This window comes from Pholcus phalangioides, unplaced genomic scaffold, assembly GCF_987345545.1.
Source record: "Pholcus phalangioides strain wild (caught in Gottingen) unplaced genomic scaffold, Ppha-v1.0 ptg000015l_1, whole genome shotgun sequence".
In the NCBI taxonomy this organism is placed as follows: domain Eukaryota; kingdom Metazoa; phylum Arthropoda; class Arachnida; order Araneae; family Pholcidae; genus Pholcus; species Pholcus phalangioides.
The window spans coordinates 106,700,944-106,773,032 of NW_028301608.1; the positions used below are offsets into that span (position 1 = coordinate 106,700,944).

The window sequence follows — 72,089 nt, forward strand, 5'->3', positions numbered from 1 at the left end:
TTTAAAGCACGTCTCTACAAATATTTCTTCCCCCACTCCCCTCCTTCTTCCAACGTCACAAAACCTGGAAACCATAATTGGCGACGTCAGAGTTTCAAGGGTTGCACCCATCAAACCCCCTCCATCATTACTCTTTGATTTGACTTCATCATTACTCCCCATCTTACTCTTTGAGCGCAGTAGTACGCTTTGCCGTAAGACAGGTCTTCAACCTTTTTCCAGTCGCAAGCACTGCCTGTACCAACTCCTGTACTCATTATCAAAAGAAGACACCCTTACGGCAAGTTTCATACGAATGCATGAAATAACGATGATTTCAATCCTTGAATGCAATTCCTCTAAGGTGTTTATTTGGAACGTTGATCAAGTCATTCAAGTGCTCACGAGCACGAAATAGGACAAGAGCATCGAGCACTCTGGGTACTTCAGGGAGCACCGTGTTGAAGATCCCTGCCATAAGAGAATTGGTAAGCATTATGTGGGTGCAGAGAGAGAGGCCCGTAGCCAGAATTTTTGTTCGGAATAACTAAACTAAGTGTTCGACCAAAGTGGTAGAACAATATATATATAGATTTGGTAATCTTTTCCCTATTTTCAGTCATTTTCTCACATTTCGGGGAGGGGGTAGACCCCCAAGTTTCCCCCCCCCCCACGGCCTTGTGTGGGTGAATCCTTAGGTTCACCTGACATGTAGGGGAGAGGCGGGATTTTTTTTTTGGAAAGAAATAACCGTAACACGAGATATATAAAATAACAATATTTTAATAACTAAATATATATAAAACCCCTTGCAACACATATAAATTATGTATCTGATGTCCACACATTATTTGAATACTTTTATTTTGAAAGTATCCAAGATTTCTTATCGTACTTTGAAAGACATCCATCCCGGCTCGGGCATGGATGCCTACTAACACTAACCGATTCCCTAGACAAATCGCAAAGATTTTTTTTTTTTTTAGAATGTGTAATGATCGTATTATTTAAAAAAAAAAGTATGCCCCTAGGATCAAAACGTTTCGCCAGTAAAAGGTGGAAAGAAGAATCATGGAATCACAACTTGTATTGAAGAAGTGACAAAGAATTGCAAAGGAGTAAACATTTCTGAAACGCATTGTCTAGGAACCACAGTGGACATTCTAAAAATCATTGTTGAGGCTTACTAAACATTGTTGCCCGACGGTTTTTCGGGCATTTACAACGAACTTTAAAAGTAACTTTTAAAGTAGTTCAAGTCGGGTGATGCTTGGTATTTATACAAAATTTGGCGACGATTGATTTAAAATTGTAGATTTGGATGGAAAGCATGCACACAGAAAATAATTTTGGTACACAGGGTAGTAAGGAGGTTCGCTGAGCCACATTTTATGGGTGAACCGTTAGTCCTAGAGGTATACTAATACTCCCCCCCCCCCAATCCTGTAGCGGGGCCCCTAGGCTGGAATCTTTTGCAGGCCCCTCGGTCAGACTTTTAACGGGCCCTTTCTGTAGTTAATTTATAGCGTGAAAAAGCAAAAAAAATGATGATAATCGTTCCGGGCCCCAGGGCTAGAGCCCTGTCAGCCCCCCCCCCCATGTGGGGCTATGGGTATACTTCCAATTATAAAAAGTATCCAAATAACATGTAGACCTCAGATACGTCATTCATATTGCAAGGGGTTGCATAGTTATTAAAATACAAAATTTTAACTTTTCATACGGATATCCTGTACTCAAAAGCGTAGCAGCTGTGGTGGTCGAGTGGTCATAGTAACGGACTCGCATCGCGGGGATCTGGGTTCGAACCCCACTGGCCCGAATTGGGCTGACCATATTTCCTCGAGAGAAATACGGGACATCAAGATTCCAAATACGGGAAAATACGGGACACCGCCAAAAATGACGCCAAAACCAAACAAAGTTGCCAAATATTGTTGAAATTACGGAAAAATCAAAATGGCGTGAAATTAACCATTATTGCAAATTGAATTCCACGAAAAAAATACGTTCACCAAGACGAATGTGGAAGATTAATATTCCCTTTTATAGTTTGTAATTATCATTGCCGCTGTGGTGGTCGAGTGGTTATAGTGACGGACTCACGGTGCGAGGATCCGGGTTCGAACCCCACAGTGGTGGTTGGCTGAAGTTGGTTTTCTGTGGTTCCCAACTTCAAGGCGCAAATGCGAGCCGATCTCCCCGTTAAAAAGTCTCGCCACAGAGAGCAACAGTCCTACAACGATAAATCATTCATTCATAACACTTTACTCATAGTTAGAAAAACTGGTGGCAGATGGCAGCACTACACATAACAAGCATTACATAGAAACAAAAAAAAACTTCACGTCAGGTTTCACTACACGTACACGCACATTCCCGCATGTACCGATTCGTTGGGGGTTCCGCTGGGTAGGGGGAGGGGGTGTAGCAGTAGTAGGTAGGGCCTCCAAAAAGTGGATCGGGGATCCATGATGTTCTTAAGTCAGCCACGTCGTTGGGCAATTTGCCTGTTGTGGCGTATTTGTATAAAATAATTTATGAGTTGAAAAATAATGTCAATCTTTGACTTTAATAAAGAGTAAATATTCAAGTAGGCTTCGTGTAAAATATGGGATAAACCAGGACACTTTTGCCAAAAAGTCGGGACGACCAAAAAAAAAATAAAATACCGGGACTGTCCCGGGCAATACGGGACGTATGGTCACTCTCATTCTAACCCTAAAAAGTATCAGAATAAAGAACAGTGATTGGGTGTAGGGATAATACTGGCGTCACTTCGGGTCAAATGCAGATGAGTCAGCTTGGGACTTCAAGGAGCCCTTGTTTTCGATGAGTGAACTTGGGGATTTAAGATTTGTGGTAGGCTATTTTAGAAAGTTTTATGCCATAATTGGCAAATTCTTTGTTATTTGGCGAGAATTAGTGATGTCCCGTATTCATAAACCAAATTTCTCCCATCTTTGTCAAAGAAATATGGTCAGCGTATTGCAGACAGTGAAAGCGTGGCAAAAAAAGCTCATCGGTGCAAAACGCTGTATAATAAGCGTCTGCGTGACAAGTTATTGAAACTCACGTGCTGTTTGTTTTGAAGAATCAGCTGTCACCAGGAAACGGGGGTGGATGTTTGTGGTGAAGAGATTCACTTGCATCGCGAAGGTGCTCTTTCCACCGCGCTGTTGTTGTTCGATACCTTCGCGCATCGCCTCCACGTGGTTCGAGTTCCAACGTAAAATCTCGATGACGGAGAACAAAGTGTACGTTTGGATCCACAACGGCGACAATAAACTAGACATCAGCTTCGTGTACGGCAACGACGTGCTTCCGGAAATCACTTTCAACTTCTCGAGGTCCAAGGACGAGAAACTGATCGATGGATTGAATCGAATTCGATGCAAAATCGAAGGCAAGACCTTGGACATCAAGAAGAGGTCAAAGAAGAAGAAGAAAAACGAAGACCGCGCGAGCACCGATTCACCGGACGGTCATCCACCGCCAACCCCCCTCAGGCTAGATATCCTAACCAATGGCGAGGTCATCGGTGACAACGTTCCCAATGACCAGGCGTGGGTCGATGGCAACCAACTGCGTATTGATGAGTCCATCTACGAGGTTGTTTTCAATCCTCCGGTGATTGTCCAAATGTCTATACCGAAGAGAGTCCGAGCGGGCTTCCCGGTGTACCCTGAAGTCTCTCTTATGTTCTGCGAGCTAAATGACTGTCGCTTCTCTTGGTTTAGATCTATAGCAGAGTCTGGGGCGAAAGAATCAAAGAACAGCAAATCCACAAAACTGTGGATGGAAATCGGTGAGGGGTATATTTATGAAACGTCTGAGGAAGATGTCGAACACCACCTGAAAGTCACGTGTATTCCTAAGTGCGGGGACAAAGTTGGTATGAACAAGGAAGCTCAGACGCTGACTCGTGTCGAAAATGGACCCGGGACGTGCCCCTTCGAATACAGACACGAATACACTAGCTTTGTAACACCTTCAGACAGGTCTGTTGTACATCGAAGTTTTGATAATTGAATATTTCACAGCGAAACATTTGCGGATTAGGGGGTATCATTTATGTTTCAGCCATTTATTTCACAAACATCATTCTTACTAATTCCAGTTTGGCAATAGACTTATACTTAACTAAAGCTAAGATTACATGACAAGGTTGTTACAAAATTGGTGATTTATGATTGTGCCACTGTTTTGACCACTCGGCGACCAAAATTTTCCAACATTGTGGAAATTAGCGATCACCACCAAAAAAAAAAAATTCACAATATTCTAATATTCCCAAAACCAACACAATAACCCAACATACAAAAAAGTGTAACACCAAAAATCAATCAACGGCAACCAAATTTGATCGCTGTTTGAAACCGTTTTATTGGCACATTTTGGGCAGGCATTTTTCTGCCAAAACTGAAGTGTTTTTTTAGCAGATTGTATATTAGAGCCCCCTCCCACGTTCTGGAATAGGACCTCCTAGCCTAGGATCTTCTGTGGGCCCGCTCTGTGATGAATTTATAGCATGAAAAAAATATATATATAAGAATCTTTCTGTCGGCCCCAAGCTGTGTGGGTGTAGATTAGAGATTATTCATCCATGTTGAAATAGGAAATTTGGTTGATTCCCTATATACGGTAGGCCAAATATATATATATTTTTTGCCAGATCTAATTTAATGCAGCTTGCTATTGTTACTTAATAACTTTTGAAAATGTGCCAGAAAGGATGGTGTTGGTGGCACATCACTGTTTTAGTGCATTTGAAAAAAATTTTCGACAAAAATATATACCATACATTTAAATTAGGAACTCTGTAATGCAAAAGGGGTGAGATGCTGGTGACAAAAAAGTAACAATAATTTTAAACGGTGTTAAAAAGATAAGGTGCGAATACGATATTTCATTTCCTCGCAGATTTTCATATATTTTGATTTTTCTCATGTTGCAGTATACGGTGCATATCTTACAACATCTTGGCTGATGCATATGCCGACTCTGATACGGCTCGTACTGAACTTTTCCCATACTGTCCTAGTGAATATCTCGCTTTGGACTACAGGAGGCAGCTTCTGATCAAAGAAATCATAGGTTTGTTTGCAGCGTTATCTTATTTTAATCATCAGAACAGATTTTTAAAGGTGTTTGACAGTATGAACACTGTATACCACACGCCTGTCGCCACTGTGGTGGTAGGCTGAAGTTGGTTTTCTGTGATTCAAAACTTCGAGGTGTGAATGATCTTTAAAAAGTCTCGCCACAGAGAGCAACAGGCCTACAATGGTACAATTATTCAATCACTTCACTTATAGTTAGAAAAATTGATGGCAGGTGACAGCACTACACATAAAAAAGCATTACACAGAAACAAAGTTCACATCAGGTTCGCTACAAGTACACGCACATTCCAACATGTACCGATTCGTTAGAAATTTCGCAGAGAAATGCGGACGAGATGCATGTCTGGTTTGGTAATAGTATGAATACCTGCGTAGATATATGTATGACCATTCTTTGACTCGTGAACAGGTTCTGTTGTAAACACTGGTGGCATGGGCGGAGATATGGAGTGTAAGTGGGGGGGGGGTCAAAAGTGGAACCGACTGATCTAATGAATATGCATAAATATGAATTGGCATCATCATGATCTGCCAAACTTTCGAGTCTATATATGTCAGTATAAGGTGGTAATTTTTTAATTTTTAGTCACTGCACTTTAAGGTACCACAGGATGGGCCCATGCCATTTTGGGAATGTAATTACACAGGGAGTAGCAATTTCGACAATGATTCTCAACCTCTTGATATTTACTTCAATGCGTCAAGATCAGGTACATGTAGCATGACCCATGGGCCAAATGCGGAGTATGACTTGTAGCCAAGACTGAGAGGAGTTACTGATGCCACATACCCACCCTCGTGAGAGTGCAGCAGTGAGGTGAGGATGTAGAAGTTGCTGCCTAGACGATGGTGGACCTATGACTACTGAAGACCTGATGCCGACAATCAAACCAATGTGTGGAAGCTGGACAATATAACAACATGGATCTCTGTGATACGTGATTTTATACCCCAAGATTATCGACAATCATTCAATTAATTGATGATTACTAGATTCTCATGGGATGGACACTATATCACTTTATAATCGTATTTATAATTTTGATTGCCGATTGGCATTTGTTGTTTAAATTTTATGTTATATGATTTCAGATTGATGATTGTTTTTATTTTTTGTGGCGTTTGTCTGATGTGATGTTTTATTGTTTATAATAAAACTTTCCGAATACACCCATCCTTTGGAAATGCTTCGATATCTCTCCGAGATGGGAAGTGGGGTGTGTGTTCGGTCTTCAAAGGGCCAAATTTGGCCTGTGACCTCAAACCTAATTTTGTAAAATGAACAAAGCAGCACATTAACAGACTATTCAAGCAGCCTGCCGTACATTTACATATTACTCAAGTGACCAGTGGCACATCATTTGAAAGGCCAGTGGCACATTCACAAATCATTTAAGTGATCTGCTGTACATTTACTGGCCACTCACATAACCTGCAGCATATTTATAGATCACAATCACAGGCCACTGCACATTTCCAGATCACTTAAGTGTTCTGTAGTACATTTAAGTGACCTGCGTCATATATACAGATCACAGTGGCACACTTTCAGAGCAATTTAGTGACCTGAGACATATTGAGATCACTTGAATGCGGCACTGTTCCAGATCACTCAAGTGACCCATGACAGATTTTTAATTCAATGAAGTGGCTCAGACTGTCCTAAAGTGACTTGAGGGACAGAGTTGTCGTGAAAAATTTATATATTTTCAAATCTCATACTTAATGGCAGGCTTGAAAAATCCCTGGCGCCAGGTTGACTAAAAATTGATATTGGTGTCCAGTAACCATGCACAGAAATTTTAAATTAGGTTCTGTTCTTATACGTTATGATGACAACAGCAAAATTATGAAATGTATGTAACAGAGTATCTCGGAACATGGAAGAGAGTTACTAATACCCAGTAAAAGTTGAAAGAAATGGTATTTGGACTGGTTTTCTAGAAAAAAGATTCGCTCTCCTAATATATTTATGGCTCACACCCAGATTTAAAAAATAATAATAATAAATTGTCAAGCCAATGCAATGGTGTTACCTCATAAAGTTTGAAACTCTTTTCCGCCACAGTTTGAGGCATAAGCAGCTGGCTGGAGGGGAAATTATACTCGGATATTCACCCAGGGTTTGTGAACAACCAATGATAAAACCTGAAGAGAATCAGTGGAATTGGTATATTATGCATTGAGCTGGTACACAAGCTAAATTTTGCTATGTAAGCATCCCCCTCACCAAAATTTGGGTTCATGTCAACTGTGCAACGCTGATGTCTCACTTTTTTGGACAGAAATTTTTGATTTGGATCAATTTTGTCACACCACAGTCATTTTCCACACATAAATTCTCTAATTCTGATGAATTCAGAGGCACATTAAGGTCAGTTTGGGGCCCTGGGCATAGAAGAAAGCATTGGGCCCCTTAAATTAAGAAAAAAGTGTAAAGCTGGGGTTTTGTGGGGGACTAGGATTTGTTCCTGTCACTAAATTTAACAATTGTGTGCCCACCTCATGGATTTAAACGTGACACACAGCATTTCTTATCATGGCCGATGTGGTAGTCGAGTGGTCATTAGTGACGGACTCCGAGGACCCAGGTTCAAACCCTACCTTTGAAGCAGTGGTGGTTGGCTGAAGTTGGTTATCTGTGGTTCCCAACTTTGAGGCATGAATGCTAGCTGATCTCCCCATTAAAAAGTCTCATGGCAGAGAGCAATAGGCCTACAACGATACAATTATTCAATCATTACACTTCAGTTCTGAAATATAGATGGCATCACCGAAAATCAGACACAGCACGATACCCACACTCAGACTGTTAAGTACACACATACTCACACTTCTGACACAACTCGCTTGGTAGTGAATTGTCCACAGCAATAGATCAGAGTTATGCTCGGTTTGAAGAAAAAGTTTTTGTTTTATCATGATCACATCTTATTGAGTAAATTTGAATCACTTTCACCAAAGACTCAAAGTTGTGCCAGGGCTCAATGAAATTGCCAAGTTAATAAAAATTTGTTTGCAACTCAAAGATCACACCGTAAGGTAGCGTAACAAACTTGGAGATAGATGAGATGTTTGAGATTTTTTTCTTGATATTTCATTCAAGGTGGTTGTATTCTAGATATACATCTGAAATTTTGTTCCATTGCAGGTTACAATGGTGATATAATATGCCTTCAAGAAGTCGATGCGAAAGTGTTTAAATACGTTCTGTCTCCAGCACTGTCAATGTTGGGTTTGCAAGGAATTTTCTCTGCTAAAGCCGATGACCATCCTGAGGGTTTGGCGTGTTTCTTCCGTCGGAGCAAGTTCAGGTTAAAATTTCATTGATTTTTCATTGCATGAAATTTTTTCTCTCATCATAATTGTTCAGAGAGCAGTAATGAAACTTTAACAGCACATAAAAGGCTCTAAAAGTTTCGGAACTTGGCTTAGAATTCCTCTCCTCGATTAGTTGAATTGAAAGTACTGATGCAAAATAATCTTCAAAATAGGTCTAATACTTGGATCATAATACATACAGTGCCTGCCACCTGATGTGATCTCATCGGGATTCTGATAACAATAACTGATTAATAACTGGATTTAAGAGAAACCCAGAAGCCAATATGATGTTCATATATCCTGTTTAGTCAAACACAGAACATATAAAAATGAGACAATGGTTTTTCACATAACCACTACTCTACTACACACCAACTCTGGTCATATTGCCTTACAACAATTTACTACAAATCTAGTAGAGTCGGAAACGAAGGCACGATGGTGGTCGACTTGGGTTCATTAGGGAAAAATTTGTGTTTTCTTTGTCCTTCCCCCAGGATAAAATCTATAGGCCTGACGGCAGCTTTTATGTTGGTGGATGAGCATCTTACCACAGTACCAATGGAAATCACATTTTTTTGTTAATTCTTTTGTTTTTCTGTTCACTTTCCATAATTTGTATTGCTACTTTTTACAAAAACTTCACTCATACTGTCACTTTCCAGGTTGCCAAGGATGACAGGGCAAAGAGGTTGATCATGCATATCACAATCAAATGATCAAGTTTGACTGGAAAATGAATAAAATATTCGCATGATTCTTGTATTCTCGTCCCACACAAATAATATGATGAAATTGAGCTATACTCATCCCTGGAAAAGTGGAATGTGTTTTTTTTTATTGAAGTTATGTATAGAGATATATATCAAGGGGGTGGCCAACCTGTGGCACACCAAGTTATCGATAGTGGCATGCAGACGCCTTCCAAAAATTAGAGAAATTCTATTTCATTTTGCAATCAAAGAAATTACCTCCAACTTTTTAACAATCCCTTTTCTTATAAATGGTGGTCTTGTTGGCTGCCCAAACCCCCCAAAGCAGAATGTTTTGCGATGTTCTGCAACGAGACTTCAGCTGACTGAAAATGTTCTGCGGCGAAAATTCTCATAGACATAATGGCGCTTTTCTTAAAATTCTTTCAGATTGTTCTGCGACGTACGTCGCACATTTGGCCACATTCTGCTTTGGGGCCCGAACCGATGTTTAGTATGGTAGGCACTGTTAAAATAAATGTGACTAGGCCTCAGAGAGATTTTTATGACATGTCATATTTTCTTACGATGTCATATTTTGGGCATTTTCGAGCCAATGTGTGCTCATAGTTTAAGCATTTATAGTTAAGCAATAAATTTTTTTTGGTCATTTCATCAACGAAAATTTTGATATGTGTAGATATTTTTTATTCAGAGATATATTATACACTCACATTCAATGTCTTTCTTTCTTTTTTTTTTTGTAAAAAAAAAAAAGGATTTGCATTGTAAGTAGCCACTTTTTTGTTCTCGAAGGATCCTTTTGCTGCGAATGGCACGCCTAACAATTTCAAAAAGATCAGGCCCGTAACTAGGCTGGAACAACTGAGATACTGCCCCAAGTTGAGTGGACCCCCCCCCCCCCACTCAACTTGGGGCGGTATCTCAGTTGTTCCAGCCTAGTTACGGGCCTGATCCCCACAGAAAAGTCTTTTTTTTTTCTTCAAACCGAGCACAACTCAGGTCTATCGCCATGGGCAATTTACTACCTAGTGAGTTGTGCCGGAAGTGTAAGTATGTGTACCTAACAGTCTGAGTGCGTATCTAGTGTTGTGTATGATTTTTCAGTGCTGCCATCTATATCTCAGAAGTGAAGTGAGTGAAGTGTAATGACTGAATATTTGTACTGTTTGTAGGACTGTTACTCTCTGTGGCGAGACTTTTTAACAGGGAGATCGGCTCGCATTTGCGCCTTGAAGTTGGGAACCACAGAAAACCAACTTCAGCCGATCGCCACTGTGGGGACGGTGGTGCTCGAACCCGGATCCCCGCGATGCGAGTCCATCACTATGACCACTCGACCACCACAGTGGCCACAGAAAAGTCTGCCCTGATGCCCTGAGAAGGCATGCTACAGCACTGCAAAAGATTTTATTCATTCGGACACTTGAAATATTCTTGTTCAATCAGTGGCGTTGGAAGTGCTTCAAACCTGTGAGTGCTCATTGTGTAGGAAATTTCGATTTCTGAATCAACTCTGAGTTCTTGGACCCGAGTCATAATTCATCATGGGTGCTTGACCCACAGCACCCTCTGCTCTGACACCACTGTGTTCAATGCATTTTCATCATGTCTAAACACCAATTTTTTTGTCAGGAGGGGTAGACTAATTTTTGTCACTGCTCCCCACCACTGTGAAACTCCAAAGCTCTATACACTGCTTTTTGCATTATGTTTTGAAGTAATAATCTTAGTGTGGTCATGTGGGGGGGTCATAAGGGATTTGCATAACAGGGACCTGGGCTTGAGAAAAAGGTGCCCCCCCCCCCCCCAGATATGATACATTCAATATTACAATTTAATGGATGTTCTGCATGTGGAATTCTTTTTTTTTTCTAGACTTACACATTCTGATTCTGTGATACTGAGTGAAGTGATAGAGAAAGATCCAGAACATCGGGTACTATGGGAAAAGGTGCAAGAAAACGAGAAGTTCCGAGAGAAAGTGAAATCAAGAAATACAGTTCTACAGGTGAAGGCACTTTCTGAATGACACACAGTAGATTCACATTTTTCTTCTCATCTTGTGTGAGCAGCTCATGTATTTAATTTTAAGTAATTCTTCCCAATAACATCCACATCATTTAGTCCTTCAGTGGGCACTGTCAAAAGGGACTTGAATAAGTCAGGGTCGTAACTAGAATATTTTCAGCCAGGGGCAAACATGAGTTTCCCACCCCCACACCAGTTTAAAATTCGGTAATTTTATAATGGTGTTTTTTGTTTCCACCTAAAACTTACCACCCACTGAATTTTGGCACCAGAGACAGTTGTCCCCTCGGCCCTCTCTAGTTCCGGCCCTGAATATGTGCAGTATATTTTTTAGCTCCCCTATTGCTTCATCTGCAAAAACAAGTGCAAAAAAACCCCCAAGAAAATGAAATGTATTTAGCAGAATTTTTTTTGTAATGCTTAATGAGATTTACATATTGGACTCCAAGATCAATTGGCTGATTTGAACCTTGTCTAATCTCTGCATTTTAATATCCTTTCTGTTTCATGAACTGGTACCTTCAGATAGTTTGAGGTTTTACTGCTTACTACTGCAAATCATAATTTATTTTAAAATATCGGATATTAAGCATACTTTTCATATGCATGAAAATGGCATGAGTTAAATGAGAACATGAGTAGAGTACAGAGCAGTTTTGTATTCCTCGATTATGTTTTAAAAACTGAAGAATTGCATGTGCAAAACATAGTTCTATGATACAAATGTGATAGCGTATATTTTTTTTCAATCTCTGCACATTCAGAAAAAGGGGCAAAATACTCTATCCGTATTTTGTGTTATCTTGATGGTAATTAGAGCAATAAGTAAATGCTAAATTTTCATTATGAAATTTCTGGGCAAAACATGTTTGTTACAGTGAAAAACTATTATGTTATTTATTATTTATATAAATTTATGTCAATCATTTGTATGTATTCTGTCATCTTTGCGTACCCTCTCTTTTTCTGTCATGCCAAGAATGAACCAGGCTCCTAAATTCAAAATGAAAGGTTAGTGCCCACCAATTTTTACGGCATGCCAGGCTAATGTAAAGGAAATACAGTATTTATCAAATTTTCTGCACGGAACCAAAAACTTACACAAGTTGGCTAAGTTCAGTGGTTCTCAACGTTTGAAAGTGAGTGGCCAAGTAGATTTTTTTTTTGAGCGGAAGGCTTGGTCATAAACTTGATTAATGGGGAAATAAATGGTGAAAAATGAAATATGAATCACTCTGGAGCCCGGCGGTTGAAAAACACTAGCTTAGTTTGTTACAGATGAAACCAATAACGGTACATTCTTCTTACTGGATGTAAACGCCTTCTTAAATCAGGCATATTGGGTGCACGTTTCTGATTGGCCATTATCCTGCAACAAATGCATGTACAAGCTGCTGGTGATAAATTTGAATGATCTGTATTAGACGTATAGCTAATGAATATAGTAGCCTTGTTCCATGTTAGAAAAGAAAGGGTGAGTAAGAAAAAAATAAGAGTGTTAAGGAACAGTAAAGAGATAATTGTATAAGGAAGTATTAGTACAGTGCCTTACTTTTTCGCCCTCAGCTTCAAACTTGTTTTATAGTTTTGTTTTTGTTTGCTTCTTCTGTTCCTCAACTTCTGTGTGCAGTATATAATAGTAGGATGACATCTTATGAGTGTGTGTGTGTGAGGGAGAATGCCATGAGAAGGGGGGGGGGAAAGCTGAGGTTATCCACCACCATCGTTATCTCATTGAGATATCACAGTGGTGGTGAGAGAAGGGGACCACACAACAACTCTGTTTCACATGGTTATAGTAACCTTTCGTGATCAGGAAAAAAGGGGTTGAAGTAGATGAATTTATTCCACAGGCATTTGTGGATACAATATTACGTCCCTGATCATAAAGAGGTTAAATGCTGATGACATATCTGAGGGATATCTCACTTTCTGAAGGTTTAAATAATCACTTATGCTCTTTAATGTTTTAGCTGATGGTTTTGGAGTCTTTGAATGGTGCATCTAACAAGAGGATTATTGTAGGCAACACTCATTTGTACTTTCATCCCAGTTCTTCAAATGTCAGATTGGTCCAGTCAGTGGTTTGTGTGCATCACTTGGAGAATTTGGTCAAGAAATATCTCAGCGAGGTGAGAATTCATAATTTTTTATCCATAAGATGTTTAATCAACTTGAAGCGATTAATGATGCTTGAGTTCAGAATGTGCTATAACTAGTATGACCAGATTTAAATATGACAAAACTGGGACATATGGCTGGTTCCCACTGAATTCGCTGATTTTTTTCTAAAAATTTGTTGGGACATCAAGATGTTTTTCAAACAAGGACATATGGTCATCCTGGCAAAAGCCTGAATTATACAGTAATTTCTCACTTATGCATTGGTGCAAGGGAACAAGGAAAAAAAAAAAGATGCTGTATTCATTTATATGCCTTTTTCATTTATGCATCATTGTCGTATAAGTGAATATAGCATTATTATGCTGTATCTTCGATTGTGAGTGCAGAAAAATCACCTCATAACAGAAAGAAATGCATGAGTGAGAGATCACAGTATTTCCATCAATGATCCCCCACAAATGCAGAGGTTGATTAGAATCATGTGTATTGTTTTTGTAAGTGGCAGGTAGAAATGTCGCAAACTTCCAAAGAGTTGTGATAAGTCTTGGTTCCATTTATTGACCAAAATTGTTTGTTCTGGGAAAAATATAGGAATATAAACAGGGTGCTTTAACTGAGGGTGAACTCATGTTATTGAAGAGAAATATAGATTTTTTTTGTGTGGAGTGCAATGCACATTTTACATATTTTTTCATTGATGAATGAGTATTGCTTTCTCGTGCGATTGAAGATGTTTTAAGGAATTAAATATGCTATCTTTTCCCTTTTTACTCATTTGAACTAGAGTCCTAGTGTCCCGACGAGCTTCATACTATCAGGGGATTTCAACAGCAGCCCTAAATCAGGAATCTTCAAGTTACTAATCAAAGGAATGCTATCTGAAGAATGTGCTGATTGGAGGAGCAGTAAGTTCATATTAATTTTCTTTTATGAGGGAAAAAATTCAATTTTTTTTTTAAATTAATGGATTATATCATTGTTTCATTCACGTTACTTAAACTTTCAGTATTGATCCATTATAATTTGGATTTCAAATCTGCTTTATTCTTGCCAGTCTTTCCTGACACAGGAGTGATAGAGGTCAGAGACAACAGCAAAGCATATGGTTAATAAGTAGTTATCATACTGAGCACTTAAGTCCCGTTCACATAAATGTCTACAATAAAACATCCCGGGAAGTTCCTGTTAATGGGGATTTTTGCTACAAACCATTCACATGATGTTTAGTTTATGCCAGTAATCCCCCTCTTCTTTCCGGAAGTCGTCACTGGTTACGTGGGTTTAACGGAAGTGGTTGATTCAAGATTGCTGACGAAGGAACTTGCAGTAGTTTTCGCAGCTCAAAGAATTATGGGAGAGAAAATCGGGGTCGACCACCAATCCACCATAAGAAAGATGGGCTTTTTTTGATGAGCTTCTCTCTCATCTTTTTTTCCCTGCAAGGGAAAAAAGTTGCCATGCCGGTAATTATCACAGAAGTGACCCCCCAATCTTGCACATGTGAACGGGGCTATAGTCCACCAACCTCTAACAAAGGTCCCAAGCTGTCAATCCTTGAAAAAATTGGAAAAAATTTAAGGTACATTCATCTCACCCATAAACACATAAGAACAATGGAATTAGTAAAGCTGCAAAAAATTACTAAAAATGATAACAGTTGGCTCTCATTGCCTTTCATGGCGATATATATTAGAACTTTTTTAACCCTTAACTGTCGTGGTGGGGTCATTTTGACCCCACACATTCTTCATCTTGCCACCCCTGGAGAAAGAAATGCATCTGGTATTTTCAGTACCTTTCAAGCTAGTTGTTTACACATGTTTGACAAATTTGTTATTCTTTTTCTTTCCTCTACATCATTGATCAAAGTAATTATATTAATAATTCCCCTAGATTTTTTAAATATTTTTGTGCTTATTTAAATGAGTAGAATCCGTGGCAATTTTTTGAAAACTTTTTGAAGATGTCACTTTGGAACCCTTTCCTTGTCTGTGTGAGACATGAGATGTTTGTAATAATTGGCTTTGAGCTCAAGGGCTCAGTCCAATCAGCTTGACTGTGGATAAACTTTATTTTCTTTAAGTTCTTCTAGAAGACCTCAGTTATGTTTTTAACTCACTTCATCAATATCTGCTAAACTTAGTGGTCAACAGATGGTAGTGCTGCATATTTGACCTGTATGTTGGTTATGCTATTATGTTTTAAAAAAATTGTTTTGAAAATTAACATTAAAAACATTTTTTTTTCACCCTCAACACTCAAATGTTAGGTAAATTCAACCTGTAATGAGTTGAAGCTTTTATAGGCAGTTTTGATTCATCCTGTGTGTAGTCTATGTTAACGAATATATCAAACAAACAAATTATGAGAGGGAGAGTTTTAACTTATATTTTTTAGGAATATGTATAGAGAAGAAAAAAAAGGCAATTTTTGTGTACTTATTTTTGTTTTTCCAATCAAAAAGAAACAATCGGAATGCAGCTCTTTTAGATCCCTTTAGAAATGTAAATAAACCGATGTGAATTTTCTCGGTGGTTGGTATCTTATCAATTTTTTTTTCAGATCCTGAGGAAACAGTTCGAGGTATGGAACTCAAGCATTGTTTGAATTGTGACAGCGCCTGTGGCACACCATCTTATACGAACTTTACAGAAGCATTTTCTGAATGCCTCGACTATATATTTTATGACAGTGACTCATTCATAGTTTCTGAAGTTGTGCCATTTCCCGACCATGACACAATTATTGCAGATAAAGCTTTGCCCAGCAGAGTGTTTCCGTCTGACCATTTGGCTTTAGTATGTACACTGGAATGGAAATAATAAAACATGCTTATATAATTTATCTTACCTCAAACTTCATGTCTTTCAGCTGAATTCCACCATTAATATTAGGTAAAAATTGATGCAAAAGTTATAGATCAAATCACAATTTGAAACCCACCTATTCATTCAAAACTTCACTTTTTTTGTCATCACAGTGGGCTGTTAAAAAAAATCCAAATGATTAAGATCAGTGTATCCCGTTTTCAGCTGTTCAATTTTATTAACAGGATTCTATTGTATATCAAAATGCTGACGAAGATTTATTTTTATGTGACTCAAATCAGGGTTTTTTATGAGGGTTTTGTATCAAGGTTTTCTATCAGGGTTTTTTTACCAGGACATGATAAAAACTAGTTTTTAAATTAGACTCTTGTCTACAACAGTGAGTAACTTCCGCTATAAGGAGTTTTTTCAATATTTTCATTCTTTGTTTCTGCTACTAATGAAGGAACTTCATATAGTTCCGAAACGCATATAGCTGTGTTCTTTTTGGGTAAATCTGTCGATTATTCAATTGTATTATTAAACTCAAAAGGTAATTCATTTCTAGTTATTTACCGGTAAATACAATTAGCCCTTTTAATGATAATTAATGCATAGAGTAACTGTTTTGAATTCAATAATAGAGATTAATATATTTATTTTATAATATACACACACACAATAAGATCTCTATAGTAGGCTACCAGAGAAGAGGATAAAACACTGAACAAATTATATATGTAATACAGATAACCTTTTTAAAATATTTCTGCTCCATTTCTATATATCAGCAGAAACTAGATAAAATCATTAGAGTTATCATTGTTGGTTAGAAATTTTCAATTAGGATGTAAATGACGCTTCCTAAGTTTTTTTTTGCTAACCTGCTTGTTCAAAATCTTCTTATAGTTGGTTTTGACAGGAAAAATTTGATTGATGAACATTGCCAGACTGTTCATTTACTAATAAGGCAGGGCTTGAAAAATCAAGAAAAACTAGGCACCAAGCACAATTTTTTTGGCCTAAGCTAGTAATCACCCACAGAAAATTTTAGGTGTCAATATAAATTTCTTAGTCACCATGAGGATCTGACGCCTGAGATTTGTCATGCCATGCAATAAGGTATAAGCTTATTACATATACATGATGTATATAGCTAATACCCAAACGAAAAATTCAAAACACATCGCCTTAACTGAAAAAGCAAAATTATAATTATAAATACAAAACTTGTAACATGATGAATGCTTGGATCTTCATCAGCAGGACTCTGAATTTGAGCTATGTAAAAAACATTGTTTACCCCTTCTTATATGTATAAATTCATATACTATTTTTTGGTAAAGAGAGAGGTTATACTATATAGAAATCAATAGTTATTGCTCGACATTTTTCCAGTTATTAATTATGATAAATTTAATCACCGGAGCAGATAAACATATTTTAACCAGAATTTATAGCCTATACTTGTTTCTACTTCTATCCATGTCAGCATATAATAACAATAGTATAATCCTTATGCCAAAAGAATTTATAATATGATGAAAAATAATAATATATAGGTACTTTAATACGCATGCTAGTAAGAATACAATAATTTTTGTTTTTAGTGGCTTAAAATTCTGTATTTTGTTTAGAAAAAACAAAGAATGAGTAGATAAATTTTTTGTAGATAATGGCAGAAGCAGTGATTTTTTTTTTCTCAGAAAGTGATAAAAGATCATGTTTTATCCCAAGGTGGTAATGTTTTTCCCATGATGGTAAATACACAGTGTCAACCCTAATATAAATACCCATTAATATTTTCACGTATGCTTGGATTAGTAGGGCAAGCAAAAGTCATTCCCTTGAAGAGTGTGAACATGTAAATGAGAACACACTTGAAACAGTTTGTTCTCATGTCATTTGCAAATTTTAAATTAATTTGTTTCTTTTGAAAAAAAATTCATACACCCTTCCATAGATCCTTCCTAATCATAATAAAACATGGAAATGCATTATATATTAAGATTTGTTTATTGGATCATATAATTTCGATTTCAACCTGAATTATGACATCCATATTTTATATATATATGTTCTATGTTTATATACATTTAGTGAAACAAATATTTCAAATTTACCAAGCAGTCATAACAATAGTAGTTATTTACCGGATCCCGATCTTAAACATGAAAGCACAATATCAATGTCGTATAACATTCAAAGGACGATGACAACAGTAAAGCAAATCATTTTCTTGCTCCAAATATACGACTTCCTACTCTGACTGAAGTGCTCCCAACTTCAATCTGAAACGAGAATATTTTTTCACAGCTCAGAAAATATATAATTGAAATATTTTGAAAAATTCAGAAAAATATAATTTTGAATTATATTACATAATCAGTGTCATTAATATATGTAAAATAGAATTTCAATTATGTGATCCATAACTGTTTTGCGATGAGGAAAATATCGCTATACTATGGAATTTTCCAATTGATGGGAATGAAGATAAAGAGACCACGGGTGCACAGAATCGACAAAAAATGCTTTTGTAGGTGGTCTTCAATATACCATGGGCAGCAAACTTTATGGGGGCAAAAAACTGTAGGAGGAAACAAAAATATACAATTATAAAATCATTGAATTTTACAGTGGTGGGGGTAGTGAAATCATGTTTGCCCCCCCCCCCCCAAATTCTAGTTTTGGCCTTGGTGGTGACCTTTACTCTTCTATGCACTTTCGAATAACTATCAAGTTGCTATGTAACAAATTCTATATTATAGTTAGTGACAGCTTCTGACAAATTTGGACATTTGCACTGCCCTCAAGGAAATTTATGCATGCACTCCTAGGCACATAAAGGTTAGGAACTACTGTTTTTATTGCGAAATAAGACCTAGTTATAACATCTTCAAAAAAACCATTTTTCATCCATATTTCTTAAATCATTCTATCATTCATCTTCTTAAAATCATTCAATCTTCATTCATAATTCTCAAGTTCGTTTTGAGTCTACAAGAATTTGCTTTGCTAGCAAAACTCTTCTACACACACTTCTTTTCCAATCTGGCAATTCAGCACCAAAAACTTAACAGAGATTTGATTCTTAAAAAGATTTTAAGAAATTTTCTTAAAACGCTCTCAAAGCTTTGTACATAAGTATCAGAATTTTATGTTTTGACAAGATAATCTGACACAAGGACTGACCTGTGAGTTCTTAAACGTCTGCATGATTTTTGGTGAGATGCAAGTGTCCAGATCTTTGGAAGGTCAAGTTGCAGGTGCTCCATCACCATAATGTGCTGTGGCCCACAGGTCTTCTGTTGTGTCAAAATATAACATTCTGATACTTCTACAACCAGCTTATTTCCCCCTGATTTTGGTCAAATAAAGAATTTGCTTAAGGGGCATGTTCCAAAGAAGTGCAGCGACAAAGGCACTGACCAGACCAGAAGTTTAAAGCCTGTGACTGGCTCTATTTTGAGCCATAAGCGGGCAAAGGCACTGGAGGATGTGATGAAAGGAGGCTTGCAATCTGCATTTAAATCTTTGTATGAACAATAACAAAAATGTATAATTGAGCACAGAGTAGTTACTTTGGAGGAAACACCAAATATATATAAACAGGTTCTACCTGTTCCCCCACTCTTCTGTAATAAAATAGGTTTCGGAACTTTTTCAGCATTGTAGTATAAGAGCTACTGTATAATGCAATGGAATCTTGTTCACACAACGTTTATATTTATACACATTGTTTGAGTTCTGTTATAATGTATTTTAATGACAATATTTTCTTTCTGCAACTACTTCAATTATATGATGTTTTCACCTCAAATGATTGAACCTCAAATATCTTAGGAATGATGTCCACTTTTTACAGTTAATTGCAGTGGTGGGCTAAGTGAGGGTGTGATGCAACCGGGTAGCAGTTGTAAGGGCCGGCAGCTTAGGATTTAGTTAGCACCAACATTTTGAACAATTTTAGGGGTGGGAAGGGATGAAGTCCATTTTGGAGCGGCAAAATATAGGATTTGGAGCAGTTTTCAGAGTAAGAATGTATTAAAGTGAATTTTAACAAAATTTATATTAGAAGAAAAAAAAACAATGAATTAAAAGCAAAAACATTTAAGGATTGATAACAAAAATGAAAAAAAAAAAAAAACCCACAAATTTTATCAAAAAAAAAGCAGCCATATTTTCTTGACTAACTTTTCACACCAGTCTATTTGTTATGATCGAAGTCATAACATATACTTTATGTAAATTATATTATTGTTTTAGATGGCTATATATTGTATATAAAGTGTAGGTGTTTTTCTTTTTTTCTTGGCTGGTGAAGGGGAATTATCTCATGGATCGCGAGAACGGAAGTTTGACCACATGGCCCCCCAGACATTCCTTAGACGGACGAGGTCCACTTTCACTTTGAAGGGGTCGGGTGGTCTAGGTTCCTGGAAACTATCCGTGACGTAGATCTCATCCAATACACTGATTGGCTCAAAGTCCCGCTCCAGGAGTACTATCTTGTAAGTTTCGCTTCTCTCGGGGCGATTCTTGATGAGTATGTTGTATATATATGTTATGACTTCGACCATAACATATTTAAGATGACTCGCACTTTTTGCTTGCTGAGGGCATTATTTGATGTCTACTACTATACCAAACACCAACTCTGGACTTATTGCAATTTACTGCCATTGACGACATGGGTTGGAAATGAAGGTGATGTCTATCAGTGGTCACTTTAAACTCATTATGAAAAAAAAAAATCTCATATTTTATTTATTTATTCAATTTATTGTGAATGACAGGGGTGGTGCTTACATCATAAAGAGGGGAAAAAGAACACAAACAAACATACAAAGGAATAAAATAAACAAGCATGTAAAATATAAGAAAAAAAAAATACATGGTGATATGACTAAAATACACACAGCTATTAAAAGAGGTATATATAAAATTACAAAAAAGAATAGAATGAAAAGTCAAAACTACAACAACATTACAGTAGCTGGCTCAGAAATGATAAAAACTGAAAATTCCTCGGGAAAAAAAAATTCAAAAGCATAGTATTGCGAATATGGGGAGATAGATCATGGTTTTTTAAAAGCGCCCTAAACTGATGGATTGTGAATCCTCCATTGGGTCTGAACCTGGGATCATGACAGCAATCTTCGCGGTGGTAGACGAGAATCTTAACACCACGCCAATCGGGCGGCACGACATTGACGATTTAACACTCGTTATTTCGACAAATTTAAGTTGACAAATTAGAATTCTTATAATTTTGGCGGACTAACTATTTTTCCTTGCGGAATGAATTTTTTTTCTCGAAACATCGGGATTTGATGCAATGACAATCGACCATAGTAATTTCAACAACTTGCAGTGACGACTTTTATTTTTGAAAACGAAAACTTAGTCGCATTTGCGCTTCGAAGTTGAAAAACAATTGTAAACCGTCTTCAGCTGCAAGATCGTGGCTATCATCGGGGTTTCGCGATGGAAAGCTCGATGAGGAGCTGATAATCCAACCCTCCGTCAGGCACACTGCGCACATCTTGACGGCAGCGCCGTCTTAACGCATGGGCCCACCCGGGCCTCACAAAAATAAAATCCGGTTGAAATCTTTTATAATTTACAAGGTAGGGCCTCAGAAAAACCACTTGGCCCTGGGGCCCATGATGTTCTTAAGACAGCCCTGCTTGATGGGCACACGTTCAAAAAAAACATTAATACAACACACAAGTGATGAACATCATTATTAAGGACGTCAAAAGAAGAAACACAAAAAAGCCATCTATTTGACATAAAACTAGTCGAAAAAAACTAACGAACTTAATACCCTGCTATCAAATGGCCGCGCTGTGCCTTTCAGATCAAATGCGCTCGACGGAGGAAGGAGCCGTATAACTATCCCAATCCAATTTTCAGGGATAAAATCGAGCGGAGGTAAATCTGAAAATTGATTCGAGAAAAAAAATAGTGACCACCTCTCTAATTTCCTAAATTTTTCTGGACTTCCGGCAATCTTTCAAGGAAAGAGACCGGATGGATTATCAGTTCGACATATTTGAAGCATTTCTGAAAAAAAGTCTGCTTTGGGGTAAATTTGCGAAGGATAAATAAAAATTAAATATTTTTGGATTGAAAATTTTCGCATGAATTGAATTAAAAAAATCTTTGTAGTGCTTGAAGAGCGTCTAAGGACCACATTGTTAGCTCGCGTTTATTTCCCAATACAGTAGGCCCACTATACTTTGCAGTAGTCAAACTACAGGTCTTTTAGGTCACGGGATATCATGCCCATGTAAGATGGTGGGAAGTAGTGCTGAAGTACGGAGGAATAAAACACGCTATCTTGGAAAAAATCGTTTTGTGGCACATCGTTTTTTTTTCACACTATAAATTCACTAGATAAAAGAACCCATGGAGGAAAGAATAACCTCTATGAAAAGAACCAGCAAAGGCCTTAGCTACAGGTTGTGGGGAAGGCATGGTAATGATAGCTTATCAACAAAAGCTTTAATGCGTATCAAGTTTTCTGACGTAAATAAGGACGGTAAAATTATCTTATTACTAATTATTACTTATTACTAAAATTATCTAATTACGGGGCAGATTATTTAAAAGCGGGATTTGTTCATTGAATAATCGCTTTGTATTAAGAAAATCGGGTTTATCCAATACCTTCTAAAGCAGAAGGTGTTGGTTTATTCCAGTCACCTAGCCTCATGGCCCCCACATATAGGGGGCTGACAGGGCTCTAGTCCTGGGGCCCGGGATGATTATCATTTTTTTGCTTTTTCACGCTATAAATTAACTACAGAAGGGGCCCGCAAAAGATCCCAGCCTAGGGGCTCCGCTACAGGATGTGGGGGCCATGCCTAGCCTTGTCAGACACCGGACAGGGCCATCTTTAGGGGCGGCATACAAGGCTTCGCAACAGGGCGGCAAGTAAGCTTGAGCCGCCCCTGTATAGAATATACCTTTATAGACGTTCATAAATCATAATCAAATCAATCGGTTGGGATAAGTGGAAAAAAACCGGAAGTCGAGGCAAAATATCTCGTAACGCCATCAGCGCCTTCTCGAGGAAAAACAAATTTGTGGAGATAAGACAATGGAAGTCGGAGGAAAAACACCTGGTAGTAGTGAACAATTAGCGGCGGAAGTTTGTTCTCATTTCCGGTAGTGGAATAAGCCCATACAAAAGCCGACAAGATAGGGCCCCACCCCATCTAGTCGGCTTTTGCTCATACCACTGCTGAGGTCATAGCACTGTTAAAAACAGGGTGTTAAATTTTGAAGAGAATGCGGGCTACTTCATTCGTTGGAAAACAAATCGCGGGTCAATTAAGTGATCTGTAAAAGCACCGCTGGTCGTTTAAGTGCTCTGGAACTGAGAGAGTTTCAATTAAGTGATCTGTAAATGTGCCGCGGCCGCTTTAGACATCTGGTAATTTGTTGCTTGGTTAATTTTTTCGTAAAACTAGGTTTGAGGTCACGGACCACATCAGATGACTCCGAGGGCCACATGTGGCCCGTGTGCCATGGGTTGAGCATGTATGATTTAAAAAATCGTATAGGTATTTTATTAGTATTTTTAATGCAATACTTAGCGTTATGTAACTTTCATGAATACAGAGTCATAATGCTAAGATAACTTACGGAGAGAGAGGGGGGAAAAGAACCAAACTTATCGTCGAATTGAATGATAAAAAGTATGATAAGCTTGACTTATCTGTTTATTTTTCAAGCCCCTGTGCGACAATATAAAAAAATCCGTGAGCCTGATTACAGAGAGAGTACTGTTGTAGCGCCTTTCCTTGTTCCTTCTCCTACAGTGTTTTCGGCATCTACGTGTGTTAAAATTATGGAGTTATACAGTGTTCTGGTAACTGGAGCAAACCGTGGTATCGGTCTGGCATTTGTACGCCAAATGCTAGAGTTGCGTCCGCCCCCGAAACATTTGTTCGCAACGTACAGAAGCGACCAGAATTTACAGGTACGTAAAAGATTTGTATTACATAAGTATCTGCTATTTTTAGTGAATCTTTTAATTTTCAAAACCCCGATCATAGATTGACAGTCGGAAACACGTCAACCCCTGTTACAGGGCAGTATCAAGACATTGGCCCCCACGAAGTCACGGCCCAGAGGCGTTGAGCACATTAGTGAGGTCTCATGGAAGTGAGATCAGGTATCATAGACTAAATATATATATCATTATTACTACTCCATGTCCGGTACCGAGTTATAATTTTTCTAGACCTGCATACTTCAACCGCTGGGATTTCCTACCGGTCAGCGAAACAGTTCACTTTAATTCTTGCAGCCGCCACATAATTTTGGGTTTAATGAGAATAAAATAGCCTACATCAGTGTTTCTCAACATCGGGCAATATGGCCCTCCTGGGATATTACGGGGAGGGGGACAGGTTAAACTCACATGGGGGGGGGGAGTCACGTGAAGTGGGCCACTGAGAACTGTGAAGAAATAAAACTTTTAATTAAAATATGGCGAGAAAAATATGACAGCTTTCAGAATCCAGCCGAGCTGTTCATGAAACCAGGGCCATCTTAACTCATGTGCCTATAGCCCTGGGTCTCATGTCTGTGGGGAGCTTACATGATGAGATCCGATGCTTCGATTTTCGAGTGTAAGTACGTAAATATGTGAAGCTGTTACTACTAGTTAAGTATGGAGCTTCCAGAACATCTCTGAGGAAGCCTACGCTGTTTGAGACAGCCATGCATAGAATCCCACAAGAAGGAAGCTCACTAAACTCTAGCCCAGGGTAGGTACGGATCGAGGGTGAGGATCCATCGCCTTTCCGACACATGGGGTTGGTCGGATCGTCTCGTGTTTTACACAGGCCTATATTTTCATATAATTTGGCTATTGGGTGGGATGATCACCCCCCCTCCATTCTAGATCCATGCTTGGCACAGGGTTAATAATATTTATAAAATTTTGTTCATTTTATTTTGTTTTGACTGGATTAAATAAATAAATATTAAAGGTCTCGCTCCTGGATGAGGGTGGGGGAGCCCAGGATAACACTGGGGGGGGGGGAAGTGGGGCTATGGGAAGATGAAGATAATATGGTTCGAAGGGGGCCAAGGGACTGAAAAAAGTTGAGAAAAACAGTGGTCTATACGCACCGCTCATGTATTTTTTGCCCGGTCCAGAAATTATGTGTCTTGAGGGAAAAACAAGGTCTGAAATTGTTTCCCCTATTTATTTTTTGCTGGTCCGTAAATTATTTCTGTTCATGGATTTATTTTTTGCCAGTCAGCAAATTATTTTCCTTATTTAGGTGGTCCGCAGATTATTTTTCCTATATTTAGTAATTTTTTCCGGTTCCCAAATTATTTCTCTATCTGTGGTGGTCGGCTGAAGTTGGTTTTCTGTGGTTCCAACTTCGAGCCGATCTCCCAATTAAAAAGTCTCGCCACAGAGCAAAACGCCTACAACGATAAGTTATTCAATCATTACACTTCACTCATAGTTAGAAAAATTGGTGGCAGATGGCAGCACTACACATAACAAGCATTACACAGAAACAAACTTCACGTCAGGTTTCACTACACGCACATTCCCGCATGTACCAATTCGTTAGAGGTTCCGCAGAGGAATATGGACGAGGTGCATGTGTGGTTTAGTAGTAGTAGTAGTAGTATTTCTCCTATTAATGTACTTTTTGTCGGTACTCAAATTATTCTTCCTATTTATTTACTTTTTGACAGTCCGTCAAGTATTTCTCCTATTTCCGCCGATCCACAAAATTTTTAAAACTATTTTTACCTGCCCGCAGGTGTAAAAAAGGTTGCAGATCATTGCTTTAGACCAGTGTTTCTCAACCGCCGGTCACGACATTTTTCGTACCGGGTCTCTCGTGAGCGATTCAGTCTCATTTTTCTCCATTAGCCGTATTTCATTTCATTTCATACCGTGCACCGCCCAGGCTCTATTGACCATTGTCAATTTTAGCCATTGCTCCGGATGAGGGGCTGGGAGGTGTCGGGTGCTTTATTATGCATATAAAATACATGAATATAAACACACATTATTAAAAAACAAAGTATAGCCATTAGTCAATTTCAATAATGCTATACAAATTAGAATTGTAAACTCTAATTTGTATAGTATTATTGAAATTGACTGGGGACAAATAAATTATGTTATGTAATGTTATTAGATGTATGACCGGGTCTACCACTCCCAAAAGAGGAACCAACCGGGCCATGGGCTTCTCAAGGTTGAGAACTACCGCTCTAGATCAGTGGTTCCCAACCTTGGGAAGCCCACGACCCGGCTGATTTCTTTTTTTGTGAGTGAAACACCCGGACAAACGGAAAAAAAAGTAAAAATGAAACGGTAAACCATTCATGGCCCGGTTTGACTGATGTTAGAGACCAGTATCGGGTCACGGTCAGGCGATTGAGTTATTGAGTGAACACTACTGTAGACTAGTGGTTCTCACACTTTTGTCAACCGCGGTTGGCTTGGATTCGTGGTTTATCTGCGGCTTCCTATAATAGTTTAGTACAGTGGTTCTTAACCTTTTTTCCTCATCAACTATAAATTAATGTTTCTTTGACACTTGACTGAATTTTTTGACGTTTTTTCTGAATCGTGTGTTCACGACAGTATCAAAATTTAAGCGCCACGTGCTAATAATACGACGCGTCGTACCAATGTAAACAAACCGCAAAATAGTTTAGGTAAACAATGGTAAAGCGAAAGCAAAGAGATGAGGTGTCGAAATATTGGTATTATTCATATTTTTTTATTAAGAATTGAAAAATTCAATTTTCTATCATTTCAATTTTTCTGAAAAACAGTCAACATGCTGCAATTTCTTTTCCATCTCGTACCCCAACCCAAAAATGCTCTCCCGAACTCCCGGTAAAGAACCATTGGTTTAGCTGATAATATCGAATCCCGTTATAACGAACGTCAACGCACCGTAGAAATCACTTCGTTATAAAAGAATTTCTGACTATGAATTTTAACATTCGCTAGAAAGATTACACGGAAGCGGAATTCGATTGTAATGGGGTGAGGTGGGGGAATACTTTTGTTATAGACTAGTGACGAGTCAGATGCGATTCACTCAGGGGTTTTGTCCCCGGAAAAATTGTAGATTTCATTACTGTAATAATTCATGAAAAAAGTTAAGAATTTTTGAAGGAAATAATTTCATAATTACCAAAAATTTAAAATTGTGAAAAAAATAGTTTCAGAATCATCAGGGCAAAATTTAGATTTTAAAAGAAACAATCGATCGGTTGAAAAGAATTAATTAATGAAAGGAAGTTATTTAAAAATAAAAATTAAATTTAACGGAAGAAATATCGTATTTTAACATGTGTAAGGAACCAACGTTTTTGCCAAAAACTGAATCCCAAAAATAGGAGGGGGATTCCTTATATACACGTTAAAATAAGTTAAATTCAGAGTAAGTGAAAGTGTTGAACAAATTTGGAGAACCCTGTTTAATAACCGAGAATACCATGGTTTCACCCGGAGGCCCGCGGGCTGCGTGGAAAGTTTAATTTGGCCCACAATGTCTGAAAGGTTGACGACTCCTGCCGTAAACCGGTTTCAGTGAAATCCACTTGACCATACGTACCGCTTCCGAAGAAACTGCGGATTTTTTTTTTTTTTTTCCGGTAGAGAAGTAATTATTTCATCGTTCTTAATTACACAAGATAACTTTTCCCACACAACAGCTCTTATTTATGAACTATCACATTTGCCATTTTTTCGGGGAATTTTTTTACAGACGGAATTTAGATTTGAATCGATTTTTATAATTTTTCCTTTTATTTTTTTTCTTCTGATTCTTTAGTTTAGAGATACACCGGAACTTCCATGAAGAAAAAGAAAAATGAATCTTGCATATTTTTTGGTCTTGCCCGTTCTCAAAGCTACAACATACAGTTAAACATTGTCAACGCTAAAATGCCTACTTCAAGGTTCCGAGGGCAGAAAATACAGGAAAGCGGAGGGGGATTTTGGTGCTCCGTGCACTGGGAAAGTGAGAAACCAAATTCTTTCTTTGCCTTTATTTGACCGTTTCCGAAAAATCATTGAGTGGGGTTCGAACATGACGATACTCACTGTAAGCTTCGTGTAGGAAATTTTTATTTCTGAATCAATTCTGGGAGTGCTCAGAACCACTCCACATATTTGCGTGGGCGCTCGAGGAACCCAGATTCGACGCCCCTGAAGTGGTGACACCAATTGCACACTTGCATCGTGTGATAAGAGTCCATTCTTGTTTCTAGTATCATGGCCTCAGGCCTTGTCTGTTCCCTCAAGCTTTCTCGACATCTTCGTTGACTTCGAAAGATATGGTGCGTGGTGACGTGTGTGTGAATCTTTATTATTTCAAAAATTTATGAGTCTAAATAAAAGCCTAGGATGCCTCCCCTTACAACCTGCAGCAGGGTGAACGGCCACAATTTGCACCCTCGCTTAAGCCACCCTTTTTTTTAGGCAATTTTTTGAAGATTAGTCCAGCCTTGTTGGCCAGTGAATACAGTAGGAACGTATAGTAATTTCATGAGGGCAATAATTCTTTAGGTCACCCATTAGTGTCATTCATGACCTTTTAATATTTTCACTAACTAAAGTGTTATTGAGGGGCCCGATTCCCACATAAGCAAGTGGAACATTTGCCTAGAGCCTCAGTTTTAGGAGCCTCGAAATTCGAAAAATACAGAATTTTGTATAAACAATCGCTGTGTCCCCAATTAACGGATACCCCTCAGATGCGGTCACCATTCTTTTACGGCCAAATAATAATTTTCCCTTGTATAATAAAAGAATGCATTTCAACCCCCCCCCTTTTCCGGACGATCCCGTCGGTGCCCGCAAAAGATAGGTTTCACTATTTCATGATTAACCAATAATCTTTAACCTCTGTCTAGTTGTTCATCGATTCCTACTTTGTCCAGAGCTCTGGTTTTATTTTAAATAAATAGAGTATTTATTTATCAAAGACATTAAGATATGAATGATATATAGTCAATAAAATTATCAAAACCTCATACAACACGTGACAAAGGCATATATACAGGGTGTCCCAGAACAGAATTCTACCACAGAAATGAGAGGCGTGATATTATCCGTCAAGGCAAACAATTTTTTGCCTCGTTTCAGGAGTTACTTTGGAATTTTTTTGGCGCCAGTGGCTAAAATCACATTTCAACAGTGGAATCAGAAGTGTTTCAAACCTGTGGATGCTCGTCTTGAGAACTATGCAAGAAATTTTTATTTCTGAATCAATTCAATGGGTGCTTGGACCCGTGTCACAAATTACCATGGCTGCTCGAACACCTACTGTACCCTCGCCATTGCATTTCAACTTGTATTAAATGAAAAAGTTATTTGCAATACGTTTCATTGCAAAAATTGTTTGTCTTGACTTGTACCTGTCATCTCCCTTATTATGATAACTGAGTTCTGTAATCTTTCCAAAAAACTTGATGCTCACTTTCTACCCCTTAAGTAGATTATGCAGAAATCTGCGACGTATGTCACAGAACAATCTGGAAGAATTTTAAGAAAACACTATTATGGCTACTTTTACTGCAGGACATTTCCAGTTAGCTGAGTGCTTGGTGCAGAAAAATGCAAAATATTCTGCTTTAGGCAAGGTGCTTCGATAAATACAAATACAACGCCACAACAGGCAAAATTCCGAACGAGGTGGCTGAGAAAAAGATGCCCATAAAAATATGGATGTCATATATTTCAAAAATACAGCAACCCAATTAAAAATGCAATTAATAAAAATTATAAACAATATATATACGTGATAAAAATTATACAATGCCCATAAAGAATATTTATGGTTGTCTTATTCTAAGTATGGATAGCTTCTCGATTTACCCCAACATGTTTATCGTATTAAACATGTTGATAACCAACTATTACTACTACTAAACCAGAAATGCACCTCGTCCATATTCCTCTATGGAACCTCTAACGAATTGGTACATGTTGGAATGGGCGTGTACGTGTAGTGAAACCTGGCTTGAAGTTTGTTTCTGTGTAATGCTTGTTATGTGTAGTGCTGCCATCTGCCACCAGTTTTCTAACTATGTGAAGTGTAATGGTTGAATGATTTATCATTGTAGGCCTGTTGCTCTCTGTGGCGAGACTTTTTAATGGGGAGATCGGCTTGCATTTGTGCCTCGAAGTTGGGAACCACAGGAAACCAACTTCAGCCGACCACCACCACCACTGTGGTGACGGTGGGGTTCAAACCCGGATCTTCGCGATGCGAGTCCACCACTGGACCATCACAATCTCTCCAAGGATTTGCGGGGGGGGGGGGGGAAGGGGAGGTTTAGTTCATAGACCAAGTGTTGTCTTAATGCATGGGCTCAGCTGGACACCTCGTCATAGCGAGATCTAGTTACAATGTTTGAGAGCAAGTATGTAAACTGTTCGGCAGGGGGAGGGCCTTTGAAAAATAATTTTGCCCAGGGGGGCGTACAATGCTACGATGCCCCTGCCATAGGCCCCTGGTTGAGATCCACATTCTTAAATGATAAACGTAAATAATGTAGTATGTTTTACGGTATGTATCATAGCATAGAACAGTGTTTCCCAAAGTGGGCGATGGAATGGTCCAGGGGGCGATAGAAGGTATGGACATAACATAGGATCCTATGGGTTCACTTGAGTTTTTTGGGCGATGAGAGGCAAAAATTGCTGATGAAGGGGGCGATGGAACAAGAAGAGGGAAACTATGGCACAGAACATCTACAGTGTGTAAAAAATGGGAAAAGAAATGATTCTAGTGAAAATATTGTTGCGAAAGATTTTTTTTCTGTTAATGTCATGATCTTATTTCAACAGAGTCTCAAAGATCTGAAAGATGCCCAGTCTGACACAGATTTGCATATTTTAAAACTTGGTGAGTACAGTCAATAATAGTCCATGACTTAAAAAATAATGCAGAGCTAGCAGCATTGCAGAGCTAGGTTCAATCCCTGCTGACGGCACAGTGCTGGTTATTTATGAATTTATTTAGCTTTTTTATTATGAATGACCTCAAAGTTTAAGCATCTTTATTACTTCTGACTTTTCATTCATATCTAGATGTACGAAATAGTGTTGAGATCGAGAATCTCAGGTCATTCGTGGAGCATGTTGTGAAAGACCGAGGCCTGACGCTCCTTATAAACAATGCTGGAGTAGCTGAATCGCAAGAGTTCCCAAATATAACTCCAGAGAACCTTAATTACCATTTTTCTACGAACACAGTGGCACCGATACTAATCACACAGGTGAGCTTCAGCGACCTTTATAAACTTATCAACGGGAAATTAGAAAATAACTATATGTATGATTAGGGTGGCCAGATGTCCTGGTTTTCTGCTATTTTTCCCCCTGCCCCAAGAAAGACTTTTAATATACCTATTTGTCCCAGTTTTTGCTCCAGAAACAGAATCATTTTCAATATTTTTTTGAATTTAATTTCTAGTGTGTAGTGTTGGAGTGTATGTTTGAAAATACACTAGAAATGGTATCCTATGGAATGCTCGGTTTTATTCTTAAAAAAAGTCTTCACATTCTTGACAGTCACCCTTTTACTATTCCGAGGCTTCTTTCCATACTATTTTGGAAATTCTATCTTCAGAAAGAAATAAACTTGGTTTAAGGCAAGAATGCTTAACCTTTTAGAAAGTGCAGGCCACTTCAAGAGTTACTCTTGAAGTACATTGGTACCCCAAGTATGTCCTTCGGATAACCCTGTTCTCTTGGATGAATGGATTTCTCTTCAGTGTGAAGATATACATGTGAGTTATCAAAGGTTATAGATAAGTATTGGGGATCTATATTTGATCTGAAAAACTTGGATGGAAGTGCAAAGTTCAAGATTTTGCTTGTGCTTGTCAAAGCCTTATTATGTGTTGCCCACATGAAAATGCAGACTGCGAGAGGGGCTTTAGTGTTAAACAAAAATTTCCTGCAACATAGATCAAATCTTTCGACTAAAAGTATCAATGGCATTAGGCAAATAAAATCTTATGTGCAGCATTATCAAAATGCTAAAGATATTGATGTTGATGCCAATCTTCTGAAAGCTGTTCGCAGCTTGCATCAGAAGTACCAAGACAGACTTCAGCACCAAAAAACTTTTGATAAGAAAGTTCCATGACCAGATGAGAATCAAAGACTAAAAGCAGAAGAAAGGGAGTTGGAAATTCAGTTGTCATCATCAAAAGCTATGCTGAACACTGCAGAGAAAATGATAGAATTGAGGGTAAAGAGAAAAAACTTTGTAGACATCGAAAGTGGGCAAATTCGTCTGAAAACACTGAAAGAAAAAAATGTGTAGTGTTCTTGAGAAATTGGAGGAAAACAGTCATGAGCCAACAAAACATCATGAGGTTTTTTTAATGTATGCTCATTTGTTTGATTTGTAAACTTTTACTTTTTCTTCTTACGCCCAGCTTGGATTATGACTAATTTTTACGTCCCTATAAGTGGATGCAAGTTTTAACAAACATAAAACTGATTTTTGATGCAGAAACCTTATAACTGTTTAAAATGTTCAAAATTGAATAATCTGATTATCTCGGTTCAAAAAATTTTAATTTTTGACAAAGGTAATGTTTTTGTGCACTGCTCCGAATTCACAGATTGTTGCTCCGAAACACTAAATTTACTGCTCCAAAAAGAGTCAACAGACTGTCAGCCCTGAGAGTATGAAAAAGTGTCATGGGCAACTTGAGTAATTTGTTACAGTGCTGTCACTGGTCACGTAAGGGATCTGGAGATGTGCAGCAGTTTCACCCAAATAATGTTTAATTATGCCAAGGGTGATCTAAGTGATGTGAAATAGCACCACAAGTGAATTTAGCAGGGTTGGTAAAAAAACCGGTTTTTTTTAAAAAAACCAAAAAACCAGGTTTTTTTGGTTTAAACCAGGTTTTTTTTGGTTTAAACCGGTTTTTTGATTTAAATAGTACTAACATTAAAAACAATGAAATTTCTGAAAAATCATTCAAACTTCTAATAATTAACTAAAATAAAATGTTTATTAATGTAATTAATACTATTCCCATACTAATTAATCAATAAATATTTATTAAATTTTAACAAAAACCAACTTTTGCAATTTAATTATTTTTTGCTTAACTCAATGGATTACTGTGTGTTTGAAAATTCTTTTAATGTTATTATTAATCATATAATATATAAAGGTTTTTCTCCAGTTACTTTCAGTATGCTTAATTAGGAAGCTATTTTGTAAAAAGTAATAAAAATTAGATGAATATAATGTATTTAATGAAGCATAAATAATGCAGATTAATTAGCAATGATTTATACGATATACAGGGTGATTATAACTAAGGTTCTGATTTCAAAACACTGTAAAAAAAAGAACGATTGTCAAAATGACTTGAAAATTGACATGAATATTCCTTAAAAAATTCTATTTTATTTGGTAAAGGGGAAGAAATACTTAAAAATGTAAAATTAATGACATCATCCAACATGCGCGAAATTTGCTCGCAGAATGGAAATGATAGCCAGTCATGGCAAAATGATACCTTAATTATAGTATTGCATGATTTCATAATTTGTGGAAACATCACAAAAAATGAAGTAATTCAAAAAATAACTACAACTTACTTAAGAAATATTAAATATGTTGTCCAACCTGAAGTTGAAAGCACAAAAATTCTTGTTCAACAACAGAATCGGAATATGCCATGGTTATGATGTGGATGTGCTTGCAATTCAGCTTTATTAAACCAAACGCGCCCCCCCCCCCCCCATTAATATTCCTGAGGAATTTCTAACATATAGGGAATGTGCTGGAAATTGCAATTCACCAAAGTTTGCAATCTGACCACTGTTTATAACATTTTGAAGTACCCCCCACCCCCACAGCCAGATATTGCAAGGGTTAAGGTGCATCCTATCAAAATGGGTCTTCAGCAGCTGCTTCACTGGTATTGCAATGTGCATCTTGATAGAAGTTCTATCCACACACTGATGCTGTGGAAGTGCTGAAATGATGTGGCTGCACACAATAGATTAGACTGCTGGCCAAGTACAGCATCATCTACTTGCACTTTTTTCCCTTTTGCGAAAGAAACTTCCACTGCTTCAGGAGTATCCATGCCAATATTCAAGTCATTCTGATCAGTACTTATTGTATAGTCTGGAATCAAAACTTAAATTATAATCACCCTGTATATAGCTGATTATTTTTCATAAATCTGTTACTACTATGCAGTAGAACCTTGAATAACTGGGCTTAGCAGTGAAAGTATTAAAAAAAAAACTATTGAATATTAAAACTGAGAGATGTACAGTAGGAGATGTGCTACTTCTTATGGGAAAGAAAATGAAAAATGTATGTGAAGTAATGTAACTAGTAGTACACTAGTCTTTATTGGATTATAGGACCACCTGCCCCTAGCATGATGGTGTCACTACTGTTGCTGCTTCTTTGTGAAGGTGAAAAAAACCCCTGAGAGATAATGCACCACTACATTTAAATGTGTGATGAAATCCTTATTAATGAATTTGCTAAAGATAGAGCATCAGAATGTAGTCAAAGGTTAGAAAATATTGTAAGAATGAGAAATTTTGGCTTTTGTATATATAACTTTAAATAACTAAGACACTTCATATGAAAAAATATATATATATATTCTGGCCACTTTTATGAGACTTTTTGAAAAAAACCACTTATAAAATCTTATGTCATTTAAAGATATACCATCAGAATGTACCCCAAGGATATAAAATGTGGTAAAAATGAAACATTTTGGCTTATAATGAACCAATGTGATATTTTTCAAGGAAAAATATTATATTTAGGCAACTTTTCATTTGATTTTTTGAAAAAAACCACTTGGTTTAAACCAAACAACCCTGGAATTTAGTGATCTGGAAATGTACCACAGGGTGCTTCAGTTATCTGCAAAAATGCTTTGGGTCACTTAAGTTATCTGGGAGCAGGCCATGAGTCGCCGAAGTGATGTGAATTTGCACCACAGTGCAAATGTCATGCAAAATCACCTTCAGTGATCTGGAAATGTGCCACAGGCCACTTAAGTGATCTGAAAATGTGCTGCGACTCACTCAAGTGATTTACAATTGCACAACATGACTTATGTGACCTGGGAATGTCTTGCAGCCACTTGAGTAATGTGGTACTGAGCAGCTTAGTTCATTTTTGCAAAATTAGGTTTGAGGTCACAATTGACCCACAGGTCATGGGTTGAGCATGTATGGATTCTGGGGGGGTGGGGGGGAGAGGTGCAACGAAACACTTAAAACACTAGTGGGCATAGGTGCCCAATAATAAATGAATATACAATGTAACACACCACTCCCTCCTGCGTAAGGGCTTGAGTCCTGTGTAAACATAATAACTGGCAACTTTCAGACTAGTGGGATATGCTGCATTTAAGCTATAAAGAAAGACTTGATTCACTTTATATGTTTCTTTGGAACAAAGTAGACACCATAGGGGTATGATGATCGAAGTATTCAAAATATTCAAGATTTTCAATGTGATCAATATGATGGTCATTGGGTCATAAAACTTTTGTTTTGCCATTATTTTACTTTGACTCCGGGTTTTGGTTAGTTAAGGATAATTCTCTGTTGTATCACACAGAATTTTTTTATAGGGTTGTAAAGGCATAGAATAGCTTACCTTCTGTTGTTGTGACCCCTCCCCCCCACCTGTTATGGCAAACATGTTTATGTGGACTTTTTTCCCTATATTATTTCTTTTATTTGTGTTAAGTTTTTTTTTCTCCCAGGCACCTTGTTGGGCAATTTGCCCATTGACACATGTATTCTTTTATAATGGTTTGTAATTTCTCTTAGGCTCCCAGCATGTAGAGAAAACCCAGGCAGCACTGGGTATTTTTGCTAGTGTTAATATAAGAAGCATTAAGGATGCAAGATTTCTTGTTAATGTTGGTTAAGGGTTAATATTCACACGTATAGCCTAGGAAATTCCAAAACGATTAAAACTGATTTGTTACTGGATCATTTCCAGGCCATGTATCCGCTATTGAAGATGTCTGCATCGAGACACAAAGGCCAGGGTATGAGCTTCTCCAAAGCAGCCATACTCAATATTTCTTCACTAGCAGCGTCTGTCCAAAACACTGGAATTGAATTCGTTCAACACCTGAAAGTACCATCTTATAAAATAAGCAAGGTATAAATTTTTTAATATTATAATCATAATTTTTAAATTTTTACTTTTAATATGTGGTGGAATTTTCATTCAAGATTTTATCGCTTTTGATTTTTTTAATTTCTACAATTTATTTTTTTATTTTTCTATGTTCCCTGTAGGCAGGATTGAACATGGCCATGCGAGTGATTGCAGCGAAATTGCAGCAGGACAATATTCTTGTGATCAGTATGTGCCCTGGATATGTAAAAACCGACATGACAGGAGGTCGTGGAGAGATCGAACCAAATGAAAGCGTCGATGCCATGTTGGAAACAATCTCAAAGCTGGATGAGACTCACACTGGATTGTACATGGATAGAAAGGGGAAACCTTATCCATTCTGATAAAAAAATTGATTTCTTCTAAAGCTGGTCTGATTAATAGGGTCGGTTTATCAATCAATCCGATCAAAATTTGAATAAAATTTTTAATAAAAGTTTAGAATTTAACTTGATTTATTTGATGAAACTGATTAAATGTCTTAAATTATGTTTCTGTATATAACATTTGTAGGAACCTATTGAGCAGCTGCTGGAAAGGGAGAGGCATATTGTGTGCGAGTAATGAGCGGCCATTTGAGAAAGTTAATTCAAACAGTAACAGAGAGGCAGTATGCACTGATATTACATATTGTGAAGTTGAGTAGTAAGATTTGGATGTATTGAGTTGCAATAAAGTTTGTTTTCTTATCATAAAAAGCTCCAGGATACATTGGTTTAAGTTGCAGTAATTTCTGAAAGCTAACACATATCGGATAAGTGAACATACTTGAAAATATTTGAATCAATATTTGCAAGAGTGGCTTAAGCGAGGGTGCAAGGTTTGCATTGCAAACCTTGGGAATAAAATCCCTACGTGAAAAACAAGTGAAATTGGAGGCCAAAACTTCAAAATGGTGATCTAAAAAAAATAAATATTGTGTTCAATCAGAAACACCGTGTACAAACATTCTACGCGAATGACCCCAAAATCATCGGAAGATAAAGGAAAAAAAAAGCATAAATTTTTAAAGAACACTGACTTTTTGTGACACTTGTTTGATGTTTTTTCCATTTGGCATGAGTGATATGATGTCAGTCTTTCCATCATGACCTATGTTTATGTCCGTAACACAACTTGTACAAAAAGGAAAAGTCGGCCCTTTTCTGGAACGTTTGATGAAAGGAAATTCATCGGGGAATAAGTATCTTTAAAATTGATTAAATATGTTTTTGGTTATCAGTATTCATGTTTTGTTATACCGCACGTACGTAACTTCAACAAAAAAAATGTTCACCACATGCACGTCACTGTAATCTTCAATTATTCTCCAAGACTATTGGCTGCTAAGGTATTTCCCTGCACGATAAGACAAACTTTTCTTGTTACCATCAGAGGGTTTGTAAAACTTCCTTAAAGCCAGGTTTTCCTAGAAGCACGTTTCTACAGCGCGCGCAGCGTAAAAACGCTGACTAGTAAAAAAAACCTGGATTTCAAGTTTTCTCCTAAAAGTTCTACTCCTAAGAAAACCTGGCTAAGGCTGGTATTACACTATACAAGTTTTATAAAAGTGCTCGTATAAAACTTGAAAAATACAGCGAATAAGCTGATGGGTTACATTCAAGCTTATCCAACCGATCAGTTTATTAGTTGTATTTTTCAAGTTTTATCAATGCATTTCTACAAAACTTCTACAGTGTAATACCACCCTATAAAAAGGAATTTCCCACTATTCCTCCATTAACGACGTGTGACGTCATTTCACAAGAAATTCCTTAGGGATTGTTTTCAGAAGCGGGGATTCTTTTTAAATGAAGTAAAGAATTTTTAGGGACAATTAGGGATTTTTGTGATTTTCGTAAAAATTCGGGAGATTTAAGAACTTTTCGGGAGGTCGAGGGATGAAGCTGAAATTCGGGAGATTCCCTGAAAATTCGGGAGACTTGGCAGCTATGGTATAGTTACCTCATCTAATATTATTTCCAGAACGGTCAAATGAAAGCAAAAGAAAAATTCTGCTTCTCACTGGTACGGTCTAAAACACCAATAACAGCTTTCAAATAAATTTCTTAATAAAAATTAAACTTGTTATATATCATCTACAAAGGCTAAGTGAAGTGATGATGTCTCACCATTAAATGTTGGTGTGTGCACTCAGGGCGTCACATGCATTGTCTATAAGAGATTTGTTGGACACCCGTACATAAGCTGATGCATGCTATTTGAATAGCTGGCGGGGAATGTGAGGTTTGTTGAGAGTGTGGATGACAATTGGAAGGAATTGTCTACTTTCGCCTTGTTGCCTGTACTAAACAAACTGCATAACCACAAACTGCACAAACTAGCAATGACAATCTATACCACTCTTTAAATGATGCACAATTTATAATGCTTACATGTGGGTTAAACCAGTAATAAATGAACTTAAAACACAAGCTAAAAATATGGTGTGTTCAGTCTATAATCATGTGAAAAATAATCCCCCTGCATACACAGCAAAATTCACCAGAGCTCCATCAGACGTGGTGATCAGACTCCCTATGTACATTCTTGAATGGCAATCCAATCAGAGCGTAAGCAAAATAAACCTTTGGAGGAGGCACAAAAAGCTTAAGGGTGGGTCGCAATTAATTTCTTAAAGAGAAATTTCAAGTTCTTTGTATTCAATTAGCATTAACAGAAATAGATTATAATGTGGCCAGATCCCGTTTAAACGAATACTGTTACATCGAAAAAATCTTGTTTTAATGAACACTTTTCTAATCCCCCAGATAAGTTAATATAGTAACAATGCAAAAGTCTGGAACTCCTTTATAATGAAATTTCATTTTAACAAAGTGATTTCTCTGGTCTCTTGGAGTTTGTTATAGCAAGATTCGACTGCATATTAAAGGCATTTTCTTCCGATATTTTAACTTTTTTGTAAATACTTTTTGCAAAATAAATTTTTGGTCAAGCAGGGGAAATGCAGACTCCTCTCCCCGTTTTCATCTCTGATCCTGGGGAGGGGGACAGAGCTGAAAAAATTTCCCCCACGCAGAGGTCAAAATGGCTAAAAGTCTCTGCTTACAGACCCTAATAATATATTTTATGGCAGAAATCCGTAGAAACTATGGGTATTATGTAAGTAGTTGGTAAATATGGAACTTAGATAACTTACTGCATGCTCATAATCATGTGACATTCCCATGCTGAGTTCAATGTCTTCTTCCAATAACTGAAGCTGCTCACAGACATGCTTTCGACACGACAGAAGTGACTGGAAGTCTGGATTTATGCCTTCAGTGACACTCTCTTCATATGAGCCGATAGTCATAAGGCCAACCAATTTCAAGTGTGGGCAGTTGTTGAGTACGTGTTGGACTAGAGATACAGAACTTTTAGGATCCATCCCACTTTTGTCTGCAATAAAATAAAAATGATGGATTTACACTAGGGGTTTTGAACTTTTCACACAATTTTTTTTCATTACTGTTAAAAAAAAAATATATTCTCCAACATCACTGCAAGATTAATTATTAAAAAAAATTCTGTAATATTGAATTTACAGAATTCAGAGTGAAAAATTTTGCTAAAAATGAAAGCAATATCAATGGAAGCTTGAAAATTGAACACAAAAAAATTACTCTTTTCTCCACTTGTATTTATTTGAACCATCACATTCAAAGGTTCCTCTTTCCGTAATTTATCCCAGGCTTTATTCAAAGAATCAGCTAGCTTTTCGGAATCAACCGTTTCCACCATGAACAGGTTAGGTGCAGCTGGAAAAATAAACTATATATGTATGTATATATATATATATATATAGGTGATAATATTAATAATAGCTAATAATATATAATACAGATAAATATCACAGAAAACAGAATAATCTGTTTGTATTCAGTATAAAAACCTATTTTCTTTGCGCAGTGATACCAGACAGGATGCAAACTCCAAAGCAGAAAGTTTTGTATTGCTCTGCAATGGGTTCTTTAGCTGATTGAAAATATTTGGCAGTGAAAATTCCCCAATGATGATGTTTCTGCAATCAGAAGAGTTATTTTTTCTTGTTTTTGTGAAATTTCTCCTGAGATTGTTTTGAGAAGTACGCCAACAATTTTTTGTAAATTCCGTTTTGGGAACAGTAAAATATTTAAAAGATGATGGTTAAGGCAGGCTTTTCAAAATGTTTTTAGTTCCTGTGTTTAGGGAAATATTTAATAGAGTATGCATGCTAAACCCATGGCCTGAATTTGGCCCTCAAAGTCATTTGATGTGGTCTGTGACCAGGGTATGGAAAAAAATCATGATTTTTTAAATTTAAATTTATATTTTAATCGACTGATTGCTGATAATTGAAACAAATCTTTTAAATCATTAGGAATGCATATTTTCATATCACCTACCTCATTTTTCTCACCTGATCTCTAATTTAATTCAGCATTAATGAATAAACTAACAAACAAATTACAATAAAGAAATATGAACACAAAAAAATCTGCATTTATGTAGCATGAAATGTCGTCCAGTCCAAATTAACTTCATGAATTAACATTTTTCTTGTAGAGAAGTGCTTTTATTTTCATGAGGACTTCATGAATAAAAGCTTTTATTCCTATTTATTTATCTGCAATCAAGTTTGTTAATTTTTTTAAAGTTTTTCACTTTGTGAATGCCTGGTGGAAATTCAGTATCATACATATGGTGTAGGTTTCTCAATTCACTTGATGTACAACCACAGGGCCATTCAGCATCAACTAAATAAACAAATTCTATTGACAAGATTGTTTCTTGGGCAATGGATGAATGCATTTATTATAATGTGCTCCCAATTTGTATGATGTTACTTAATAATTTACACATTTTTATTCCTTTACAGATTTAATGAGTTTTGGTAAAAACAATTGCTCAAACTCGAAATTTTAATACAAAAAGTAAAGAAGCCTGAAGCTTAAAAATATTTATGTTGGTACAATATCTATTATTATTTTGAATCAGCAAAGGCTTTATATAAAAAATAATTCCACTGTTTTTTAATCAGGAAAACCCGAGTGTCATATTGTAATGCATTGAAAATACTTCATGCAGTTATATATAAGTTTAGCTCCCTGTATTTTTCTGCAATTATCTAGAAACAGAACAGCTTTCAATTTTTGCAGTGTATCTAGGGATTAAGTTTAAGTCTATATTTACCCCAAAGATCTTCTACATTTCTTCAATCACGAACTTTACTACAAATCAATAACACACGTACCATATCAGGTTTGTTTTACTTCAATATCATTAAAGTAATGTAAAGGAAAAACAAAATTTGAATTTTGTGATTTTTTTTAAATTGGTGTACCCTGTCTGCAACCTCAAACTTTGCAAGAATGAACTAAGCTTGATGTTCCTAGAGCATTTGAGCGTCGCCATGGCACATTTGCAGATCCTTCAATAGCTCGCAGCACAGTTCCCTCAAGCAGCCTGCGACATTTTCAGAGCACTTAAATGACTCAGGGCAGTTCTACATCACTCAAGTGGCTTGCGGCACATTTCCATATTATTTGAATGCCCCGCAGTATACTTACAGATCACTTACGGCATATATATATATACTCAACTCATGACTCAAATATGACCCTCAGAGTCATCTGATGATGAATCAAACTTAATTTGGTAAAAATGAACTTAGTCGCACAATTACAGATCACTTAAATGCTCTGTAGCACATTTACAGATCACTTAAGTGACCCACAGCACATTTACAGATCACTTAAGTGACCCACAGCACATTTACAGTGCACTTAAGTAATCCATGGCACATTTACATAGTACTTGAAAGGCCTGTGGCACAGTTTAACATCACTCAAGTAAACTGCAACATATTCACAGATCACATGAGTGACCCAAGGCACAGTTCTAGAGCACTCAAGCAGCCCCAACACATTTCCAGATTACTTGAGTGGTCAGCACTCTCCAAAAAGAAGAGCACCATTGACTTACCTGATCAACAACACATTTAAAGATTGCGTAAATGAACCTGTGGTGCTGTTCAAATTACTTAAGTGTCTCGCAACACATTTGCAGTCACTTAAGTGACCTGTTGCACATTCCTAATGAATCATTAAGGATCATTTAAGTGATCTGCAGCCTATTTACTTGAGTGAATTAGTTGAAGTGAATGAATCGCAGCACAGTTCCAGCTCACTACAAGTGGCCCAACATACATCTACAAATCGCTTAAGTGACCATATACACAGCAGCACTATTGCAGATTACTTAATTAAGTGACCTGTGGCAAGTTTTCACATCAGTGAAGTGGTCCACACTACAGGGCCGATTCTGGAAATTTTTTCGAATATATGCAAATAATATTTTTGTGATAAAAAAATCACCCCTACTCTTCAGTTGGTGCCCTAAAAAACCGCTCGGCAGGATTCAAGATCCGGCCACCCTGTCCTAAACGTTAAACATTGAACACTCTTGCAGTAGAGAAGTCGTAAGAAAGTCAATTTCTTTACAAAATTACATAAAAAATAGTGAAACCATCATGCAAATGATAAATTAATTTGAACCAATCTCTGGCACAACTAAGAACAGCAAAATCTGCTTTCGTTGCTATGTTAAAAAATAAAATAAAATAAATTCACATAAGAAAAAAAAATTGGAACTTACACAAGAGTTTATTGACTTTATTGGACTGCAGATGCCCTATGAAATGCCACTTTATTTCTGGACATTTTTCTAAGATCTGAAAGTAAAAATTGACTGTAAAGATAAGGAACAGACACAGTATGCAAATAAACTAGAGAATGTGTTGTGAGACAGTCTTGAACCTTAAATATATTTTTTAAAAAGAGAAAAACTCCATGCATTGCAGATATGTTGACATAAATTATAAAAGTTTTGTATTGTGCTCAGACTGCAATTAAGTAATCACAAAATGATAAAAATGATTTTAAACATCAATTATAACATGTTAAAATCCTCAACTAGACTAGCAAAGTAAACGGCTATTATAATAGACTTTGCATCAAATATTACAGAAAATCATTAGAAGTGAAAAATCAATACTTACTTCTGAATCTGAAGCTTTCTCGACAAGCTCATTCACCTGAGAATGAAGAAATCAATAAAATACAACAGTTATTAATGTTTCTTGGAAAGGCTAATCTACGTCCAATTTAAACAAAAGCATAGATTGCATACTGCAGCAAAACATCTGTTTAGTGAAAACTGGCAAGACAAATTTTTTTTTTTAAAAGATAGGTGACAGTTAATCAGGGGTGTGAAATGCATACATTTATTTTTCAAGGGAAATTATTTGGCTGTAAGAGAGGGGCAAATGTGAAGAGGAATTTTACTGTATTTATTTTCTTATAGATTGCAAATAAATTAAAAATAAACTAAACTGTGCATGCATTTCATACAAATTTTTTGAGATTTTGAACAAATAACAAGGAAATGTTTGTAAGCTGCCAAGTTTCCTGGGTTTTCTGGAAGGCTTGTGAAAAATTCTTCTCTCTTGAATTTTGAGCATGATTGTAAAAAAAAAAAAAAACCCTTTATTTTGAGGAACAAATTTTTCCCAAAAAATTTGAAAGGAAAAAAAGACACTTTTATTTTCAATACCCAAAATGATGGCGCAAATGTAATGAAAATTGGCGCTATTACATCAAATAACAAACAAAAAGACTTTCATTTTTTATGGGGGGGTGGGGGAAAGACAAAATTTTCCAAACAGTCAGAGTCAATTTGGCTTTTTAGCATTCAAAATTGGCAAGATGAGTAGTATCTGCTTTGACCATAAGTCCTGTTAAGTCTGTAGGTCCCGTTTTAGACATGGCGACAATTTTGTTGGCATGATTCGATTTGAGAGTAGTAATGTCAGGTAATTTGTCCAACTGGTTGGCATTGTTTAGCAACTTGGTGCTGATCAGCAATGGTCTACACGATGTCTCACATATTCAATATACAAGGGAAAAATGCTTACACTGGTTTTCAAAAATTCCTTTTATATTTATTTTTGTATAGAATTTAAATCGGTGTAAATCCAGCATGGCTTAGGTCGGTCATCTTCAACCACCTGCTAAAATCTCATCATTGAGACAGAGTGGCGAGCCATGATCTGGCTAGAAGGAGGATTTGTGCAAAAAACCACCCTGATAATTCTTCAAAGTTAGCAGATACGTTTTTGCATCTACAGTGAAACTCTGATTTAACGCTATTATTTATTTTGAAAATTTTTAGTGCTATAAAGAGTTTGGTGTTATATCAAATCACAGTTTTACACATACAGTGCCTGGAAATGGAAGATTTGCTCACTGAATATTTCTGACGGTAAGCACGTTAAAAAACACCAAATCGGGGGAGGGGGTATTATAACAGGGTTTGACAGTATATGTTCTAATGCTCAACAAATTAAAAAAAAGTTGTGAAATTAATACTAACTGATCCATAACATGGGATCACCAAAAGCCAGAGCGAGAGGAATACAGATTATGGAGTTTTTTTGCTATATCACCATAATACACTAGTTATGAATACCCCATGCTTTACTTAATCAGAAGGCCTACATTAACTTATATATTAAGAACATACATACTGTCATACTTACATAGTTTTCCCCAAAATACCTATGACCATGGCAATATGCTTCTATTATCAAGTCCTTTGGTTTGGTTTTGCTCACAGCCACAAGCCTTACTTCTCTTTTCTTCAGCAGCTGGAAAGACAAATATATAGTCACACATACTAACATTGAATTAGCAATTAAAGTAATAATATATACACAGTGAAACACATAATGACCACTTGCACACAACGACCAATATTGACACAGAGAAACAAAAAAAAAGATGACAAGATAAGATAAACAGCCTTTAAAATGTATTTTTTTATAAGGGATTTTATTTGTTGAACCCGAAGAAAATGAATGTGCAGTTTCTTCCCCAAGGTCACAATGGTTTCTAAAATTTGGCTCTGCAGACTGCTAAAAGTTCACAAAGGGCAGTGATGTATGTGTTACAGAAAACGGAGAAGCAGAAATTGGAGTGGAAATATGGTGAAGTTATGGCACAGCCATAGCTAGGAGATGGCGGCTGGCCTCAGTTTTCTTGCTGTTTAACCAACGGGGGATGAGTACTAATTGAAATCACTGCCACATATAACTCCTCTGCCATGAAGCTGGGCTGGAAGAGATCTCGGCAACGGGATAAGTCCAGTGGCAAAGTTCTGGCGTTCATTCATTCATGCCACATATAACAGCAAACAATAGCTGTATGTATCAGAGGATGAGAGTGGTCATTTGGGAAAACGTACATCAATGGAGATAGGGTTATATCAGGGCTTGACAAATTGGGAAAAAAAAATCTAGAAGACAACTGAATATTTCAGGAGTCAAATGTATTTTTTTTCCAGGGCCGTCATTTCAACTTTTTCCAGAGGGGGGCAAAGAACATGTACTCAATGTATGCATATATATATATTAGTACATATATATACCATTTTTAGTGTATTTTAAAAAGCCTGACTCCCACAAATGACGGGTCTGACGCACAGAAAAGTGAAGTGCTAATGCCAATTTTTTATTTGCCATGGTGACCTGGAGGTTCCCCTTCTTTTCAAGTAATTTCTCCCCCTTTTGTTTTTTGCCAAACTAGTTTCATTTCATATTACCTATCTTCTTCTACCTATTCCAATGAGTTCAAAATGAAAATTCATAATTTTTCAATTTCCAATAGTTTTTACACTTCTCATACAATTGAAGAATATATTGAAAACGCATCGTCAAATAAATTTCAACATGGCACCTGCAGGAGACTCCTTAGGCTGGGTCTTTAGTGAAACTCCAGGCAGACCTTTCACTGCCCTCCCTTCATAATGAATTTACAGTGTGAAAAACAAAGAAGTGCTAAGAACCATTTCTGGACTAAGAACTGAAGCCCTGTCCTATAGCTTGTTTGAATATATGGGAATAAAAACCTTTTATTGACTCGTGAACTATTATAAGAAATTTATATATTCACGTCATAGCCAGGGGTGGCTCCTGAAGGAGGTACAAAGGAACAGGACTCCCTAGAAAATTTTAGTCATTATTAATTTAATTCTCAAAATGGATTTGATTCCAATATAATGCCATTGAATTTTCAACAAAAACAATTTATGAAATCGAAATATAATTATTTTCGGAAGTCCTGATTAAAAAAAAAATGTGCATTTGTAAAATGTGGGTCATATGGTCATTCCCATACGCTGCTAACTACCAACATTCTTTGGCCAGCACCTTCTATAGCAGAGATGTAGCTGTAGATGGCACTGCTTTTGAGCGGTCCATCCTGCAACTTCACGAGATAGGTTTGGTGGTGAGAAACAAAGGGGAGAGAGGAAGAGGATGGTGGCTATAAGACTAAATTGAATATGCAGTTCATTGTGCTTCTTACGCACGAAAAAAAAACTGGGGATACTGATGCTGCCATCTACCTTTTTAATTTATTCTGTTTTAAATCTATATATCTTCTTTTTCTTTATACAACTTATTAGCAGGGTTGGCAGGTTTTTGACACATGGCAGTTTTTGACGGTTTAAACCGCAGTTTAAACTGTCACGTCAAAAACCTCAAATATTGCTTTTCGATATAAAAATTCCCAATGAAAATGCACACATTAATTGCATGTAATGTTTAAAGTGACTATGTTATACAAAGAATAAATATTTAATAAGATTCTAAAATAATTTTCTACTCCCGACAGAATTATTTTGGACAATATATGGTTTTTTTTCTTATAAAATTTGAATAAAGCATAACATGAACATTGAAGGGAAAACTGTGGAACGATTTGACATTCTTTGATTCAAGATGATTCTTGACCTTCCAAAATTTCTTCAACTGCTTATATATATGCATTGATATAAACTATCTGCTGTACTCTTTTTACAACAGATAAGTGTTTATAAAAGTTTATTACATCATGTACGTAATGTTGATTTCTGTTATTATTAAATTACTCTTACTGCACATAACATTGAAATATATCTAGCGATCAAAATACTAAATTGTAGGACTAAAATGCCATTTAATTTGGCAATGCTAGCTTGTATATGTCAAACTTGGTTTATTCTTACTTTTGCACTATGATATGGTACATTTACTAGTATTTATAATGCAATGGTTTTCCAATTGAAGCTGTATTCAAACATGCAAAACAAATGCTTTGGGTATCAAGTCTTGTCAGCTCTGCTTTGGTTGAAAATACTCTTTAAAGCTGTGTGAATTTATACACCCTGATCTAAGAAATTTTTAGGAGAAAATAAATGAGTTTAGTTAGTGCATTAACAGATGCTGCATTAGAAATTTTATATGGAATAAAATTTTGGGCAGATCAGAAAATTTAAAATATCAAAATATATATTTTTCCTCAGTAATTGTAATTCTGAATATAAAACCCTTTAATCTAAATGAAAGTAAGTATTTTGTTATTTAACATATCTATCAAGTTAACAAAAACTATTTGACATCATTGACAGTAAGATTTTGATAGTTTTAATACCGAGTTAGTTTCTGGGGTCAAAAACCTAACCCTGATGCCCTATCATACATATTTTGAATAAGCAGCTCTAATCCACTTAACAAATTGAACACAGGTAATGAGTAGCTTAGATAAATAAACCATAAAATTATATTTTATATGTTCTAGACTAGATATGTTGAAAAATTCAAAAGTGCAAATTATAATTAATATTTTGTTTTAATTATTGTAATAAATTAATGTTTAAAAATAAAACATTGTAATATGCCAAAAAGTAAGTTTTTTATCATGTTGTATACCTATTATGTTCAAAACATTATCAAAAGGCATTCATTTAGGTTTTTGACGGTTTTCGACAGTTTTTGATTGTTTAAACCAGTTTTTGACAGTTTAAATCAGTTTTTGACGCTTGTCATGTCAAAAACCAGTTTTTGACGTCAAAAACCCAACCCTGCTTATTAGAATACAATACAGCTTATGAATTAGAATCAGAATATATATTGAAAGAGTATGAATTTTCACAATTTGCAAAAACTATTGCCAAGGGCAACTGCTGAAACTAAAACGATGATTTTCAATGTTCTTAATATATTGGTTAGGCTCCCTAACATCCTTAGCATTACTATTATTATTTTGTACTACATAGGGGATCATTCAAGTATTACGTCAGCATCGAGGGGAGAAGGGGTTTCGGATTTGCTGACTTTTGATGACAAGGAGGGAGGGGGTTTGAAGGTTGCTTACGTCATCAACCACTTTAGAACTTTTTCTGCCACCCTTTTACAAGATATGATATATTCTAAGCTGCTGACGAAATTTTGCTGACGGGGCAGGGGGTCAGTGTTTTGCTGACTTTTGCTGACAAGCGGGGGAGGGGGGGTCAAAAATGGCTGAAAATCTGCTTACTTAATATACTTGAATGGCCCCATACAGATAATGTGAAAAATTATTTGGATAATAAGAAATTGTAGATTATCTGTATTCAGGGCACAGGCCTCAAGAAAGCGAAAATTTGTAGGGTTCTTTTTGCAACTGGGGTCAAAAAATATATATGTTTAAATTTGTTTTTTTTTGGGGGGGGGCGTATTCATGAGGGTTCACGGCAAACGCCCCATTTGCCCATGTGGAAATCGGGCCCCTGTCCGTATTATAATACAAAGCAAAACGATTTTGGCACCCTCCAGAACTTTTGTCACGAGCCACCACTGGTCATAGCAAAACTACGCTTTATAAACAATGCATATATATATATTTATGCATACAATGCTATGGACCGAAATTTTCACTGGACTAATCTTCAAATGCTAATGCTCCTATACAGTAAATAAAGCAATTCAAATATTAGAAACGAATCAACTTCGCAGCAACAAACCTCAGGTCGTTTACTAGAAGCGGCTTCTATCGAATTTCTGACGGAATCCAGCGATTCACCGACCGAAAAAGCTTCACCCGTACCTGCCGCCATAATCAACAAAAAAAATTTGTAAACAAATAACAGCAAGTTGATTTTGTACATGCCAAACGACATGATCTTTTCGCCTATCGAAAATCCAGAAAATTCCTGTGTGAAAGAAACAACAAAATTTAGTTTGTACTCCATTTAACAATTGAAATTAATTTTAAACTGTACAATATCAACATCAACTCACAAAAACAACGTAAATTTAGTAAACATTGAGTTTGTGTTTAATTATATTTGCTGCAGACTATTGACAGAAACAAAAGAAAATTCTTATCCGATTTTAAAATTTACAAAAAAATATGTTTTTATGTAATTTACATCATTGGAAATATGAAACATCTGATTATAAGGTGATATTTGTTTCTTTGGCTCAAAAATCAAAAAGTCAATGAAAATATCGTAAGTTTTAATCGTAAGTTTTGAGCTGGTTTTTAACATTGCCTCATCCTCATCAGAAAACTATATCACTTCGTTAGTATTTACACTACAGAGGGAAAGGTTTGATGTTCCATACTTTATTGCTTTCGGAATAATAAATTAATTTACGGATTAATTGAAAATGTCGGAATCAAGCGAAGATGAGTTGGAGATGTATCCACCGAAGTGTTTCGACATCGGTGCCATACCCAAGAACTATGACGTCAATGCGGTGCCAACGTGTGGATTGGACTACCTCAGGCAAGTGAGGTTGGAGCTTACAAAATGTCCACAAGTGGTTAGAGTTGATTTCGACGAGAAGAAAATGAAGTCCACCAATCAACAGGCTGCTTTCAAGGGACCCACCAACTACCTGACCCCAGCGCCCCCGGGGTTCGGACCAACTCCGAAATTTCTTCACGAACAAGAAACCGAGTTCTGTAATTTGCGTGGCGAACTGCTCATCAAGAAGCCCATGTTACAAAAGAAATTCCCAAAGAATTCCGGAGTCCCAAAGATCAAGGACATGGAGGCTTGGCGCCTGTTCTGTCTCGGCAGCAAAAACCCTAGTGCCAAATCATCATCGCCGACAGAAGCCGGGAAAATTTCAGCAGCTATGCAGGGCGCCAAATCCACAGAGGGCTCCCCGCCGCTCCTGAGCTCGATAATTTGGTTGATACAACCAGACGTTGAGATCTTGTTGTCCTATCATCTCGAGTGGCTCCGCAAATACGGTTTCTCAGACCAACAAGGACGTTGGATCTATTCGCTGATGGTTCTCCTCGAAAAGCCACTGACGCCGAACGCGTGTGACGTGCTAAGGAAACTGGCTCATACATGCTCCGAGCTGCGAAGCAAGTTGAAGAGCAAGCACGATCCATCGTTGATGGCGTTGAACCTCATCATAGGTTTGGTAGCTTGTTATTTTGATCAAAAAGACATGCAGGATGAGGCGATCGAGAAATTGAAGGACTGTGAGGATGAGGAGGAAGAAGATGATGACGATGACTTCGACTATGAAGATGCATCCGATGAAAGTGAAGAGGATGGTTAATAATTGTTGTTGTTGGAGATAGACTTTTTTTGTGTATGTTGCAATTTGTTCAAAGTCGCTTTGGTACAAAGGATCTATATTTTGCACATTTAATCTATCATCCGCCGTTAACGTGGAGTAGAGTTTGTTATGAATATACAAGTTGTAGCATTTTGTGTTCAATACATTTTTCATAGTATTGTGTTGATATTTGTTATTTGATTAATAGTCTCTTGAAAGGCAGGTGATACATAGATGGAGCTGGTTGTTTATTTGGTGTGTAAAGACTTGTAGTGATATCAAGCTCCTTGCAAGGTATTTTAAAGATTTAACGTTTATTCAGTTTGTGACAGATTTGATTTAAATTGCATGCACAACATGCAGTACCTTTTGCAAATATTGAAACAAATATTCGTTGTATCTATATTATAATTAGTGGAATGCGATTTTACATGAAGGCTCATGCCAAGGCTGTATTTAGAGTAAGCGTGAACAGTCCTATGGACAAACCGGAATCCAAACACGACATTAGTGCCCTCTCTGTATAGGAAGGAGATATTCCTACTGCTGGCCTGTGATTGGCTGCTTGCGTCGGGTGGGAAGCGTCTTTTTTCCCACCCTGATACCATTTTGTTTACTTTACTCACGTGAAGACGCTTGGTTAGTTAGCCCAGCTTCGTGGCAGAGTCTGGAACACTATTTTGAGTCAAAAAATAGAAAAAATAACAAACATAATTTTTACAACATATTTTCCCCGGGTAGTTGGCTACTGCCGCAATTTGTGGTGATTACAGACGAAATAGGGGTTGGGAGTTGGAGAAAAGTTCCGGGGTTTCATTAAAAAGGATGAAGTTACATGATCAGAAGCAAGTGGAGGGGGCACACGCCATCTCGTCTGTTATCTTACAGTTATCATATATACATAGGATACAACAAACAACACAAAAATCTTATTGTATAATATAGAAAATATCCATCGGAGCGAGCCATCTTGTTTAACACCTTGTTGGTGAGCAAATGGGTTTGATAACTTTAGGACTGGAAGCCAGTATCAGTTTTATTGGGTTGAATACAACAATATGAGACGAATAGGCCTAGACACGCAAAAGTGATGCCACTTCGTTTTTTTTAAATGCATTTGGGGGGGGGGGGGGGAATGCACACCTACTTGGTAACCATTCAGATTTGGTCATCTGACTAACCTTTCAGCACTTCTCGTTCCTAAAATGTGATGGAGTGTTTGAGTTCATGTGGACGAATGTTACTTGACATGAATATGTGTTGCTTCATCTGCAACTCATTCAGTAGTAAATAAATTGCCCATGGTGATAGGACCACAGTTGTGCTTGGTTTCAAAAAAAAGTTCAGACAGATAGATGGCAGCACCTGAACACAAAGAAGCGTGAAACTAGGCTATGGTCTAATAATTCTGACATGGCCCTCCGGAAGTAAAATTATACTGAATTGTCTCTGTGGCAGCAGACCAGGGCTGCTTATAAGGTATAAATGAAAAAATCTATGTACGTTCTGAATTTTATAATACCCCCTTTTTGTCTGATCACTGTAGAAATGATTTTTCTTTCCATGATACTAGGCATTTAGAAATAACTGCAGTGAAACATCATCTTGAAACTTGGGACAAAAAAAAATTTTGAGATAGAGGTTTTTTTTTTAAAGTAAAAAATGAAAAGCATGCCAAAAATGACGAATTTGATTGATAAAAATTAAGAAATACAGTAAGCATGATATATTTTACTCTGTACTAATGAAATTATTGGTTAAGTTACATCATCAGTGTTCAATCACAGTATATGCAAATACATCAAAATATGTTCAATTGTTTTTTGTGCAATTTTATTTGCATTCCTTATTTAACATAATCCATAAGCTTAGATCGATGCATATTTTCTGTTCTTTAAGCCTTCACAATTTCATCTATATGTACTAGCAAGAGCTGCAAATATTTCGGGCCGTATTTTCTCAGTTTTCTCCGGAAAAGGGTGCGCAGCATGTCCAAAGCATTTCTCACCATCACTTTTTTCTCCAATTCCTCTGGAGCATCTTCTGCTGTATTTTCGTTTCCTGAACAAACTATTAATTCAGCAATAATTTCTGTATTACAGTCAATGAAGTTTGTAGTGAACTTCACCAAGGACTGTACAAGAATAATCCTTTCTCATTGGTTTTGTTCACCACCAGAGAAAGGGCCAGATTTATGAGAAAGAAAAGGAATTTTAGTGTTTTCTTTTTACTATCATTAGGTATGGGCTTTGAGTTTAAGAGTGTTTCCAAAATCGAGACAGAAGTAAAATGCATTGATTGAGTACAGTAAATGCGAGGATTTTTTTTTAAATTTTTCTCGAGTTTTTTAAGAAAAAGAGGTTTGACTGTATATTATTTAATTAGGTCTCTTTTTCACTAAGAGATGATTGATGATTATTAGGCGTCGAATGCAAGTTTCTGTTAAATAAAAACAGTTACCACTTTGAGCAGCAGAAGTAACCAGGGTTTCTGGGTTTGGGAGAAAAAGAGCTATTTTGCCAAACAATGAACATTAATTTGCCAATATTGCTAAAAAGCTACTAAGTCATCAAAAAGTTTCATAATAATAAGTGTTAAAAAATAAAAACTGTTAAATTGCCAATGCCACCAGATAAGGAAAAGTTACAAAAATATTCTTTTTGCAATGTGGCCGATACCCTGTTTTCTCTCCATCCATTTAAGTCGGGGAAAGCAGCAAAACAAGCTAGAGGAATGGTAAATGCTTCAATTTTAATATTGTGTAAGCATAATGTCGGCAGTCCGTCTGCTCTCTCTGCGGTTAGTTTTTCAAATAGAGGAGACTGGCTCGCATGCACGTTTTGAGGTTGGAAAACTGTGAAGCACCAACTCCAGCTGACCACCACTGTGCTGCCAGCAGAATTCAACCCCCCCGCCCCCCCCCCCCCCCCACACACACGCCGATCCTCACAATGAGAATCCAACACAATGCCTACAGGACTACAAGAAACTACTACTAAACTATACATACACCTCATAAATATTTCTTGCGGGGAATTTCCAACGAGTTGGATGTCGTAAAGTGTGTCCGTCTCAACAGCATCACGAGCGAATTGGAGTTCCAGGCTTCCTTAATAAGCAGGATGTACCTGACTACCAACTGCTAGGCCTACTTCTACCCAGAAAAGGTACCATCAGACAAATTCACCTGTCACACACACACAATGGCATATGTTTTTACATTCTCAGTTTGTTGTGGGACCACCGAAATAAGACACTGAGTAGCAGGACCGTCTTAAGAGCATCATGGCCCTAGAGCCAAGTGATTTTTCTGAGGCCCTACCAGACAAATTCTTGAAAATTTCAACCAGATCTTATTTTTGTGAGGCCCTTTTTCTCTTGATGCCCCGGGCCGTGCCTTAAGACGGCACTGCTGAGCAAGAACACTTGAAAAAGGTAATATTATATAGGCGGGATCCACTATATCTCACGGGAAAAATTTTGACTAGATAAAGTATGTGGTATGAATATCCCGTATTTATGGGCATCGTTATCATAACGTTCGCAAATATTTTCCCACTAGTATCAGTTTTCTTGGTCCCAACTCTTGCCAATACTCATCCGGATTTCCCATTCAGTTTTCCGAAAAGCGTAAGTGGGAAAACGCGTATTTGAAGAGGGATCCACTTCTGTATTTAAAAGCAATAAAATTCATCTTTTATGTATGATTTTAGCGGAAATTATGTTCGAGCTGCTTCGTTGCAATGACGGAAAGAAAAGTGGCATCTCCCCTCTACCTTTGACAGGCTGAAATCATAGGCGGAGATAGACTTGGAAGTCTGGGGGGCACGATGATGATGTCAATTCATCTATACATATATATGCATTTGAACAGTCGACTTCACCTTTGATGCTGGGGGGGGGGGGGGGGGCCCGCCCACGGCTGAAAAAGGAGGGGGAGAAAATTTCATGTCCCTGATTTTTCCAGCTTTCTCAAGTCAGCATTATTGCCTTGAAATTTTTCGGCAAACATGATGTCTGATAGTGATTTTCTGTTTTACGAAAATAACGCCAAAAAAAACATGACAATGATTAGAAAACAAGTTATCAAACCCGTGCTGCCATCTATGATGGGGTACTTGCTATAGAATAAGTAATTTATATTACGTTAATATATTATTTCCACTCGATCGAAGTCTTAATTCTGAGAACTTTGATCAATGGCTTCCCTCACGTGGTTGCGAATTATCAAAACAACTTGTCTTAGCCTTGCGAGCTTCACACATGGCTAACACACATGCGAAGCTTACAGGGCTAAAAAGTTTTTAGTGGGGATAGACTTGAAATTCTGGGAAGTGCACGGGGGAGGGGCATGATTAAGGCCGTAGCATGCTTTCTCGAGACCCTCGGGGCAGACCTTTTTTCGGGGGGGGGGGACTTGAAGAGGTCATTATTATGCACAATAAGTTTAAATTTTTGTGGGTCCCTGGTTTGGTTACGGGACTGGGCGTGATGTCAGTTCATATATACATATGCATTCAATCAATCGTCTCCACCTTTAACACTGGAGGGGGGGGGGAGATGCCATCATGCCCCACCCATGCTAAAACATTTCATTCATTCAAACCGAGCACAACTCCGGTCTCTCGACATAGGCAATTTACTACCGACTGAGTTGTGCCGAAAGTATGTATCCTCTCAAATCCCCCGGGGCCCCGAAAGCGATTGTATACAAAACATGCTAAAAACCTGGAGGCTCGGGATGATTCTCATCATTCTATTTTTTTTTTTTTTCACACTATACATTCACACAGGCCCCGTGAGAAATCTAGCCTAAGGGCTCATCACTGTCAGGCACACATTTTAGTGTCTAGGCACTGCCTGACCAAATTATCTGGTGAAGTCTTACACATGGCTCTCAAAATATGGCGGGGCTGACAGCACTCCAGCCCTGGGACCTGGGAAAGATTCTTAACCTTTTTTTTTTGGTTTTTTACGCTATAAATTCACTGCATACAAAGCCCGCCAAGCATTCCAAGCCAGGGGCCATGCTTAAGGATATCTATGCCATGGGCGGATACAGGTGAAGGAGGAGCGGTTAGAAGTGACCAAAAAAAATTGTATTTTGGTCTATTAGTTAAAGAAACGAATAAAATCGAATTTTAAAAGTTGTTGCAGCAAAATAGTGTTTGCCCCGTTGGGCGGAAATCCAAGTTACGGCCCTGCCCGTGCATGTAGGGTCGATTTGTGCCACCGACAACTACATAATAAAAGAAATTTTATAGAGTTCCCCTACAAGAGGGTCTGATTCTTCTTCGCTTTGATTGCTCGAAAATGTTTCTGAGAAACACATCGAAACATTTCGCACGTGTCTTTTATTAAATAACATCCTTTTCAAAAGTGTTTACCCATTTTCTCGAAAACAGGAAAGAATACTCAGAAAGTCTTGAAGAAAACTGTATTTGCTATTCGTATTTTTTCGGACGATATTCTTTCCTAATGCTTTTTCTTCACAAGTTTTTACGACTCCTTCAAGAAAAAAAATAATCTCTATCCACCTATATTTATTTATTTCAAATGTTTTGAGAGTCCCATTTCCAACATTAATCTTGAAGCATTTTCATTCATAAAAGAGTTTGTAAACATTTTTCTTTTTTCTCCTTTAGAATGAATGAACATGAATGAACTTTCCCTTATGAAATGAGTGCTTTTATTGAAAACGCCATTATTTACATTCGACAAGGTTTAATTTTTTTTGGTTTGTGATTAGGTCATTGGTTCGCTATGTTTCACACTACGAGGGCACCCTGGACGACTTGCGTACCCCATGAGATGCATACTTCATGGACCCGGGTTAGAACCCCACCGTCGCCACAGTGGTGGTCGGCTGAAGTCGACTTTCTGTGGTTCCTTTCGAGGCACTAAGGCGAGCCGATATCTCCTTTAAAAAGTCTCGCCCCATACAGCAACAGACCTACAAACGGTGCAAATGTAATTCAATCATTACATTCACATCTAGATGGTAGCAAAAATCCGATTGCCTCGAGTAATTCGGAACCTCGAAGTTTTCAGAATATATTGTAATAACTGTAAGATTTGTACAACACATCGCAGAAGTCCTTGCGACACAAGTTCTGGTTTCGAAATTGTAGGTTAAGTATTTCTTCCTTGTATACTTAAGGCAGTCTTCCGCCGTGGCGTTGTATCTCTTCCAACTCCATCGAGACACTTGCAGTCCAGACTGAACAACACCGTCTTCCTAAATAGCAGATAGAGGGCACATTGTGATGTGATTCGACTGCGTATATGTTACTGCCAAAGCCCGAAATTGGCCAGTTCGCAAATTGGCTAATTTCTTTGAATTATTGACCCGGCCAATATCCGAATTTCGGACAGTGGACAAATGGACATGATCACAAGTGAACATGATCCGTGGCCAAAGTTCGATAGCAAAAGATGATTCGGGATCATTGCCAGGTTAACGTATTTTTTTGCTACCGTATAATTTGCCCATGTTAGCTATATGGAAACCCATCAAACAACAATCACGCTGCAGTAATCTTTTTTATAGTTTTTCCTGTCAAATTTGATATATAAATATTTTTTCTCTCAATTTCTCTCGTCACATGGCGCTAATTCAATACGGCTAATATATATAGCCATGCAGTGCATTATACGTTGGCGATGAAAAAAAAATGGATGTGGTGTCTACCGGACCGTCTTACATAAGCACATCGACATTTGACCGGGGATCTCTCTCCACCTCGTGAATAGGACGGCAAAAACCGAATCATTTCAGCAGATTGGACTTCGGCCAAACCTCTTGGCCTTTTCGTGAATTGGCCGCATTTTGGGCTCTGGCAGTAACATGTATATTCTTGGATATTTTTTTGGACATCAAGTTTTAACGTTAATAACCCTACTTTATGCCGCCCGATCGATGTTACACTTCCTAAGCTGAAAGAAAATAAGCATTACATTTTACTTATATAGTTTGATCGAAACACATACTTGACGAGACGTCAAAGTATCTGCAATAAATACAGTCCAGCAATCTTTTTTTTTGTTTTAAAACTTCCGCATAAGAAGAAGAAAACCGAAAGTATTATTTCCGTGATCTCATGTTTCAAGAAAAGTTTCTTGGGGGAATGTATGTATATATATATATGCGTATATACACTTATCAAGATCAGCACCCTTGTGACATTTTCGGTAATAAAAGCGTGGGGATCCTCCTCAGTCGCTATTCTGTGCACGAAATGACGGACATCAAGGCCAGATGCAAGTGATATTGCAAAACTTCTTTATTTGCTCTAGCATCAAAGTGATATCAATTAAGATCAGCATTGCACCGACTTCCTGTCCCTTAAGGCTGATGCCAGCTTAAATATTTCGACGTGTGAAACAGACTTCCTGTTGCATCTCGGAAGTTTCTCGTCCCGTACATATGATGCTTAAGGAAAAAAAAAAATTACATTATAATATGTATATAAGTCTGCCACTTTCTTAAGAAAAAGTAAAAAAAAAATAAATAAATGTGACGTTACATCGAAGAAGATTTCAAAAAAGATTCTATGAGAATTTGAACAAAAATTTTGCATTATATTCTTCGATAATTTTTCTTTTTTTTCCTCTTTTCCAGTCACTATACAACTTTAATTACATAAAAGCATTGTTCAAGGAAATGGAAGACAATTCGTTCATGAGAATCATGTTTCGAAAATGTTATTGTATATGTTACGGTAAATGTGAAAAATTGGTTACATTACTACAGGTTATTATATGTAATTGCTAGTAGTATGGGTAAATTTGATAAATTTATCACTTTTACCGGCGATTATGCATAATATTCAAGCGTCGTTGGTAAACATCATAAACGCTAAAGAAATTATACTTATTAATAATTTGATAAATACCAATTGATCATGCCAATATTACGTATTGGTTTCCAATCGTGAGTTTTTTAAAGTGAAAGTTAATTTTTTATTCGGAATGCAATCGTAAAATTTGTTGAACTGTAGCTTGCTATATCTTGTTATATCTTATTATCCGATTGCAGAATTCGTTAAATAGCGGGTTATATTGGGTTCGTTATATTGGGGGTCTGATTGTATACGTGCGAAAACTTGCAAAAATGTTGGTTAAAACAAAAAATTTTTAAATTGGAGTTCGTTATATCGGGGTACAGTTGTAAAATTTGTTAAATGAGAGGCCACTATATCGGGGTATGAACTAAAATTTTCGAAGTACGAGTTTGTTGTATCCAGGTCGTTATATATAGTTTAATTGAGCTGAGTAGTGTTAGAGATAGAGATGGCTTCTTCTCAGCTATCAAGGAAACGGATATTTTCTGTCGAATTGAACTCGGAAAGAAAAATCATCTGGTCTCCGCCAGGAATGGAACCCAGGCCCTTGCCCGGAATGCAAGAGGGCCTAGATTCGAGTCCCGTCAGAGACCAGATGACGTTTCTTTCCGAGTTCACCTCGGCATAAAATCAAGAAAATATCTTTCTTTGTGTTAGTTGAATTATACTGACACTACTCCGACTTACGTAGCGCTCTTGTGGAGGACGTATTTCATTGAAACTTTATGTTATTTGGACCATGAGAAAAATATAACTGTGGTAAAAAAGTGCTACTTCTTTACTTGGTGGAAAAAAAACTAAACTATTTTGTTATTGAATCTTTCTTTTTCCCCCATGCTCCATATATCTTATATACCAAGTTTCATCAAAATACCTCCCTAAGACCAGACACTACATCCATCTGAGTAGTGTCAATTTATTTATAATTACCCAGTATTATGCATAATCATCGGTAAAAGTGATAAATTTATCAAACTCACCGAAACAATTGACGATTACGCATAATATAACCGATTCATCACATTTACCATAACAAATATTTGCTGAAATGCTAGAGTGGCCAATGTCTTGTCGAAACATAATTTTGTGTTATGTGAAAAAATAGCGTAGGAAAAAAAACTATATTACAGAGACTGTTTATAGTCATCTTTTTCTTTCCCTATTAAAATAAGACGTTGAAGTAAAAACGGGTCGCTAAGGGGAACAAGGTCATCGTTAATGCTCGCGAAAGTTCTTTAAAAACGAGCTTCTTCAGAATGGTTTGAAGGCACATAAACAAGCTCTTTTCCGAGAAAAAGAGTCCAATAAAAATAAAACACTTATTTTTTTGAGTGAATGTGTAAGAAACAGAAATTTTCCGTTTAATATCTTCAAAGAATATGAAAGTTGTTCGCCTGGAACTGAAAAGAAAAACATTTAAGAGGAACGTAACAACTTATGTATCTCTATTTTATGACAGCGTAACACTTTCTCCGTTGAATTTAAATAAGAGGTAATGACTCCTTAAGCGGTTATTGTCTCAGGAGGGGAAAGCATTATGAAAAGAGGGAATTTTTGCATTAACGTGTGCATGTGTGTGTGAATGAATAAATAATGTATATGTGACTGCCGAAAACGAAATTGATCAATTCACGACTGGGCCGGACACTTCGTGAATTGGCAAATTTCGTTAAATATTGACCGGTTCGCGAAGTGGCTGGTGATCTTTGGTCAAAGTCAGGTAACTAAAGACATGGATCATCGTCAAGTTGGTGTATTTTTTCGTGATAATTATGTCCACTTTAGTTACGGCTGACAATCCAAACACAGTCACGATGCGGTAATCATTTCCTCCCCCCCCCTTCCAAAATGTGGCAGAAAAAAAATATATGTTTTTACAATTATTTTCATATACCCAAATATCGTATGTAAATTGAATAAATAGTAAGAACATTACCACGTTCACCGATGATTATGCATAATAACCAAGTGTTGTTGGTAAATTTTAAATTTATCGCCTTCATCTGTGATCATGCATAATAGACCACACCAAACAAGGCTCGGGCTCTGTCCTTTCGCGGATATTAGACCTTTACCCGTGTGGATTGGGCCATGCTGGGAAATACGTACCCTATCACAATACCCTAGTGTGATTGGTGAGTGATGAATCGGAAAAAAAAAATTCAAATGAGTCTAGTATGTGTGATGAATATAGTCTGCCCCGATATGATGATAACAATTTTCCCGATCGTACTCCGATGTAATTGTACGACACATGCATGAATTACCATGTATATTATATCATATAGTGCAATTTATCATGTTTACCAATGACACGACGTTGGGTATTATGCGTAATTACTGGTAAAAGCGATAAATTTAGGGAAATTTATAAAATTTATCTATATGCTTGGTGAGGGTGCACAATAACCGGTTGTTGGTAAAATAACCACATTTATCACATTTAACGTAACATATGTACAGGGTGATTTCATAATTCCCTTTGCCGAATTTTACTGGGCGAACCGTTGATCCTAGAGGCATACTTCCAGTTAGAAAAAGGTATCCAAATAACTTATAGAAATCAGATACGTCATTCATGTTGCAAGGGGTTTGTATAGTTATTAGAATAAAAAAATAACTTTTTATCAACACCCTGTCCTCAAAAACCCAATTAGAAAGTTGCTGCCCTGTATCTCTCGACGCATACAGAAATATTCCACTTTTCTAACTGCAATATTTGCTGAGATATTGGAATTCAGAAAACGGAGAAAAAAGTAAGAAGAACAGCACAAAGACGAGAGAAAGAAGCCTTGTCCGTTAGCTTATATGCTGTTCTTCCCCAACTCTTCTCCGATTTTTGAATTCAAATACCTCTGCTAATACTGCACTTAGATGCGTGGAATATTTTTTGTTCGTCTCAGAAGCGTCAGGGCAACAACTTTCAAAATGTTCTCTTGAAAACAGGGTGTCCGTATAAAAAGCCAATTTTTATATTTTAATAGCTATACCACCCGTTATAAAATGATTGGCGTATTCTGAGTATTACATGTTATCTGAATACTTTTTCTAATTGGAAGTATACCTCAACGCTTTGACAGCAAAATGTGGCAAACGGGAATTAAATAATCACCCTGCATGCAATTCAATACTATAATGCCCTCTGAAATTTTTTTTTTCCAAGATCTTCGGGTTTCATCAGTGAATTTGCGTTATTTCCCAATTTTTAACGAGATTCATCTCAGTTTCTCAATTGCATGATCTGGCCACCCTATCCCAAGCCTGCATCTGTCCAAGTTCGGCCCCGTTTCGTAGATAAGCTACTGCTACTACTAAACCAGACATGCACCTCGTCCATATTCCTCTGTGGAACTTCTAACGAATTGATACTTGTTGGAATGTGTATGCATAGTGAACCTTCCGTGAAGTTTGTTTCTGTGTAATGCTTGTTATGTGTAGTGCTGCCATCCGAAATCATTTTTTTAAACTATGAGTTTTTTCTCAACTCATAGTGAGTGAATTGTAACATTGTAGGCCTGTTGCTCTCTACAGCGAGAAATTTTTAACGGGGAGATCGGCTCGCATTTGCTCCTCGGAGTATGGAACCGCAGAAAACCAACTTCAGCCGACCACTACTGCGACGACGGTGGGGGTTTGAACCCGGATCCTCGCGATACGAGTCCGCCACTATGTCGTAGATAGGCTATGATTCTATGCATTGGCTTACGCAAGGGGGGGGGGGAGGGTTAGAACCTCTAAACCCCCCCCCCCCCTTCCCATGCCGAGATTATAGTGTAATGCTAGAAAAAATGTAAACCCTCCCCTTGAGAAGAAACTGAACTCCCCCCTTGAGAAAATTCTGCGTACGCCTATGATTCTATGAGCCAAGGGAATCGTAGCTTGGTGACTTTTTTGTTGACACGCAGGAAATTATAATTCGCTGTTTGACTTATTTTTAGACTTTGACAAAATTCCCTTTGAATTTTCGTATTTCTTTCAAAATCTCTGTTTGAAGAAAATGTCACTTCCGATATTTTTTATGCAAATAAATCAATTTATTTTTAAAATATAACAGATAAGTAGCGCTAAATGAGTAAATCCAGTGATAAGATTTTTCGGGCAATGTAAAATATATATTCCGAAAGCTACATGCCCGGACGTACATGTAGATTTTTGGACATTTAACTAGCCTTGGGCCATAGTGCAGGATAGGTTAGAACTGCTCAGCTAACTTGCTCTAACAGGTTAAGCTAAACCTAATAAACTGCCATATACGTCTTCCTCTGGTAATCCGCTTTGGTCACGTAAAAAACGAAATTTTTCATGACCGACACTTGGTGCATGAAGAGAAGTACCAATCCTCAAGTGCAGGCATTGCGCAATTACAGAAACTTCAAGTAGTTGTGCACTGAACGGTAACGCAAAATGAATTATATGAAGTGAAATTTATCAAAAAAAGGTGATAAATCTTTTCCGATCGATCAGGAATTCGATTTTATCCTTCGCTCATCACAATCAAACCTCCAATTCATTACGTCCCATAATAAATCACTATATTTGAACTTGAAATCTTTTATTCATATACACATCTGAATTACATAAAAATATTTAAATGAAAAGAAACTTTAAAGTGAATAAGAACTAAATAATTTAAGAAATTAGAGTGTGAAATCTTTGAATTTTCTAAAAAGTATGAAAAAAACAACCTTAATTTGGCTTCAAATTGCTTTTCATAATTAGCGACAAAAATTACTTTTGAGATTATTCAGAATGAAAAATAGCTGAAATTTCGAATTCCCTAATTGAAATTATAATAAGGGAATGTGTGCGTTTTAAGAGAAGCGTGTGTTTATCTAAATCCACCTTTACTTACCGTCTTCTAAAATTAATTTTTGTGAGTTATTCTCAAAATGAACATTAGAATTTTAAATTCGAAATCACTTTACTTCATTATATGAATTCCTTCGACAGAGAGTAACTCATATAATGCCTATTTATAGGTTCGTGTGAAATAAGTTATGGATTCAAGTTAATCGATTTTCAAGATTAGAATAGAGAAGAAATATGGGTATTAAGTTGCAATTTATTATTTTCTAAAATTGAAGATGAATGTGCAGTCACGTTCGATAAACATCGAGAAATCGGATTTTGAAAGAAACTGAAACACTTTAGCGTATATTAAAAAGAAAGAAGAAAACTTAATGGGGTTTTCTTCTTATTTGGGTTTTAAATAAATGGATTGGAAAAGCTCGATGTTCTATTTACAGATTTTTGTTTTAAAAGGAAAATATTTATTAATAACGTAAGGATTATCATAATAGAATATATACACTTTCTATAGCTTTATAACTATTAATAGCAGCAGTGTTTTTTCTTTCCAATATTACGTGCCATTTCTTGTTCAATAGGTCTAAGATTTAATCCTGATTTTTCATTCATGCCTCTGCAATAAATCAGAATCAGTATTAAGCAAGTTGGTGTAAGATAGGGTATTTGATATGATGCATTTATAATATAATATTCTTATAATAATGAGAATCGGATGACTTCGTTCAAAAGATAATAATAATAATAAATAATTATATAAATAAACCGAAACACGCGTTTATTTCCGACCCTGCTACAATTCGCAGAGGTTCGTTCGCCACAAAACCATAGTTTTTAAAGCTGTTTAGTATTCAACCCTATCTGTATTATCTGAAGTGTATCTGTTAAGGTGAATATCATAAATCGGTGGTTATGCATAATCACCGGTTATTATCATCAATCTCAGTAAGTCTGAAAAATTTCATCGTATTTATCACTTCTGGTGATTATGCATACTTCCCCCAATGGTGTAGGTGATTTTGATAAATATGGAAGAAATGATATGGGAAATATCACTTGATTTTAACCGCTTCGCTTACAGGGTTTCGGCGAGAAATTCGGATGATCTCTATTTGACGAATGGACGAAAAATATGGTTTCTATGGAAAAGCATTTAATATGTTCCAGATATGGCCTAAAACTTAAGGATAAGTTTTTTTTATACAAATACAAGGTCACAACAGGCAAAATGCCCAACGAGGTGGCTGAGAAAAAGATGCCCATAACAAATACGGATGTCGTATATTTCTAGTAACGCTATAAAAAAGACAGAAGTGACCGAAGGCTGAAATGAACAGTTCCAACATCGGATAAATGAGAGTTTATAGGAAGATGAGACACTGAAAATCGTTTTATGTACACATCCAGTAGTTATCACACTAGGGGTAGACAAATCCCAGTCGAGTCTGCAGGTAGCCCCATCCTTTTGAATTGGTCAGCTCATTTCTGCGTCTGATTATGTAGATGTAAAATATAATCTTCTAGAATATTCAGACTGTTCAGCTTGATGCTAAGAGTCTTACAATGAAAGAACACCTATTCTGAAAACAGGCTCCTTTTTTTTTCCAATGCATTTTCTAATATCTGAACGTTTAATTTTGAATGAAATGGTTCGAAAACTTTCAGAAAGAGAAGTGAGGGTACGTTTGGAAAAAATATTCAGAGGTTAACATGAGCTAAAATCGGGCTCAAACGACAATAGTTCTGATAATGATTGGTGCGAAAGTTCAGCTCACGACGTAGGAATTTCATATTAGCACGTGCATCCATATCAACGAAAATGTTCGCTAGCCCAATCCGCAGTCGTTACAGATTCAGAAAAACTACGAAAAGAATCTTCATTAGCCGAAAAATTCGTTAGCCGAGGTGATACCGTAATCTCTATTATCTATGTCATCGTATGATCATCTATATCGGGTCGGGTAACTTTTTAATGTCCGAGGGCCAACATAAGGGTCAGCTACAGCGTCGCGGGCTGCACCAAAAGCAACACTCTGGCGTACAAGCCACACAAGTAAAATGACCCAGAAAACTCGCAGATTTGTCTCCGCCAAAGTAATGTGGCGAAATACGGACAAATCGCTAAATTTAATTTTGATGAGAATTAATTTTAAACATTAATGACTAAAATTTTACCTTGGGTTTCAATTGTTCATGAAACTGAAATATATTAATTGTTTATCTGGTTATGTTCCCAGTTTGAGGCTCACCCGAGTGGCGTAGTGTTAAGATGCTCGTCTTCCACTATGAAGGTTTCCGTCAAGGTCCATGGGTTCGAATCCAGCGAAACGAACATCAGAAAAATTTCGGTAAAATCGAGCCTGGGGTGACCACCAATAAACGGGGCCATCATTTTCCACCCAACCCCACTAATTAGAAATTGCCATATGACGATACGACTGGAGTTGGTGTGCGGTAAAGAGCTAGAGGCAAGGCATCAAAAACGACAGATTCTTCCGCAAATTATTACATCCATAGTTTGAATTTTAAGGAAAATATTTTTTGCCAATTTTTCCGCAATTCATTTTTTCCTTACCTTTGATTTAGCAATAGACGCTCTAGGAATTGATTCACACACCAATGAATGAATGAACGCCAGAACTTTGCCACTGGACTTATCCCGTTGCCGAGATCTCTTCCAGCCCAGCTTCATGGCAGAGTCTGGAACACTTTATTTTGTTCAATAAAGCTCAAATCATAGCTCAAGCCTTGCGTGACAACATGAGCACGAATAGCTCTTTTATGCACCCCCCTTAACCAACTTTATGTGACTGTGTAAAATGGTTTCCAAAACCTTATGGCATACTCCAGTGCAAGACGAACTAAGCCTCTGAAAAGCCGAAGAATGAATTTAGGAGAACGCGAGGAGACCGTTTTAAAAATGAAACAGAGCATTCGATTTTTGACCGCCGCTGAAAAATGTTCAGAAAACTCAAGCCGCTCGTCACTTAGAACACCCAGATCGGTGACCCTATTTGCATCCGGGATAGTAATACTATTCAACTCGTAAGTGAAATGTAGGTTGTTCGTACCAAAATGAACAACCATGCACTCATAAACACTAAAGGTGATGCTTCATTCAATAGCCAAATGCTGCAATCATATTCAAGTTTGTCTGAAGCATCTTCCTACCGCTTGGATTCCCGACTACGCCCATTAGCGAAACGAATCATCTGCGAATTTGCTAACAATCCCATCGATAACCCTGATCGAGTTTATCGATAAAAAGTGAAAAAGTATGGGCCCAAGGAGACCCGTGAGGGACTCCACTTTTGACACCTGTCCATTCAGAAAGTTCCAGTTCACCATAACCTGTTGTAACCTATCTCATCATCCCTGCCTTATCTCTAACAAGTTATCCGAATTCACATCTCGTGTAAATGCTTCAAGAGTTTACCATGTTGGACCCGATCGAATGCCTTCTAGAAATGAAGATAAACAACATCGACGTCTTTCCTATTTCCCAAAGCCTTAGTCACGTGATCATAGAAGCAAAGGAGGTTAGTTACACATGACTAAGCTTTAGGTTGCACGAATAGTCGGAGGAATGCTTCCCTCAAAACGGCAGCGTAAAAGAAAAAAAATTTTCCAGTTGTTCTTTGTGAAAGATATACGACACTCAAACTCTTTTCTTACAAATACACTGAAACCAATCTAAGACGAACAATGTATGAGACGGAAACCTGGTCTTCGATGGAATCAACAAATACTCCATTCATTAATTATTGCTTTTATGTGAGCATTTATAAAACGGAAACCTGTTTAAAATGGAATGTTGTTTATGTCTCTTGACATTCCGTTTCGTACAGGTTTCACTGTATAATACAATCGAAAAAAAGGTGTGATACAGGCTCTCTACTACTACTACCCAACAATATACACCCGTCCTATATTGTACAATCAAATCTGTTAGACCCTATAGCAGATATCTTCAACCCGTTGCTCGCGAGAACCACAGTGCTCCCTAAAGTTCAGAGTGCTCGTGTCCAATTTCGTACTCGCGAGCACTTGCTGCGCATTCCAATTTAGCACCTTGTGTAAGTTACATTCAAGGATTTAAATCATCCTGATTTCGTGCAATCGTATGTTAAACTTGGCGTAAGGATGCTGTTCTTTTGATGATGGGTATAGGCAGTGCTCGCGACTAGAAAAAGGTTGAAGAACTCTGCCCTAGAGAAATAAAAGATTAAAACAGACTAGAATAAGTGCACACACACGCCATCTGTACGTTACTTTTAGAACTTCGTGTTAAAGGGAAAAAAATTCACATCATCACATGATGATTGAGCAGGCTCTTATCATCTGTGGATGTTGGGAGCATTCTGAGGGTTGAAAGTGATAAGTGTAATGCAATTTATCAAATTCACCGAGACGACGGGGCATAATACTTAATCATCGATTTATCAGCTCGAAAAACACTTTTATGAAATGTCCTTATAATTTTATTGTCCTATGATTTTCTTTCCCAGTTTTATGATAAGCCTAAACGAAAATCCGAACTGACGAGTTGGTCATTTCTCAAACGTTTCGAACATCAAATCATCACGACTTTAGACATTTTTATAATTCTACGTATTTTAACAAGGATTTGATATTGATACCATTGAAATATTTCACTCAATTTAGTCGAAAGAATTTTTTCAATGTTTTTTTTTTCCCTTATCGATGGAGTTGAAAAAACCGATATCACGTGATAAAGCTCAGGCTGACCATTAACAAATGGACTCTTAGGCAGTTTATGAGCCTCAAATAACATCATAGCACTATCTTTCGGCCAATAAAATGTGGACGTTGTTACAACTGAATGGCAGGAAAGCCATTATATATATAGAAAGAATCATTTTGTTTCTTTTATTCCCTTCCGCCATTCATTGAATGGGAACGTATCCAATTTGAAAAAATCGTGACATAACTTTTTGAGACTTTTCAAATTTACGGGCAATAAATTGAAAATCACGAAGAACTTTGACGCTATCTAATAAAATTTATTTCATGGGAGTAAAAATTCTAAGGTTTATTTCCCGAAAACGTTGAGAGGCTCAAATGACAATAATTTTATATTTCATTGATTTCAAATATGAAATCGTATACCCCATGTCATATATCAAAACTTTAGATTTCTATGAATGTTTCAAACAGTGACTAAATAATGTAATATGTATTTCATTGGAATAAAGTGTTGAAATATAATGTCAAATCGAAATATTTCTGTGAATTTTAATTAATTAATCACTTGTATGAATTAAATTTTTGATTAAAACTTAATTAATGAATAATATTAAGTTTCAAGAAAATAAAATTCTAAGAGAAAAATCTTTTTTTTTTAGAAATAAAAAGTGTATCAATTAATTAATTAACAGTTTTCATGATTTAAATTGAAATAAGTTAGTGTTTTTTATGGAAATGCAATATATATACGCGTATATTTATTTTTCCATAAGGGGTCGTTCAAGTATTACGTCATCATCGATTTGGGGGGGGGGGTTCCGATTTGCTGACTTTTGATGACAAGGGGGGAGAGGGGGGGGTTTGGATAATGCTTACGTCATCAACCACCCCTTATGAAAATATGAGGATTCAGAGGGGCAGAGCTGATGACGAAATTTTGCTGACAAGGGGGGGGGGTGTCAAAAATGGCTAAAAATTTGCTTACGTAATACTTGAACGGCCCCTAATGTCTCTGTACAAAATGTTCAAACTCAGAGAAATTGTGTTTGATTTTTGTTGTTTTTATTTAGATCAAAGATTAATCAAAGAAAATGTGTACCAAAATAAAATTTGAAATCTAGGAAAATATTTTGATTCAAATAAGTAATTATTCACAGAAAACATTTTTAGTTAAATCAAAGATTATTTGAAGAAAATGTTTTTATTTAAATGAAAGAACATATTCTTTTAGTTTAATCAAAGAAAATAATTTTATTTAAATTAGAAATTAATCGAAGAAAATATATTTTTAATGAAGTGAAAGATTATTCGAAGAAAATAAATTTTTATTCAAATCAAATAAAATATTTTGTAGATAAATTGTCATCGACTGAATTCGACTACACCATTGATGCTGTCTCAATCAGCCGTGTTTCCGTAGTCAAAGACCTTGGTGTTTTCTTTGACTCCAAGCTTGCATTTACCGATCATATATATGATCTCACCAATAAATGCTTAAAACTGCTAGGATTTGTTGTGAGGAGCAGCAATAATTTCAAATCAATCGCAACAATCGCGACACTTTTCAGGACTTGTGTGCTCCCGAAACTAGAGTACTGCACTATTATATGGAGTCTTCACAACAATCTAGACTCACTGATTCTAGAAAGAGTCGAGATTTCTACGTTACATGTTTTACAGACGATTTCACGTCTACATCAATGACGTAAGTACAACTGAACTGCGACGTTTTTTCCATTTCCAATCATTGGAATGCGGAAGGAAAGAAGAAGGAGTTACCTTCGCTTTTTGTATAAAATTGTCAATAATATAATTTGATGACTGCCACCTTCTTCAACTTGTTGATTTCTCTGTGCCAATTGAAAATAGGCCTGTTCGGCGAACTTTTCGCCTCCCTAAACCCCGAACAAATATTTTACGACGGTCCCCTATTTTTGAGATGTGCAATATATATAATCAGAGCGATGTGGAAATCCGATATGTTCGATTCAACTATGAGAGAATTTCTTAAAAGTTATTTGTGAGTATTGAATATTCATGTTATTATGCTTTTCCGTATGTATTTCTGTTGTTCTACTCGTTTTTTTTTTGTAGTTTGTGGTATTTGTATTTTTGTATTTTCCTTCTCTTGTTCATCTCTGTAATTGGGCAATCCTTAGCTGTTGAGACGTGAATAAATAAATAAATAAATAAATTTTTATTCAAATCAAAGATAAATTATTTTTATTTAAATGAAAGATTAGTCAATGAAAAGAGAATATTTTCAAAATTTTTGATTCGAATAAAAGTCTTAAAACCGTATTTACGTCATCGGGAAATCCGTATCATAAATATGACTATTCATGCAGAAATTTATTCAAGTTAAATATCTTAGGAATCCCATCACGTAACGTAAATATAGTGTTAAATAAATTTTAAACGCTATTACATGTTGGTTATCTTCAAAAGTAAATATTTTCATGGTTCGTCATTGTTCCTATAGTTGAAACTTTCTTGCAATGATCATTTACATTCTTAGAAGAAAGTGTAAATTTTTTTGGTGAATAAATTATTTGTTTTAAGTGCAAAAAAAAAAAATTATTGAAAATAAGTTTCTCTCATAAAAATTCAAAGGAAAGAAGACGGACAGAATTTTTTTATTCTCTTCTGATTTAGTCATTTTCTGCTTGAAATGTAGTGGAGTCAGTTAAGTAGAATTAATCCACCAAAGTAGAACTTTTTCTTAAGATAAAATGCGAGAAAAAAAAAATGTCGAATGGAAAGTTTCTACTTCTTTTTGGAAGTTGGTTTCATAAAGATGAGTAAAAAGTAGAAAACTTCGTATTAAATAAGATTAGTTTTCTTTACTGTTAATCTGTGCTAAAAAAAAGTGAATGTATTATTTTTCCTTAGTTGCCTCATCCATATTTTTTTTCTTCAAGATTCCATCGAATAACGCTGCTAAAAAAAGTTTTCTGTTCAGTTTTAGTAATCATTCCATGAATTGGGATAAGAATATTCAGAACCAAAGACCTTTGCTCAACGTTATCTCAACAAAGAATTATCGCTAAAAAACTGAAAAGATCAGATCGATATAGTTCTTATATCGCCTTCAAACCTGAACCAAAATTAAAATTTTGTTTGACTGATTTGTGTTTATTGCACATCAAAATGCCCTTTAAAAAGAAACAAAATAGTAATTAATTGATTAATTAATTAAACTGGGTCGATATCTTTGCTAGGACCATTTGAGTTAGGTAAATATATGTGTACCTTGGGTCTTGACTTGAAAAAGAATCATTAAAACCATTTAAAACCTTTTAAAAATTAAGGAGCGAAGAGGGTTTTGTTAAAAATTTTACCGCAAATGGAAAAACGTTTAAAAATTTAAATTTCTCTGTGCGTATAAGAGTTTATTTTAATTTAGAATCACCTTACAGTCTTATAAATATAACGCAACATTAACCCTTTGTATCTTGGAGGTACTTTAAAGTACCGGATTAGATAATTTGTTTTGAACTAATTGCTTCAAAAGTATTGTCTTTTTTTGTCTTTAATTAGAACTAAAATGACCTGACAAATAATTCACAAGATAATTATTACTATTATAATATTTATACTTTTATTTCAATTTATCATAATTTTCTCCGTATTTTACTTTTCGTAATGTCCGATATAATGGGTTAAGTTAATTCCTGCATTAAATGCCGATACTCACTTCATGATGATGAATTATGTGCATATTATAGGTGAAGACTTTTAACAAGTAAATTTCATGAGTTTGAGATACGAGCTTCGGTGCGAAAATAATAGCCGGTCTAGAGCTTAAAGATTATTTGGACCCTATTTCCTACAAACACTTTTGGGGTCTCTTGAGCTCCCGGTTTTATTTATACGTTGTGGGAGGAGTTCGACTTCAGAAAAAAACAGCATAAGTACTCGCAGAATATGCAGAAATTTTGAAAAATAATACAAAAATCTGAACATGCAATTAAATGAAAACTG

At 36.7% G+C, this 72,089-nt stretch overlaps 4 protein-coding genes across 5 annotated transcripts; 3 read left to right on the forward strand and 1 right to left on the reverse strand.

Annotated features, from left to right (window-relative positions):
• The first annotated feature begins 3,053 nt into the window (after positions 1–3,053).
• On the forward strand, positions 3,054–16,140 carry LOC149077308 (2',5'-phosphodiesterase 12-like). Its single transcript, XM_089245076.1, has 7 exons — positions 3,054–3,980; positions 4,937–5,076; positions 8,257–8,419; positions 11,021–11,153; positions 13,147–13,305; positions 14,082–14,202; positions 15,860–16,140. Exons 1-7 carry the CDS (start codon positions 3,103–3,105, stop codon positions 16,117–16,119), a joined length of 1,854 nt encoding a protein of 617 aa, XP_089101202.1. The 5' UTR covers positions 3,054–3,102; the 3' UTR covers positions 16,120–16,140.
• A 1,963-nt stretch (positions 16,141–18,103) lies between these two features.
• Positions 18,104–49,301, reverse strand: LOC149077309 (pyridoxal phosphate homeostasis protein). Its single transcript, XM_089245079.1, has 7 exons — positions 49,188–49,301; positions 44,905–45,012; positions 43,366–43,401; positions 42,963–43,038; positions 39,950–40,084; positions 39,484–39,725; positions 18,104–18,395 (listed from the first exon to the last, which is right to left on the reverse strand). The coding sequence occupies exons 1-7, from the start codon at positions 49,278–49,280 to the stop codon at positions 18,336–18,338; spliced, it is 750 nt and encodes a 249-aa protein (XP_089101205.1). The 5' UTR covers positions 49,281–49,301; the 3' UTR covers positions 18,104–18,335.
• Positions 23,206–37,037, forward strand: LOC149077310 (uncharacterized). 2 transcript variants are annotated; one of them, XM_089245078.1, is made up of 6 exons: positions 23,206–24,100; positions 30,977–31,034; positions 31,220–31,407; positions 36,159–36,323; positions 36,464–36,729; positions 36,858–37,037. In XM_089245078.1, the coding sequence occupies exons 1-5, from the start codon at positions 23,807–23,809 to the stop codon at positions 36,686–36,688; spliced, it is 930 nt and encodes a 309-aa protein (XP_089101204.1). In that variant the 5' UTR covers positions 23,206–23,806; the 3' UTR covers positions 36,689–36,729; positions 36,858–37,037. The 2 variants fall into 2 exon arrangements, with proteins under 2 accessions (XP_089101204.1, XP_089101203.1); XM_089245077.1 differs by lacking the exon at positions 36,858–37,037 and having other exon boundaries at positions 23,238–24,100; positions 36,464–36,784.
• Positions 49,302–49,750: 449 nt separating the features above from the next.
• On the forward strand, positions 49,751–50,926 carry Gem2 (Gemin 2). The gene has a single exon (XM_089245080.1). It carries the CDS (start codon positions 49,837–49,839, stop codon positions 50,746–50,748), a length of 912 nt encoding a protein of 303 aa, XP_089101206.1. The 5' UTR covers positions 49,751–49,836; the 3' UTR covers positions 50,749–50,926.
• The last annotated feature ends 21,163 nt before the right edge of the window (positions 50,927–72,089 follow it).

What these genes read in the sequence shown, in the direction of transcription:
- LOC149077308 (XM_089245076.1), top strand. Translation starts at nt 3,103, where the DNA reads ATGTTTGTGGTGAAGAGATTCACTTGCATCGCGAAGGTGCTCTTTCCA. An exon ending in TCTGATCAAAGAAATCATAG is followed by an intron (nt 5,077 to 8,256) that starts GTTTGTTTGCAG and finishes GTTCCATTGCAG; the next exon opens with GTTACAATGGTGATATAATA. An exon ending in TCAAGAAATATCTCAGCGAG is followed by an intron (nt 13,306 to 14,081) that starts GTGAGAATTCAT and finishes CATTTGAACTAG; the next exon opens with AGTCCTAGTGTCCCGACGAG.
- LOC149077310 (XM_089245078.1), top strand. Translation starts at nt 23,807, where the DNA reads ATGATAAAAAGTATGATAAGCTTGACTTATCTGTTTATTTTTCAAGCC. An exon ending in GAAGCGACCAGAATTTACAG is followed by an intron (nt 24,101 to 30,976) that starts GTACGTAAAAGA and finishes TTATTTCAACAG; the next exon opens with AGTCTCAAAGATCTGAAAGA. An exon ending in TTTGCATATTTTAAAACTTG is followed by an intron (nt 31,035 to 31,219) that starts GTGAGTACAGTC and finishes ATTCATATCTAG; the next exon opens with ATGTACGAAATAGTGTTGAG.
- LOC149077309 (XM_089245079.1), bottom strand. Translation starts at nt 49,280, where the DNA reads ATGGCGGCAGGTACGGGTGAAGCTTTTTCGGTCGGTGAATCGCTGGAT. An exon ending in AGAAAGCTTCAGATTCAGAA is followed by an intron (nt 43,039 to 43,365) that starts GTAAGTATTGAT and finishes TTTTACTTTCAG; the next exon opens with ATCTTAGAAAAATGTCCAGA. An exon ending in TAAAGTCAATAAACTCTTGT is followed by an intron (nt 40,085 to 42,962) that starts GTAAGTTCCAAT and finishes TTATTTTTCCAG; the next exon opens with CTGCACCTAACCTGTTCATG.
- Gem2 (XM_089245080.1), top strand. Translation starts at nt 49,837, where the DNA reads ATGTCGGAATCAAGCGAAGATGAGTTGGAGATGTATCCACCGAAGTGT.